Here is a 71,205-nt window from a genome sequence, read left to right as displayed (position 1 = left end):
GAGGTCAGCGATGCAGCAATGGCTAAATATTTCACTATGATGTTGGATGGAACAGCTTGCACTTGGTTGAAAGGGTTGCCACCCAACTCCATCGGCTCATGGGCAGAGTTAAAAGCCCGGTTCATTCAGAACTTCAAGGACACATGTAAGCAACCTATATCAATCGTGGACTTGACTAACTGTAAGCAAGAGGAAGGTGAGTCCATGACCCATTGGGTGCGCCAGATCAAGGAGATAATACATTCATCTGATAAGATGGATGCTAGCTCTGTTGTCTTAATGTTGGAGAAAAATTGCCATTTTGAACCTCTAAAGCAGAAGCTGGGGCGGCTCAAGCGTTATTGTCATGACATGGGCCAGTTGATGGCGGCTCTAGTCAAATATGCTGATTCAGATAGTACTAAGGATCCCGCGTCTGATGAAGAGAAGGTATGGAAGGGAAAAAGAACGGCAATGGCAAGGGTCACCAGCATAACCCGGCGAATCAAGGAGGTAATAAACGTAAGGTTGACGAGTTTGTGGCTAATGCCAGTACACAGGGTAACAACCAACGGCGCAAGGGAAGGCCACCTCCTCGGTCAGGCGGGTCAGGTCCCACCCTTGAGAAACTACTGAATGAACCCTGTCCGAGACACGACACCCGGGAGAAGTCAGCTACCCATCTGTGGAAGGACTGTACGATCATGAAGGCGTTTAAAAATTCCAACATGTTCGATGGTAACCACGGACCTGGCGGCGGTTCAGGCGGTGGCGGGTTTCATGGCCCGGGCGCCGGCTCAGGCGAAGGCGGTTTTCATGGCCAGGGCCATCCGGGTAACCAAGGTGGTTATAATCAGCAATCCGGCCAAGGTAATCAGCAGCAACAACAGCAGCAGTCCGGGTATCAAAGTAACCCAAAACAGCTGAACAGTGGGTAGTACCACGTATTTACTACTAGTTTATGCAAGAGGGACCATAAACTTCATAAGAGGGCTGTAAACGCTGTTGAGCCAGCGGTTCCACGCTATTTGAGATGGTCAGAATAGCCTATTGTGTGAGTAGGGAGGATCACCCTCCCCGGGTTGATAATTCGGGTCACTTGGCTTTGTTAGTGGCGCCTCAGGTTGGTGGATATAAGTTTACTAAAGTGCTCATGGACGGAGGCAGTAGCATCAACATCCTCTATTATGAGACATTTCATCGCATGGGGTTAACTGACAAGAGTCTTAAACGATCCAACACTATTTTTCATGGTGTGGTACCTGGTAAGTCGGCATACCCAGTCGGTAAGATTGAGCTGGAAGTAGCCTTTGGGGATGAATACGATTCTAGGGCTAAGAAGTTAACTTTGAAGTGGTTAAAATCAAAAGCCGATATCATGCCTTGTTTGGACGGCCGGCTTATGCCAAGTTCATGGCTCGACCGTGTTATGTATATCTGCAGCTCAAGATGCCGGATTATAAAGGCACCATCACAGTACATGGAAGCCAGAAAATAGCCCTGGAATGTGAAGAAGGTGATGCTGCTTATTCTGAGTCTGTTTGTGCAACAGAGGAATTAAAGTTTTATAAAGATAATGTTGACCCGGCAGACATGACGTCTTTGAAGAAGCCAACTACAGAGCATGAACCGGTGTTGAAATTCAAATCAGCTAATGACACCAAGATGGTTGATTTCATGCCTGGCGACTCATCCAAACAGTTCATTATCAATGCTAACTTGGATCCAAAATAGGAAAGCGCGCTCATCGAGTTCATCCGTGAGAATCGGGACATCTTTGCATGGAAGCCTTCTGACATGCCGGGTGTCCCAAGAGAACTCGCTGAGCACACTCTCAATATTGATCCGAAATTTAAGCCAGTCAAGCAGTTTCTTCGACGGTTTAATGAGGAAAGGCGCAGGGCTATTGGAGAAAAGGTGGCCCAGCTCTTGGCGGGCGGGTTCATTGTTGAAGTTTTTCACCCAGAGTGGTTGGCTAACCCGATGCTTGTACTAAAAAGAACGGCACCTGGCGTATGTGTGTGGATTACACCGATTTAAACAAGGCTTGTCCGGCTGACCCTTTTGCTCTCCCTTGTATTGATCAGATCATTGATGCTACGGCGGGTTGCGAGCGTTTGAGTTTTTTGGATGCCTATTCGGGTTATCATCAGATCAAGATGGCAGTAAAGGACCAGGAGAAGACAACTTTCATCACTCCATTTGGAGCCTTCTGCTATGTATCTATGCCTTTTGGGCTTAAGAGTGCCCAGGCGACTTATCAATGATGTGTGCAGAATTGCCTTCATAATCAGATTGGGCGTAATGTTCATGCTTATGTGGATGATATAGTGGTGAAATTCAGAGAGAAGGAAACCTTGGTAACCTTCGGGTCTACAAGATGATGCTTAACCCGGCCAAGTGTGTTTTTAGAGTCCCAGCTGGCAAACTCTTGGGTTTTTTGGTGTCTAACAGAGGTATTGAAACCCAGAGAAAATTAAGGCAATCACATCCTTGGCTAAACCGGTGTGCATCAATGACGTTCAGTGCCTGGCGGGCCGTGTTACAACTTTAAGCCGGTTTATAAGCCGGTTGGGTGAGAAGGCTATGCCATTGTATCAAATGATGAAAAAAGCAGATGACTTTGTCTGGAGTGACGCTGCCAACTCTGCCTTTGAGGATCTGAAGAGACAGCTCGCTGAGCCGCTGGTTCTTGCTGCTCCTGTTGAGAAGGAGCCATTGTTGTTATATGTGACTGCTAACTCATGTGCTGTCAGTGTGGCTATTGTGGTGGAGCGCAAGGAAATTGGCAAGGAACATCCGGTTCAGCGGCCGGTTTACTATGTCAGTGAGGTGCCCGTTGAATCTAAGCAACGGTATCCACATTGGCAGAAGCTTGTTTATGGGGTATTCATGGCAAGCCAGAAGCTCAAGCATTACTTTCAGGGTCACCCTATCACTGTGGTTAGCTCCGCACCGTTAGGAGATATTATTCAAAATAGATAAGCTGCAGGACGAGTCGCCAAGTGGGCCATTGAAATTGGGTCTCATGGTTTAAAGTATGTGCCACGTACTGCGATCAAATCTCAAGCGCTAGTCGATTTCATTAACGAGTGGACAGAGTCACAGACACCTGAAGAAAAGCCAGACAACACATATTGGACGATTCATTTTGATGGGTCCAAACAGTTGGAAGGCTTAGGGGCTGGAGTTGTTTTAACTTCTCCTCAGGGTGACAAGTTTTGTTATGTGTTGTGGTTGATGTTTCCTTGTACTAACAACGCAGCAGAATATGAAGCCTTGCTCCATGGTCTTCGAATGGCTAAAGAGATGAGTCTAAGCCGGGTACGATGCCTTGGCGACTCAGATTTGGTGGCTCAGCAGGTGTCAGGCAAGTGGGATTCCAAGGATCCTCTCATGGCGGCTTATCGCCGCGAGGTCGATGCTGTTGCAGGGCATTTTAAGGGTTATCAAGTGGAACACATTGACCTAGAAAGAACGAAGCGGACGATGCCTTAAGCCGGTTGGGATCTTAGCGTAAGCCGGTGCCACCTAACACCTTTTTAGATGTTTTACATAACCCGTCTGTTAAGTTGCCTATAGAGGAAGATTTGGCCATTCTGACCCGGAGGCACAGTTGGTGGCGGCTCTTCATGTCATTCCAGATTGGACAGTACCGTTCTTGGCTTACATGACCCGGGGCGAGTTGCCAGAGGACGAGACCCTGGCCCGACAGATAACCCGGTGGTTGATACGTCTCCAAGATATCTATAATTTTTGATTGCTCCATGCTATATTATCTACTGTTTTGGATGTTTATGTGCTTTATTATACACTTTTATATCATTTTTGGGACTAACCTATTAACCCAGAGCCCAATGCCACTTTCTGTTTTTACCTTGCTTTAGGGTTTCGAAGAAAAGGAAAACCAAACGGAGTCCAACTGACCTGAAACTTCACGGAACCCATTTTTGGAATGAAAGAAGCCCAGAAGACTTGAAGTGCACATAAGGGAAGCTTCGAGGAGGCCACGAGGCAGGAGGGCGCCCACCCCTCTGGGTGCGCCCTCCACCCTCGTGGGCCCCTCGTGGCCCCCGTGACGTACTTCTTCCGCCCATATATCTCCATATACCCTAAAAACATCCAAGAGCACAATAGATCGAGAGTTCCGCCGCTAGAAGCCTCTGTAGCCACCGAAAGCCAATCTAGACATGTTCTGGCACCCTGTCGGAGGGGGCAATCCCTCTCCGGTGGCCATCTTCATCATCCCGGTGCTCTCCACGACGCGGAGGGAGTAGTTCTCCCTCGGGGCTGAGGGTATGTACTAGTAGCTATGTGTTTGATCTCTCTCTCTCTCTCGTGTTCTTGAGGTGATACAATCTTGATGTATCACGAGCTTTGCTATTATAGTTGGATCTTATGTTTCTCCTCCCCGTCTAGTCTCTTGTAATGGATTGAGTTTCCCCTTCGCAGTTATCTTATCGGATTGAGTCTTTAAAGATTTGAAAACACTTGATGTATGTCTTGCCGTGCGTATCTGCGGTGTCAATGGGATGCCACGTGATTCACTTGATGTATGTTTTGGTGATCAACTTGCGGGCTCCGCCCATGAACCTATGCATTGGGGTTGGCACACGTTTTCGTCGTGATTCTCCGGTAGAAACTTTGGGGCACTCTTTGAGGTTCTATTCCCTCAACAATAATAACATAAAAGTGAGCATAGACGGTATTTAGTGCCAAACATTAGCATCATAACTAGTGCAATCATCATTACATATCCATGATTACATAGAACCTCAAAGAGTGCCGCTGCCAACTCTGCCTTTGAGGGTCTGGAGAGACAGCTCGCTGAGCCGCTGGTTCTTGCTGCTCCTGTTGAGAAGGAGCCATTGTTGTTATATGTGGCTGCTAACTCACGTGTTGTTAGTGTGGCTATTGTGGTGGAGCGCAAGGAAATTGGCAAGGAACATCCGGTTCAGCGGCCGGTTTACTATGTCAGTGAGGTGCCCGTTGAATCTAAGCAACGGTATCCACATTGGCAGAAGCTTGTTTATGGGGTATTCATGGCAAGCCAGAAGCTCAAGCATTACTTTCAGGGTCACCCTATCACTGTGGTTAGCTCCGCTCCGTTAGGAGATATTATTCAAAATAGATAAGCCGCAGGACGAGTCGCCAAGTGGGCCATTGAAATTGGGTCTCATGGTTTAAAGTATGTGCCACGTACTGCGATCAAATCTCAAGCGCTAGTCGATTTCATTAACGAGTGGACAGAGTCACAGACACCTGAAGAAAAGCCAGACAACACATATTGGACGATTCATTTTGATGGGTCCAAACAGTTGGAAGGCTCAGGGGCTGGAGTTGTTTTAACTTCTCCTCAGGGTGACAAGTTTTGTTATGTGTTGTGGTTGATGTTTCCTTGTACTAACAACGCAGCAGAATATGAAGCCTTGCTCCATGGTCTTCGAATGGCTAAAGAGATGAGTCTGAGCCGGGTACGGTGCCTTGGCGACTCAGATTTGGTGGCTCAGCAGGTGTCAGGCAAGTGGGATTCCAAGGATCCTCTCATGGCGGCTTATCGCCGCGAGGTCGATGCTGTTGCAGGGCATTTTAAGGGTTATCAAGTGGAACACATTGACCGTAGAAAGAACGAAGCGGACGATGCCTTAAGCCGGTTGGGATCTCAGCGTAAGCCGGTGCCACCTAACACCTTTTTAGATGTTTTACATAACCCGTCTGTTAAGTTGCCTATAGAGGAAGATTTGGCCATTCCTGACCCGGAGGCACAGTTGGTGGCGGCTCTTCATGTCATTCCAGAGTGGACAGTACCGTTCTTGGCTTACATGACCCGGGGCGAGTTGCCAGAGGACGAGACCCTGGCCCGATAGATAACCCGGCGGTTGATACGTCTCCAACATATCTATAATTTTTGATTGCTCCATGCTATATAATCTACTGTTTTGGATGTTTATGGGCTTTATTATACACTTTTATATCATTTTTGGGACTAACCTATTAACCCAGAGCCCAGTGCCACTTTCTGTTTTTACCTTGCTTTAGGGTTTCGAAGAAAAGGAAAACCAAACGGAGTCCAATTGACCTGAAACTTCACGGAACCCATTTTTGGAATGAAAGAAGCCCAGAAGACTTGAAGTGCACATAAGGGAAGCTTCGAGGAGGCCACGAGGTAGGGGGGCACCCACCCCTCTGGGTGCGCCCTCCACCCTCGTGGGCCCCTCGTGGCCCCCGTGACGTACTTCTTCTGCCCATATATCTCCATATACCCTAAAAACATCCAAGAGCACAATAGATCGGGAGTTTCGCCGCTAGAAGCCTCTGTAGCCACCGAAAGCCAATCTAGACCTGTTCTGGCACCCTGCCGGAGGGGGCAATCCCTCTTCGGTGGCCATCTTCATCATCCCGGTGCTCTCCATGATGCGGAGGGAGTAGTTCTCCCTCGGGGCTGAGGGTATGTACCAGTAGCTATGTGTTTGATCTCTCTCTCTCTCTCTCTCTCGTGTTCTTGAGGTGATACAATCTTGATGTATCGCGAGCTTTGCTATTATAGTTGGATCTTATGTTTCTCCTCCCCGTCTAGTCTCTTGTAATGGATTGAGTTTCCCCTTCGCAGTTATCTTATCGGATTGAGTCTTTAAAGATTTGAAAACACTTGATGTATGTCTTGCCGTGCGTATCTGCGGTGTCAATGGGATGCCACGTGATTCACTTGATGTATGTTTTGGTGATCAACTTGCGGGCTCCGCCCATGAACATATGCATTGGGGTTGGCACACGTTTTGTAATATGATCCAATTATGTTATTATTGTTGAGGGAACTTACACTAGTGAAAGTATGAACCCTAGGCCTTGTTTCCTATCATTGCAATACCGTTTATGCTCACTTTTATCACTTGCTACCTTGTTGTTTTTATATTTTCATATTACAAATACCTTTATCTACTATCCATATACCACTTGTATCACCATCTCTTCGCCTAACTAGTGCACCTATACAATTTACCATTGTATTGGGTGTGTTTGGGGACACAAGAGACTCTTTGTTATTTGGTTGCAGGGTTGCTTGAGAGAGACCATCTTCATCCTACGCCTCCTACGGATTGATAAACCTTAGGTCATCCACTTGAGGGAAATTTGCTACTGTCCTACAAAGCTCTGCACTTGGAGGCCCAACAACGTCTACAAGAAGAAGGTTGTGTAGTAGACATCAACGGTCCAAGTCAATGACAATTTCTGAGAGTGAGTTGTATCATCGCAGTGTCACTGGAGCGTTTCAACGTTGTGTTTCTCCTAAAGAAGGTCAAGAAATTCTTCGTGAGATCCATGAAGGGGATTGTGGTCATCACACTGGGTCAAAGTCTCTTGTGGCCAAAGCTTTTCGTCATAGTTTTTACTGGCTAACGGCTCACGCTGATGCGGAGGAGCTAGTCAGTAGGTGTGATGGATGTCAAAAATTTGCACGATGAGCGCACATACCGGCTCAAGAGTTGCGGATGATTCCAATCACTTGGCCGTTTGCAGTCTGGGGGCTTGACATGGTTGGGCCTTTCAAAAGGTCCAAAGATAAAAAGACACATATTTTGGTGGCAGTTGAAAAATTCACAAAATGGGTTGAGGCAGAGCCAGTGAGCAAGTGTGATGCAGACGCGGCGGTTCAGTTCATGAAAAAGGTGATTTTTCGCTTTGGTTTTCCACACAGCATTATAACTGATAATGGCACTAATTTGTCCCAAGGTGCTATGGAGGAGTTTTGTCAACGTGAGCATATCCGGCTTGATGTTTCTTCAGTAGCTCACCCCCAATCTAATGGTCAAGCTGAGAGAGCAAATCAGGAAATTTTAAAAGGTCTCAAACCCCGGCTTATGGTTCCTTTACAACGAACACCAGGTTGTTGGGTAGAGGAGTTAGATTCGGTGTTGTGGAGTATCAATACCACTCCTAACAGGTCTACAGGTTATACACCTTTCTTCATGGTTTATGGAGCAGAAGCAGTTCTGCCTAGTGACATCCGTCATGACTCGCCTCGCGTGGCAGCTTACATTGAAGCTGATAATGAACAAGCCCGACAGGATGCACTTGACTTGTTAGATGAGGAGAGAGATTTGGCGGCGGCTCGATCAGCAGTTTATCAACAGGACCTGCGTCGTTATCACAGCCGTCGGGTTAAGTCCAGAACCTTTCAAGAAGGTGACCTGGTGCTCTGGCTCATCTAGGATTTGTCTGATGCACACAAACTATCCCCGCCTTGGGAAGGACCCTTTATGGTCAACAAGAACTTAAATAATGGGTCATATTACCTCATTGACGTTCGAGAGCACAAAGACTCACGTAAGTCAGAGGAGGAGACCCATCGGTCGTGGAACATTGCTCAGCTTCGGCCATACTATACTTAAGCCACCGGCTCTCGTCATGTACATACTTTGACGTTGTATATATTATGATAAGTAATAAAGCAGGACTTCTGTCATTTTCCCTTTCAATGATCATGTATCTTTATTATTTTCAATATTTAAAATGACCAAAAGGGGGCTGATCGTATCCGAATCTAGCTTAATCCTTTTGGTCTGGCTCATGATCGTATTCGAATCTAACTATAAACCTCATGGTCACTTGGGGGCTTCCTGTACAAACATAGGTCATATTCGAACCAAAGAGAACATAGTTGTCGTAACCCTCTTGATCGGCTCAAAGCCAAACTCACTAGGGGGCTTCTTGATCGTATCCGAATCATAGCTTAACCCCTTTTGGGTCCGACTTGGATCGTATTCAAATCAGGGTCGTTAAAAACCTCTCAAGGTCATTTGGGGGCTTCCTATTCAAACATAGGTCGTATTCAAACCAAAGAGAACATAGCTGTCGGTACCCTCTTCATCGGTGCAACGCCAAATCCACTGGGGGCTATATGGTCGTATTCGAATCTTAGCTTAACCCCTTTGGTCTGGTTTACTGATCGTATTCGAATCAGAAGCCTCCAATTTTTATTTAAATGTTTTGATTTACATTGTCTGAAGCCTAGTGTTTTGTCTTTGTCGGGTAGTAGGTGCGACATATGCCAATGGGTGGCTTATCATTGTGGGAGCCAATAAGACGTCGCCGATGCCTGGAAGCGGGATGAGGCGAAGACATGCACGCCGGCGAATCTTACCCAGCTTCGGGGCTCTCCGTGGAGATAACACCCCTACTGCTGCTCTGCGGGGTCTCCGCATGATCACTAGATGAACAAGTAGCTACACGATGCTCCATGAGCTGTTTGGCGAGAGCAGGAAGAAGGGCACTGCTCACTCTCTTCTCCTCCCTATGTGGTGTCTAAAACTAGCAGGGATCAACCCTCTGCATGGGTGTCCCGGGGGGTTTATATAGGCCTACCCCCCGGGGATACAATGGTAATCCGGCTGGGCGTGGGGCCCAGCTGTCTGTGTCTACACTCGCCGGCTTCTGCGCCGGCTACTGGGGCCCGCCGGCTGCTGGGTCCCGCCGGCTGCCGGCTCCTTGGTCGACAGGCAGGCCCCATTGTCCAGGGCCTTGTGGCGTCTGGTTACTGTTGCTCAATCCTGGTGACAAGGGCTTCGCCGAGGTGGGCGTGGCTACAGTGCCGCCATCCGGCAGGTGATCGCTGTAGCCTCACCGTGTCTTGTCTCCTTAATGGGGCGTCTCCTTCGAGGGAGGTGGCAAGCCAGCTGTGGGGAGCCGGCTTTGTCTTGGACCGACTGGGGGAGGCCTGGCCGCCTTCGGGTGTCTCTCCGCCCGAAGGGGCCCACCGCCCGTGGGCCGCGCTGGCAGCCCGTCGTGGATGACATCAGGGTCAACGTGGCAACAGTGTCACGCCGGACGGGTCATGGCCACCCGTACGGCACACTGTGCCAGGCATGCTCCGGGATTCGGGGGTGGCAGGCTTTACTGTAGCCACGCCCCGTCACATCGCCGTTATGTGGATGCAGACTTTGAGGGTACGATCTTGACCGCTTTGTGGGAGCCGGCTTCTTGGAGTCGGCCTTCTCGCGGCCGGCTTCTCGAAGCCGGCCCTCCCGCGGCTTTCTTCATGAGGGCTAAAGTCGGGTTGCCTTCCGATAGCCGGCCTGGGAGACAGCCGGCAAGGGGAAGGCCGCCCCATGTCTTGGATTCTTGAGGGCCGGATCGGCTCGTAATTTTTTCAGAAGGGCCAGGGGGAGCCGGCTAGGCTACCCATGGTTATTTACTCTGACAGTAGTCCCCGAAGCTGATCGAGCTTCGAGGCTGACAAAAGGACGAAAAGCTCGGTCAGCTTCCTATCCTGAGGGGCTGGCTATGCTTGTGCGCGTCGTCTTCGGGAATCCCCGTTTCTCGTTGGCGGGAACGCGGGTCGGCCTGCGAGCTGACCGCACGCCATCCCGCGGGCCATGTGGCAAGGAGATCCTGCCAGTGCACGCGCGGGATGGGACGCCGCCGCAGGCCCGGGCACGCCACTCCTAGGCCTCGGCCCGAGCGCGGATCTTCTGCGGCCCACGCGGACCGCTTGCCTTCCCGCGGCGGTTTTATTACGCCATCAGGGCGCAATAATCGCGGGACGTGGGGGAGTGGGCGCAGTTGATCCCCACGTTCCCCCACGCCACGCCTCCTCGGCTTCGCCGCGCGGGTCTATAAGTAGGGGGAGGAGGGGGAGCGGCAGAGGCTCGCACGCTCTCCCTCGCTCCGCCCCTTCTCGCCTTCCTTCTTCTTCTTTCCGCCGCCGCAGCAACCCTTTGTCGCGCCGTTCCGCCGTCGGACTTCTCAGTTCCTTTGGTCCCGCCGTAGCGGGGTCGTGCGCGTCTCCGCTGTCGCATCGTCTTGCTCCTCGCCGCGTCGCTCCCATGGCGCTGTCGAGCTCGTGGGATGGCTCCAACGTCCATGAGGACCACGTCGAGTTCCTCCGCCGGACGCGGCGCCTGCCGGGCGAGAACTTCGTGCGGGTTCGTCAAGCGCCGGCGACGGAGATTTCGCCAGCACCGGAGGAGGGCGAGTGGGTGATCTTCCGCTCGCACTGCCTGCGCGGCTTTGGCCTCCCGGCGAGCGGATTCCTTCGAGCCTTCCTTGAATTCTACCACCTCCAGCCGCATCACCTCACGCCCAATGCGGTGATGCTGCTGTCGGCTTTCATCACCCTGTGCGAGGGCTTTCTTGGGGTTCTCCCCACGCTCGAGCTCTGGGGGGAATTCTTCCAAAGCAAGCTCGGCACCGTCGTCGCGGGCGTGCCCGCCCCCTGCGGAGCCTTCATTGCCATGAGGCGGACGGGCGAGAACAATCTGTTCCCGCCCATCCCGCTGATCCAGTCGGTGAAGCTCTAGCAGAAGTCCTACTTTTACGTGAAGAACGTCGCCCAGCAAGGCGACTACGTCAACCTGCCGGCTTGGCTGGGAGGAAACCTTCGTGGAGCTACCAGGCCAGGTCGTTGTCCCAGGCCTGGAACGCAGCCGTCTCCCGGCTTCGGGTGATGATCTAGTCGAAGGGCCTGACCGGAGCCGACTTGGTGGCCGCCTTTGTGGAGCGCCGGGTACTTCCGCTCCAAGGCCGGCCTCACATGATTTTCCAGATGAGCGGCCGCTTCGACCCGTGTCGGCTGAGCACCAGGGAGATGCCTCATGCAGAGGTGTCTTACATGGTGAACTACATCTCCAACTACAAGCTCGCCGAGGATTGGCGATACGGCAAGGAGCCGTATTCCCGCGCCAACCCTTCGCCTGCCGTAAGTTTTTTCTTCTTTTCTTCCTTTTTGTAGCCGGCCTCATGATAGCCGACCTCTGATCAGTTGGTTTGCCTTTAGCAGAACCCTCTTCTTCTGCCGACGGCCCGGGCCGCAGGGGTAGAGCGCTGGCTCCTCCCCGACCGCACGGTGGACGACGCCGACGATCCGGACCTGGGAGCGGCCGCCATGGAAGACGCCATCATGGGGGAAGGCGACGAGGCCGGAGGCGCGGGGCTCGGGGCCGGCTTCAAAGACTGGCCGGACGACGACGAGGTCGAAGCCGCCCCGCACCGCCAACCAGCGCTTGATCATCAAGGCACGGGCCCGTCTGCCGCGCCGGCTGCCCGTGGCGGCGCGCAGAAGCGCCCAGCCGCATTGACCTTCTTCGGCAGCCGGCCGAAGAAATCCAAGGCTTCTACGGCGGCGGCCAAGCGGGATGAGGCGGCCGTGAAGGCGGCCCGCTTTCGCAAGGCGGTGAAACAGCCGCAGGCGATCTCGGCGTAAGTCGTCGAATGTCTTGCATATATTTTTTTGTTGTCTTTTTCGACCGAAGCTCTTCTAAACCTTTCTTTATTCGCCGGACAGGGCACCGCTTTCCCTTGAGCGGGGTCCTGGCGGCTCCGTAGTCGGGCCGACTGGAGGGTCTTCAGGCTCCCGTCGCATGGATCCCCGCCCCAACCTTAGGGAGGCCACGGAGCAGAACGCATGGGAGGCGCGGGAGGAGAGGGAGGCGGCGGAGCGAAGGACCGCCCAGGAGACAAAGGAGCAGGCCGACACGGCGGCCAAGGCCCGGGCGGAGGCGGCAGCCGCGGAGACGGAGGCGGAGGCCTCGCACAACCAGCCTCCGCTGCTCGTCGTTCCCCTCCGCGTCGTGGCCCCCGACATTCCCGTGCCCCCGTCGGAGGAGGTCGACCAAGGCCGGCCGGTGATGGAAAGGAGGGAGGACCATGTGATCTTCATGGAGGGGGCGCCGCAGACGGTGCCGACTGGAGCAGGCCAAAGCGGCCAATCAGCTGCGGCGCCAGAGCAGCCGTCCGGGGGCGAGCCGGAGGCAGGGGCCGGCCTCGAGGTGCAGCCGGCATTGCGCCGGCACGCAGGGGGTGGCGCCTCCGCACCGGAACCGCACCGAGCTACGGGCGCTAGCCAGACGGCAGAGGCCCTGGAGGCGGCCAGCGCTAGCACGTCCGAGTGGACTCCCAGCTGGGGGATGGGTGAGCTGAACGCGGTGGCCCGGGAGGTCCAGAACCGGCTTCAAGCTCAGGCCGCCTCGCTGCAGCGATACACCCAAGAGTTCCTCGCGACGCGGGCCGTCATCCGGGTGAGTCTTCTGGCCTTGGTTATTTTGCTCTTTTGATTTCTTCCATGGGGGCGCGTTAGCGCACCCACTGGGTGTAGTCCCCGAGTTCCAAGTCGGCTGCTGCGCAGGCGGCTTGGAACTTACTAGGTCCTGACAACTTAACTTATCCTCGCCTCCTGTATAATCTTCCAGGAGTATCATAACCTCCACGCAGCCACCTTCAACTCCCAGGCTCAGGAGCTGGGCCGGAGAACCGAGGACCTGACCAGCAGCCGGAGTGCGTGCTTTGTCTTGTTCATCTCCTATGGGGGCTCGTCAGCGCACCCACTGGATGTAGTCCCCGAGATTCGGGCCGACTGCTGAGCAGCCGGGTCGGATCTTCCTTGACGACTTCTTCCTTATTAATTTTTCCTTTGTCTTCATGCTTGCAGGAGCCAATGCCGACTTGAGGGGGCAGCTCAGCGGGGCCCAGGCCGCCCTTCGCGCCAAGGAAGTCGAGTACAACGCCTTGGTCCTGGAGCGTGATCGCCTGGCCAAGAAGTTGGCCGACCAGGAGGAGAGCCACAAGGCGGCCCTGAAGAAGGCGCAGGACAGCGAGGACGCCCTGAAGGCCGTGTTCGAGACCGAAGCGGCGGGCTGGGCTGAAGCGAAGCAGGCACTGAGCGAGGGCTTCAGTCGTATCGAGGATCTGATCGATGGTAAGCCGCCTTCTTGACTCCTTGCCTGCCCCTTGATCCCTGATTTGTGTTCTGACTTGTGCTGCTTCTTGTTCTCTGTGCAGACTACTTTCCCGGCTACTCCGTCTTCGCCACCCAAACCATCGAGGCCCATCGCGAGGCGCGCCGGCAGGCGGGGGCTGAAATCGCGCCGGACGCGAGCCGGACGCTTGAGGAGCAACTCTTGGCGGTCCAAGCCCGGCTGCAGCCGGCTCACCGTATGCTCCGCCGCCTCCAGCACGCCGGGGCGCAGGTGTTGGCCGCCCTCTGGCCAAGCGAGATGATTCCCCGCACCCCGAGTCGGACTACCGACTGGCTGGAGGTTGGGTTGGCCGCTTTGAGACCTGGAAGGCATCGGCAGCCCGGCTTGGAGCTGGGCGGGCGCTGGAGTTCGTCTGAGCCTGGTATCCGGGGCTGAACCTGGACCAGCTGCGCACCTGGCGGCTGGAGGCCGACGAAGAGATGGAGGAGGTGCGGCCGGCTATCGCTCAGCGCGCTTCGACGATCGCCGAGTGTACTGACATCAGTGTCTTCGCTCCTAAAATTACTGACGACGGCGTTACCCAGCCGGAGGAGTGGTTCGGGCTGGACCCGGCGCGGGTGAAGACTCGGCAGAGGAGATCGCCTCCAGCGATGAAGGCGAAGACGACGAAGGAGAGGAAGGCGAAGACGTTGAGCCGACCGGTGAAGCGGCCAGCCAGCCTCAGCCTGATCGTGCCTCTAGCAACAAGGTGCGTGCTAGCGCGCCCTCTGCGGGAGGCGGTGATCATGCCGAGGTTCGCCAGCCGGCCACTCCTCCAGTCGGCACTGCCGTCTCCACCGACCTGCCCGACTCGCCAGTCGCTCCCTTGGCTTAATCTGCCATCCTTGTTTTTTCCTGCTTGTTGCCTTTTGAACAATTTTATTAAACTTGCGTAGTTCCACCCACTGGGGGTGTATTCGAACTATGTTGAATGCTGGCCTTTTGAAGGTCTTTTATGTAAATATTATTGTGTGCGTTTTTGGTTTCCATTCGTGTATGCTTTTTATCCTTAGGCTGTTTCCTTTGCCGCCTTCCCCTTTTGGGAAGGCAAGTACTCGAGCTTTCTTAGATTGAAGCAAGGTGAATGGAAGCCGACCGGCCGGCTACTCTGGTAGTCGGTCGGTGGTGGGAGAAAAACAGGCTTTTGTTATATTAGTCCGTTAGTCCCTAGCCGTTTTTCGTGTGGGCGTCCTTTCCTGCCTTTAACTCTTGCCATCCGGACAGCCGATTCTTCGATCTGCGACTTTTGGCAAGAGAAGGCTTGGGAGCCGGCACACTACTTGTGTGACTGCGGGTAGGACTTCTAATATAACTCCAGGCGGCCAGTCCCCGGGCCGACTAGTCGAACCCGGTGCCGAACGGAAAAAGTGAATGTAATGACAAGGTCATAAGCATGATACTCTTCATCCATAGATAAAAGATGGGAGTCCCCGAGCTCTCCTCGGGGGGCCTATTGTCTCGTACTTAGTACAAAAGTTAGCGTGATACATACTGCATTTCAACTATAAAATCTTCGGAGGAGGTTGGCGTTCCATGGTCGTTCCGACTCCTTGCCGGGGTCGTCTCTCTTTCATGCCTTCGGCTTCTGCGCGTCGATCAGGTAGTAGGAGTCGTTGCCTAAAGCTCTGCTGATGACGAAGGGGCCCTCCCAAGGGGCCGAGAGCTTGTGCTGGCCGGCTGTTCGCTGGATCAGCCGGAGCACAAGATCGCCCTCTTGGAAGGATCTTGGCTTGACCTTCCGGCTGTGGTAGTGGGCCAGGCCCTGCTGATAGATGGCGGACTGGCTGAGGGCTAACAGCCGGCCTTCTTCCAGAAGGTCGACATTGTCTTCCCGTGCTTCCTTGGCCTCCGCTTCCGTGTACATGGTTACCCGAGGCGAGTCGAACTCGATGTCAGTTGGGATGACCGCCTCGGCACCATACACGAGGAAGAAAGGAGTGAAGCTGGCTGACTTGTTTGGGGTAGTGCGCAGACTCCAGAGGACGGCCGGCAGCTCATCGAGCCAACAGTCGGTTGAACGCTCCAGTGGTACGACCAGTCGGGGCTTGATGCCGGAAAGGATGAGGCCATTGGCTCGCTCGACCTGGCCGTTTGACTGCGGGTGGGCAACGGACGCTAAGTCCAACCGAATGCCTTGCGTCGCGTAGAAACGTGCCAAGGCTCCCTTGGCGAAATTTGTGCCATTGTCGGTGATGATGTTGTGTGGCACGCCGTACTGAGTTGTTATATCTGCGATAAATGTCACGGCAGTCGGCCCATTCAGCTTCTTGATCGGCTTTGCCTCAATCCATTTGGTGAATTTGTCCACGGCGATAAGCATGTGTCATGCCGCCGCGCGCCGTCTTGAATGGGCCCACCATGTCCAGTCCCCAAACGGCGAAGGGCCAAGTGAGGGGAATGATCTTGAGTGTTGAAGCCGGCATGTGTTGCTTGGAGCTGAAGAGTTGGCATCCTTTGCAATGTTTAACTAACCCCTTGGCGTCATCCAAAGCAGCCGGCCAAAAGAAACCATGGCGGAAGGCTTTGGCGACGAGTGATCTTGAGGCCGCATGGTGGCCGCATTATCCTTGGTGGATGTCTCTGAGGATTGCAATGCCCTTCTCTTGCTCGACGCATCGCTGGAGGACTCCAGTGACACTGCGTTTGACGAGCTCTCTGTTGACGATTGTGTATGCTCCGGCTCGGCATTGGACTTGTCTTGCCTCTGTTTCGTCAGCCGACAGATCTTGGTTTATTAGGAAGTTGAGGATGGGCTGAGCCCATGATGGAGCTGCGACTTCTTCTATTGCCAATGCGGCTACTGCGACCAGGGCAGGCGGGCTAGGTGGTGAAATGTTGGAGTCGGCCGCCGCCTGTTGAGTTGGTGCAGTCTCCGGGCCGACTACCGCAGTCCCCGAGCCGGGTGTGGCAGTCCCCGGGTCGGGCATAACTACGGAAGTCCCCGAGCCGCCTGCTGATGTCCCCTGGCCGACTATCGAAGTCCCGGGGTCACCTTCTTGGTTCTTCGAGCTGGGCCCGGCTGTATCGGGGTCAGGCGGTATGAAGATGGAATCGGACTCTGGAGACGGCTTGATAGACGGCTTGAGGAGGCGTTGTAGAGAGACACCGGTTGGTATTGCTTGCCGAGTGGAGCCTATTCGAGCCAGGGCACCAACTGACTCGTTGTCGGCTCGTGGTACATGGAGGAACTCGCATCCTTCAAAATACCCACTGATCTGCTGAACGAGGAAGCGGTAGCTTGCCATATTTGCGTCCTTGGCATCCCAGTCGCCGGATGATTGCTGGACCACCAAGTCCGAGTCGCCATAACATAGGATCCGGCGAATGCCGAGCTCTTTGGCAAGCCGGAGCCCGTGTATGAGCGCCTCGTACTTGGCCACGTTGTTGGAGGCGGCAAAGTGAATTTGCAGCGTGTATCTGAGCCTGTCGCCTTTGGGAGAGGTGAGGATGACGCCGGCTCCCAAGCCGGTGCGCATCTTGGACCCATCAAAGTGCATGCGCCCATGAGTGGAGTCGGGAGCTGGCGGCAGGTACTGGGTCTCGGCCCAGTCGACGAGGAAGTCGGCCAATGCTTGGGACTTGATGGCGGTGCGAGGCTGGTAGAAGATCGTGTAAGGGGCCAGCTCGATGGCCCATTTCGCCACCCGGCCAGATGCATCCCGGCTGCCTATGATCTCGGCCAGCGGGGCGGTGCATACGACCGTGATGGGATGCTCTTGGAAGTAGGGCTTCAGCTTCTTGGCGGCAAAGTACACGCCATAGCACATCTTCTGGTAGTGCGGGTAGTTCTGCTTCGAGGTAGACAGCACCTCGCTCAAATAGTGCACCGGCCTCTGGACCGGCTGGGCTCGGTCCTCTTCTGGGCGTTGGACTACGATGACGGTGCTGACCACCCGGCTGGTTGCGGCAATGTAGAGGAGCATGGGCTCTTTCTCAGTCGGCGCCGCCAGGACAGGCGGCGTGGCCATCATCTTCTTCAGCTCGTGAAAAGCTTGGTCGGCTTGGTCATTCCACTCGAAGTGAGTGGTCTTCTTCATGAGGCGGTAGAGGGGGAGAGCTTTCTCTCTGAGCCGGCTGATGAAGCGGTTCAGGGAGGCCAAGCATCCGGTGAACTTCTGGACGTCTCGAAGTTTGGTGGGAATCGCCATTCTCTCAATGGCCTTGATCTTTACTGGGTTGCATTCGATGCCGCGTTCGGAGACCAGGAAGCCTAGGAGCTGGCCGGCTGGCACTCCGAACACGCATTTCTCGGGGTTGAGCTTGATTTGGAACCGGCATAGGTTCTCAAATGTTTCCTTGAGGTCTTCCAGCAAGGTGCCGTGCTTCTCCGTCTTCACCACAATGTCTTCTATGTAGACGTGGGCGTTTCTGCCGAGCTGCTTGAGGAGGCACTTCTGCATGCAACGCTAAAAAGTGGCACCGGCATTTCTCAAGCCGAATGTCATAGTCAGGTAGCAAAAGGCTCCGAATGGCGTGATGAAGGCGGTCTTCAGGCGGTCTGCCGGATCTAGCTTTATCTGGTGGTACCTTGAGTAAGCATCCAAGAAACTCAACAGCTCGCATCCGGCCGTGGAGTCTATCACTTGATCAATCCTTGGCAGGGCAAAGGGATCTTTGGGGCAGGCCTTGTTGAGGCTCGTGTAGTCTATGCACATGCGCCACTTGTTATTCTTATTTAACACGAGGACCGGGTTAGCGAGCCATTCTGGAAAGAAAACTTCCATAATGAAGCCGGCCGCCAGAAGCCGGGCTATCTCTTCTCCTACAATCCTTCTCTTCTCCTCCGACAGTCGGCGGAGGGGTTGTTTGAATGGTTTTGCGTCTTCTCGGACGTGTAGTTTGTGCTCGGCGAATTCCTTCGGAACACCCGGCATGTCCTTGGGGGACCATGCAAAGATGTCCCGACTCTCACGGAGGAAATCAGCGAGCTCTCCTTCCTATTTGCTTTTAGGTTCACCCCGACGACGGCAAACCTCTTTGGGTGCTCGGGGTCAAGAGGTATCTTCTTCGTCTCCTTGGCCGGCTCGAAAGATCCTTGAGCATCATACTCCTTGGGATCGGGGGACAAGGCCGACTGTTTGCCGGCCATGGCCACGACTCGGTCCAACATCTTCTTTTCTTTGGCAATCACAAGGGACTCGGCCAGCCGGCTGCTGGCTGCTGCGCACTCGGAAGATTTCTTCTAATCGCCGGCTATGGTGATGACGCCCTTGGTGCTCGGCATCTTCATCTTGAGGTAAGCATAGTGGGGAACTGCCATGAACCTGGCCAAGGCAGGTCGGCCAAGCAATGCATGGTAGGGGCTCTCCAGGTCCACCACTTCAAACCAGATCGCTTCTCGGCGGAAATGCTCCTTGTCCCCAAAGAGTATATCAATCTTGATCTTGCCAATGGGGGCACATGACAGGCCGGGTACAATGCCATGAACACAGTCCGAGTAGGCATGAGTTGCTTTGCCTTGACGTTCAGCTTCTCCAGGGTGTCACGGTACAGGATGTTGATGCTACTCCCGCCGTCTATCAGCACGCGGGAGAAACGGGCGGCGCGTCTGTCCATTGCAAGGGTGGCATCTAGAACCAACGCATAAGAGCCGGGAGATGGCATCATCTCTGGGTGGTCGGCCCGGCTCCAGCTGATAGGTTTTTCTAACCAGTGCATGTGCTCGGCGGGGTTGGCAGCGACCATGATGACTTCCTGGTGCTCTCGGCGTTTGCTATGCCGGTCTTCGGGCTGGCTTGTAAAGATGACATAGGCGGCATGCTCGTCGGGGAACTCATCATGCACGGCTCCGACTGCGGGCCGAGCGGTCGGCGGCTGCGGGGCCGGAGGCGGCGGACCGGCAGGCGGAGGCGGCGCAAGCCCTTCGCCTTTAGAGATTCGAGTGAGCCAATGGCACTTCCGGGTCGTGTGGTTGGACGGCTTCGCGCCGCTGTGGAACTTGCACGGGGCGTCGAGAGTTTGCTCGTAGGAGAAGGCCGACTGCCAAGCCGGCCTGCCGCCCTTGGGTTTCTTGGGCGCGGGCCGCCCTTCGGGCCACTCGTCTTCGACTGTGGCCACCTGCCGACTGGCGGAAGGCGGCATGGGGCCCTTGCGCTTGTGGTCGTTCTGGTGTGGGCGTCGGCCGGAGTCCCCAGCCGGCGTCTTGGGCGCCGGGTTGAGTACCTTCCCGGACGCGTCTACCCGGAGTTCGGTCTTCATTGAGGAGTCGGCGGTGGCGTACTTGTCCGCTATGACCAGAAGCTCGTCGAGGGTAGTCGGCTCGTCGCAGAGGAGCTTGTGCTTGAGGAGGGTGCCTTCTTGGCACCCGGCAGTGAAGTATTCTATGGCTTGCACCTCGTGCACCCCTTCGCAAGAGTTGCGGAGCTCGGCCCAACGCGTGAGGTAGTCGCGAGTAGACTCGGCGGGGCCTTGTACGCACAAGGAGAGTTGTCTGGGCTTGGGAGCCCGCTTGTAGGTGCAGGTGAAGTTGCGGACGAAGGCTTCTGTGAAATCTAGCCAGCTATTGATGCTGTATGGCTTGAGGCTGTTGAGCCAGGTCCGCGCCGTGCCTTGCAGCATGAGGGGCACGTACTTCACGGCAACGCGCCTGTTGCCGTTTGCTATGCTAACCGCCGTGGAGTAGTCGATTAACCAATCTTCCGGCTTCACAGAGCCGTTGTACTTGGGCGTGTCTCTTGGGAGCGAGAACCCTTTGGGGAAAGGCTCATCGTGGATGCGGGGGTCGAAGCAAGGCAGGCCGACATCGTCTTCTTCTTCCAGCGCCAGGGATCGTGCCAGGCGGTCGATCCGATGGCGGGCGTCGTTCTCGCCGACTCCTTCGCGGCGACCTAGCCGGCCACTGAGAGTCGGATGCGCAACAGGCGGTGGGGTGGGATATCTCTCTCCACGGGGCCGAGGCGGAGGCGGGTTGCCCCGCCACTCCACGGCCCGGGGGTGGCCTTCTGTGTCTCGCTTGATGGAGATTCGGGTTCGGCTTCGGCTGGCAGTCGGCTCTTTCTCGCGCAGCGTGCGGGTTTTACCCGTAGTCGGCGTCCGGGACGTCGCGCCGTGATCTCGGCGCGGGGGAGGGCTTTCCGCGCGGGCGTCGGCTTCGTGCCGCTGCACGGCTGCATCGATTAGCTGCTGGATGCGTCGGGTCATGTGGGGGAGTTCTTCGGCCCCCAGTTTGTCTAGCTCGTCTACGGCCGCCTGGGCGGCGCACAGGTTCTCGAGTGGAGTGGCGTAGACTGGGCGGTCGACTCCTAACGTGTCGGCGACGACAGCGCCGCGCTGTTTGACAGTGCCGGCCCGGCTGGGCCCGCCTGGGGCGGCGTGCCAATGGCGGCGCGGTCGGCTTCGCGTTGGTGGGCCTCAGCGAGGCGTCTCATGGAAAACCAACTTCCGGCCCTCCGCGAGGAGGGCGAGGCGGCGAGCCTCCAGTGCTTCAGCGTCGGCATCGGCCGGGAGGGGGATGGACAAGTCGTGGATCGCCGTGTGCGGGGCGTCGTGGGCGCTCTCGTCAGAAGCGCCGCCGTGGCCGATGACCATCACCTCGGTGATGACAGCGTCGCCGCCATCGGCCCGGGGAAGCGGGTCGTTGTAGATCGTGACGTTGGTGGGGAAAGTGTCGAGTGAGGCCGTGTCGGAGTCGACAGGCATCGGGTCGGTGGAGCCAACCGACTCCAAGTCCACAGCAGGCTCGTCGGAGACGTGGAGCTGGCCGAGGAGGTTGACGAGGTGGTCGGTGCCCCCGTCGGAGGCGAGCTCATCGAAGATGAGGGTCTTGTCAAGGAGATCGGCGATGCCGCTCGCTGCGCAGACGTTGGTGACGCCATGCAGTGTGTCGTGGCAAGCGTCGTAGGGCGTGCCGGGCTGGCTACGCTCGCGGGGGAGGAAGAGGGTTCCCGTCCAGAACAGGTCTCCGGACGACGGTGCACCTAGCCCCACGGTGGGCGCCAAATGTCGGGTGGTAGGTGCGACATATGCCAACGGGTGGCTTATCATTGTGGGAGCCAATAAGACGTCGCCGGTGCCTGGAAGCGGGATGAGGCGAAGACATGCACGCCGACGAATCTTACCTAGCTTCGGGGCTCTCTGTGGAGATAACACCCCTACTGCTGCTCTGCGGGGTCTCCGCATGATCACTAGATGAACAAGTAGCTACACGATGCTCCGTGAGCTGTTTGGCGAGAGGAGGAAGAAGGGCACTACTCGCTCTCTTCTCCTCCCTATGTGGTGTCTAAAACTAGCAGGGATCAACCCTTTGCATGGGTGTCCCGGGGGGTTTATATAGGCCTACCCCCCGGGGATACAATGGTAATCCGGCTGGGCGTGGGGCCCAGCCGCCTGTGTCTACCCTTGCCGGCTTCTGCGCCGGCTGCTGGGGCCCGTCGGCTGCTGGGGCCCGCCGGCTGCTGGGTCCCGCCGGCTGCCGGCTCCTTGGTCGACAGGCAGGCCCCACTATCCAGGGCCTTGTCGACGGCTGGTTATTGTTGCTCAATCCTGGTGACGAGGGCTTCGCCGAGGTGGGAGTGGCTACAGTGCCGCCGTCCGGCGGGTGATCGCTGTAGCCTCACCGCGTCTTGTCTCCTTAATGGGGCGTCTCCTTTGAGGGAGGTGGCAAGCCGGCTATGGGGAGCCGGCTCTGTCTTGGGCCGACTAGGGGAGGCCTGGCCGCCTTTGGGTGTCTCTCTGCCCGAAGGGGCCCACCGCCCATGGGCCGCGCTGGCAGCCCGTCGTGGATGACATCAAGGTCAACGTGGCAACAGTGCCGCACCGGACGGGTCATGGCCACCCGTACGGCGCACTGTGCCAGGCGTGCTCCGGGATTTGGGGGTGGTAGGCTTTACTGTAGCCACGCCCCGTCACATCGCCGTTATGTGGATGCAGACTTTGAGGGTACGATCTTGACCGCTTTGTGGGAGCCGGCTTCTTGGAGTCGGCCTTCTCGCGGCCGGCTTCTCGAAGCCGGCCCTCCCGCGGCTTTCTTCATGAGGGCTAAAGTCGGGTTGCCTTCCGATAGCCGGCCTGGGAGACAGCCGGCAAGGGGAAGGCCGCCCCATGTCTTGGATTCTTGAGGGCCGGATCGGCTCGTAATTTTTTCAGAAGGGCCAGGGGGAGCAGGCTAGGCTACCCATGGTTATTTAGTCCGACAGTCTTACTGTTTTTTATCATCTCAAATCACTGTCGGTATGGTTTCAAATTAACCGGCTCAGTTATTTGACAATGAGTTGCCAAGGCATAACAGTCGTCAGACATATGGAAGTATTAACTTCTACAAAAGATTGGGTTATCAACCTCATCATCCGGGTCATGTAAACCGGCAGTCCAGATTCAAAGAACATAGGTATGACAGTGTCATTCATGAACATGTTTTCTCTGTGTTTTTTCGTTCATCAAAGGTTTTTTCAGCCTTGTTTATCTTACATCTAGTTCTGTTTTTTCCACTATGATAATTTCATAAGTCATATACCGGGTGTTTTGACCCATCCGGTGCTAAACCGCCAGGCCAGTCTTTCATTTTTTACAGGAACAGAGTTAAAACATTGCAGATGTAATCACGGATGTGTTGCATATATATATATATATATATATATATATATATATATATATATATATATATATATATATTGACATCATTGGCAAAGAGTCATATGCAACATTTTATGCACGATAGCATAGGCAAAACATGTAGTTTTCAAACTAATATATTACAAGGCTTTGAGAGCCCAAAAGATGGTTATGACTCTCCCCTCGCCGGTTCACCTCCTTCTACTAGTTGGAAGCTGGGATTGGACCAGTCAAAGCCGTTCAGAGCAATGAACTCTGCTTCATCGTCAATCAGGCCGATTGGGTTGACTTTCGGGGCAAAAGTGTGTTGGCGAACCGACGAGATGAGATTTGTCACCTTATAAGAGGGAGTCGCCATCTTCTTATTCTCCATATCAAAACCCGGCTGATATTTGTCGATGTTGGTCTCCTCTCCAAGAATGGTAGCTTGAGGACGAACTCCCCTCACACAGGCAATAAATTCATCTTGCTCAAATGGATTCCCGTCTTCCTTCACGGTAGGGTACCCCTTAGCCACGTTTATCGGGTCTAAATCCGGCACCCAGGCTTTGGAGCGGCTCAAGGCAGTCAGGCTCCGGCTCTGGCACAGGATCGTTTGACCTCTTGAAACCTGGCGGGTAAGATCGATAACTTCTTCAAAACATCACTTAGGTGGTTGGGTCCTTGGTTGGCAGGAGAGATAGCAGCAAGCGCCCGTTGAGCCCCCGTATAAAGTTGTTCCACCAAGGTATAAACCGCCTTCAGCTTTGTCACACTGTCCTGGCTCAGGTTGTTACTCCACGGACCTGTAAGTATTTTAACAAAGGTTAAGCAAGCGGTTTACATTCTTGGTAAAAATAAAGTATACGTGACTTATGCAAATAACTCACCGAAGATGGCGGAGACCATTTGAGACACATGGTTTTTTAAACCAGTGGGCTCTGTAGTAACCTCCTCAAGAGTCGCCTCAGCTGTCTCAGCGCGTTGTATCAGCAGCGTCTTTTCTTTGGCCCAGGATTTCTTTTTTGCAGCTAAGCTGGTCTTCAATTTCTCAGATTCAGAGAGGCTCAATTGGAGTTTAGAGTCAGTGGTCTTTATCTCTGTCTCCTGCTCCGCCAACCAGGTCTTGGCATTTGTCAATTGAGAGCCCAATTCAGATAAGGTGTTCTACAAAACATTCACAGTCCCAAGGGTTTTACAAAGTAACAACGCTTGGCACTTGGGGGCTAATGCATGATGTTCAGAAAGTTTTTCAAGATTGAGCCGGATCACAATACTTATTGGGACTAGTAAAAGACAGTTATGCAATTAAGTACCGGTTCATTTATGATAAATTAAGCTGGAGCTTGGGGACTACAGGTGAAGTTTACGCTACTCTATTGGACTTTCGAAAAACCTAGAGACAAAGTATCAACTTATATCATAAAGTCTACAGATCATTCAAGTTCATCATCTCAAGACTTGGGGGCTGACAGAGTATAAGTAAACCGGAGAACATACCTCATATTTTAGCTGCAATTGTTTGACCATCTCGATTTCCGAGTCATGGCTAGAGTGCACATGACTGAGATAGACGGACAGTACATCATTGATATTGAGGTGAGTGTAATGGGAGATATCAAACCGCACTTTCTGCCTCTCTAAGGCCTCTTGCTTAGAAGTATGCCGGGCTAATACAGTGGGGTTCCCCGGTTCAACAAACTGGCTACCGGTAATCAAAACATCAGTATCAGAAGTTGTTGGCGGTTTAGCTGAGCTAGATGGTTCAGTAATGGTCGGATTAAGGGTGGCCTCATCGGCTGACAACTCAGGAGGGTCCAATTGAGTATGAATAGCCGGGTCTTCTGGTGCTTCAGTTTGAGAGGGAGTTGGCATGGTCGGCTCAGGTGCAGGAACTTTCGGGTCTTCTGTCGGCTTAATCACCTTGGCCTTCTTGGATTTGGCTTGACCACTAAGAAAGATTTTATGAGACAGTTAGTGTAATGATGCAGTTTTAAAGATACAGAGGAAAGATGATTTTTCCTTACCCAGGAGCAGTTTTGAAAGCTGGAAATTGAGTCTGAGATGAGTCGCCAGAAGAGCGAGAAACCTCCTGCAGAGGTAAAATAAAGTTAAAGAATATAAGGAAATAGATTCATGGATAAAAACAAAGGACAAAGGTGGAAGAAACCTCATTCTGGCGTTTTCGAGGAGTTTTTTGTAAGTTGGAAGGTGGTTCATCATCATCATTAGTCCGGGCCTGACGGCGGCTCTATGTTGCTGCTTTTTCAAAAGAAAATGAGGGTCCAAATAAGCCACAGGGTGTGAAAACCTTACTTTCTGGGTTACCAGTCAAAGTTTCTGTCTTGGCAAAGGGGCTGAGTTGGAGGAAATAGTTACCTCTTCTTCCACGGCCTAGCTAGCCCCCGTGTCGTCCTGGCAATAGTCAGTGTCAATAAGATAGTTGAAAAATTGGCCAATGGAGTCAAGGTCTACCTCTGACTCAGAGACATCATCCAGATGGTACATGTCAGATGCAGTCTTCTTCTTCTTGGACTTCCGGGTCGTTCTCTTGGCGGTTATGGCAGCGGCTCTAGCCTTCTTGGCAGCTTCATGATCATACTTGGCCTTCCAAAAGTCAGATTTGGCCTGAAAACAAATAAACATGTTAAAAGGTCATGCAAGTATTTAAACTACTGAGGAAAACACAAAAAGAGAGAGGTCAGGGGTTTTCACCTCTGGTGTCAGGTTAAGTTTGCAGAAGGGGTTTAACCCAACCTTACTGCAGTCCTCGTATTTGCCGTTCACAAGGATGGTTGACATTGCAACAACGTCTTCTTCAGTCAATTGAACAGAGCTATAACGCAGAGAGTCATTTGGGCCTCCGCCATACTCATACATTAACTTGGATCGGCGGCTTAGAGGGATGACCCGCCATGCGACCCAGCAATGGATCATGTCAACTCCAGTTAAGCCATTCCCCAATAAAGCTTGAATCCTTTTAATAGATGGAATAAGCTTCTTGCGTTCAGTAGCGGTAAGCTTATCATGGAGCACAAACTTGGAACCCATACGCTTCGGGTGATAACCCGGCAGTGGTTTTTCATTGGCTGGTGACGTATCTTGGCAGTAGAACTAGGTCTGATTCCAATCTTTGGGATGGCTCGGTAAGACTATTAAGGGAAAGACGGCGCCCTGTCGGCGCTGAATTGAGATTCCACCAAGCTCCAAACTAAGGTTGTTGGTACATTCATTCTGGCGGTTCAGATAAAAGTATTCTCTGAAGAGTTCCACGGTCGGTTCTTCTTGAAGATATACCTCACAAAGAACTTGAAAATTGCAGATATTGGATATAGAGTTGGGTCCAATGTCTTGTGGGCGAAACTTGAAAAAATGCAGAACATCTCGGAAGAACTTTGAGCCGGGCGGTGAGAAGCCCCGGTTCATGTGATCAGTGAAAACGATAACTTCACCGTCTTTGGGCTGAGGCCGTTCTTCGTCCGGGTCAGGAGCACAATAAGACATAACGTTTTTCTGTGGCAAAAATCCTATGGTGACAAATTCCTTCAAGGTGTCCTCAGTAACTGTGGAAGGGACCCAGTTGCAGACTATTGGCGCTTTGGACGGCATGATGAAAGGACAGACTGAAAAGAAAGTAATGTGCCGGTTCAATTCAATGATAAAATTAGAAGTTAAATGATGATGGTACAAATAAGTAATGGTGTCTTAAAATAAGAGCTAATGACATATAAAGGAAAAGTGAGCCGGCGTGATAAGCCGCCATGACTAAAGATATTTGAAGGATGCCAGAAACAGAATTGGCTAAGTGTTGACACAAAGAAGTTTACCAAGTTGTCACTATTATTTTGGATCAAATGGCCGTTCTGAAAAGAAAATATTCTAGACCTAAAAATATAGTACAGATGAGTTCGTGAGTTATAATGAGGCCTCTGTACGGGAAAAATGGATCTACTAGTATCAAAAATGGACGCAAAACAACTACCGCACGAGTTATGTGTTCCTTTTTGGATCAAAAGAGGCTGCGGAGGAGGAACTATGAAGAAACTGTGATGAACTATGAAGAACACACAGAAACCTAGAAACCCTAATGCGGATCTAAGGAGCAGGAAGGTGAACACTTACAGCCACGGATCTTCTGCGGAGGGTCGCCGCCGTTCTCTCGATCGATTCAGGTTGATGCAGCAGCCGAGGTCGAGGAAGACGAGGTGCTCTGCGACGGCGGCGAGGCTCGAGCGGCAGTAGGGTTGTGAGAGGAAGAAGATGAAGAAAGGGAAGAGTGAGGAAAGACCTGGTCGTGCCTATTTATAAGGGGATAAGCGAACAGGCAGGCGCGAAAATTGAGGAAGACCCAAATAATGATTATCCAGATAAATGGACGCCTCGATTCTCGGAAGACATTTAAGGATAAAGATCTATTGGAGATGACGTCATGGTAGATTTTCATATTTTCTGAAGATGACGTCATGGCGGGTTACAAGAGCTTTTACAGACAAAGGAAGATGGATTTCGTCTAAATGTTGAAGGTTGACAAGAACGAGGTTCAAATCAACCTGGGGCCTAATGTTGGGAATATAACTTTTAGGTATGACCCGCCCAGGAGGGGTCGGGTCAACCCTAATGGTGGGTTGTTAAGAGAAGCCCAGTAATATTCAAGGTGATAGTTTATTAAGAATTGTAGAAGGCCTAAGCCCAGAGCGGCTTAAGGCCCAATATTGTAAACCGCCATATGTAAATAAAGACTTGTAAACAAAGGCATATAAAAAGAAGTCACCGAGTCGGACACGTTTTATGAGCCGGCCGGGACTCTGTAGGCCGCCAGGCGTCAACCCGTGTATATAAGGGGATGACCCGGCAGCGGCTTAGGACAAGAAACAACAGATCGATAGCCAAGCTAGCGGATTCGCTCCTTGGTCATCGAAACCAAGCAATACAACATCAACTGGACTAGGCCTTACCTTCACCGTAAGGGGCCGAACCAGTATAAACCTCTCGTGTCCTTTGTCCCGATTAACCCCTTTAAGCTTCCTAGTTGCGATGGCCCTACGACTAAGTCCTTTTGCTAGGACATCTGTCATGACAATTCCACGACACAACGGGTCATATTACCTTATCGATGTTCGAGACCACAAGGACTCACGCACGTCGGAGGAGGAGACCCGCCGGCCCTGGAATATTGCTCAGCTTAGACCATACTACACTTGAGCCACAGGCTCTCCTTATGTACATATTTATACAATGTATATATATTATGATTGATATAATAAACTGACATCCTTGCTAAAGCGGGGCTTCTGTCGTTTTCTTACATGAGTTTCTGGTTACTTTGGTAATTCGTCTATCAAGCCCATATTATAAGAGCACAGCTCTGGTTACCAAGGTAATCCGGCTATCAAGCCCATGTTATAAGAGCACAGCTCTGATTACCTTGGTAATCCTGCTATCAAGCCAATATTACAACTTTATATGAGCATGTAACACCCACGATGCGGCTATATCGCCCACGTGTCGGAGCACGACTTAGAGGCATAACCGCATTGTAGGCATGTCGCAAGAGGGGTAATCTTTACACATCCCATGTACTGAATAAGAAAGAGGTACAGAGTTGGCTTACAATCGCCACTTCACACAATACATGAATATAGCATTACATCATCCAGATACAATCAAGGTCCGACTACGGAACCAAATAAAGAAAGACAACCCCTAATGCAAAAGATCCCCGATCGCCCCAACTGGGCTCCACTACTGATCGTCTGGAAAGGAAACGTAGTATCGTCCTAAGTCCTCATCGAACTCCCACTTGAGTTCAGTCGCATCTCCTGGAATGGTATCATCGGCACCTGCATCTGGTTTTGGAAGTAATCTGTGAGTCACGGGGACTCAGCAATCTCACACCCTCGTGATCAAGACTATTTAAGCTTATGGGTAGGGAAAAGGTATGAGGTGGAGCTACAGCAAGCACTAGCATATATGGTGGCTAACTTACGCAAAAGAGAGTGAGAAGAGAAGGCAAAGCACGTTCGAGAATCTATGATCAAGAAGTGATCCTAGAACTACTTACGTTCAAGCATAAATCCAACACCGTGTTCACTTCCTGGACCCCGCCGAGAAGAGACCATCACGGCTACACACGCGGTTGATGCATTTTAAAAGATAAGTTTCAAGTTTTCTACAACCGGACATTAACAAATTCCTATCTGCCCATAACCGCGGGCATGACTTTCGAAAGTTCAAATCCCTGCAGGGGTGTCCCAACTTAGCCCATCACAAGCTCTCACGGTCAACAAAGGATATTCCTTCTCCCAGGACGGCCCGATCAGACTCGGGATCCCGGTTATAAGACATCTCGACAATGGTAAAACAAGACCAGCAAAGCCGCCCGGATGTGCCGACAAATCCTGATAGGAGCTGCACATATCTCATTCTCAGGGCACACCGGATTGTCCAAGGTTCCGGTAGGCCAGCCCAGAGTTGCCCCTGGTGGCCACCGGCAGCTGACAGGTTGGACCAACACTCAGAGGAGCACTGGCCCGGGGGGGTTAAAATAAAGATGACCCTTGAGTCTGCAGAACCCAAGGGAAAAAGGCTTAGGTGGCAAATGGTAAAACCAAGGTAGGGCCTTGCTGGAGGAGTTTTATTCAAAGTGAACTGTCAAGGGGTTCCCATAATAACCCAACCGCGTAAGGAACGCAAAATCAAGGAACATAACACCGGTATGACGGAAACTAGGGCGGCAAGAGTGGAACAAAACACCAGGCATAAGGCCGAGCCTTCCACCCTTTACCAAGTATATAGATGCATTAATTAAATAAGACATATTGTGATATCCCAACAAATATCCATGTTCCAACATGGAACAAACTTCAACTTCACCTGCAACTAGCAAGCTATAAGAGGGGCTGAGCAAAGCGGTAACATAGCCAAACAACGGTTTGCTAGGACAAGGTGGGTTAGAGGTTTGACATGGCAATATGGGAGGAATGATATAGCAAGTGGTAGGTATCGCGGCATAGGCATAGCAATAGAGCGAGCAACTAGCAAGCAAAGACAGAAGTGATTTCAAAGGTATGGTCATCTTGCCTGCAAAGTTCTCCGAGTTGACGTAAGCTTGATCCTCGTAAGCGTACTCAACGGGTTCCTCGAACACAAACTTGTATCCCGGCTCTACCCAAAGCAAGAACACAAGCAAAGGAAGACACAATCAACCACGGTGCAATGCGCAAGCAACATGATGCAAAACATGGCATGATATGCGGGATGTGATATGCAATGCATATGCGTGCTTCGGAAGGTAAAGATTTAACCAGGCCTCAACTTAAAAAACCAAGAGTGTCGCTTGAAAGATGAGTTGATTTCGGTCGAAATCGATATAAAGATCACCGGAATCGGATGCACGGTTTGCAAATGGCAAGCAAAACAATAATGGCACTAAACTGCGATTAACAGCACGATGTCATCTAAAATGCAACAAGAAACTAAGCTATTGCGCTCTAACATAACAACAAAGCACATGGCAGTAATCCACTCAAGATGCTTGACAAAAGATGAATACTGAGCTACGGCTAAATCACACAACAGCAGGTTCAAACAAGCATGGCAAAAATGCAAAAGATATCAGGTTCTCAGACTTGGTGAAAATAACATGTCAGGATTTAACATCAGGAAGCAATGTTTAGAGCAAGATAACAACATGCTACAGGAACATATCATGGCAAAGCAAGGCATTGCATGAAACTACTCAAAGCATATAACAAAAGTCCCTTACTGACCATAAGCCAAAAGGGATCGGCCAATACAATGGCAACCATGTAAACATAGCAAGTTTCGTTAACAGATTCAGACTTTGTAGAAAACTGGACATGGCAAGAACAGAGTTATGTTGGCATGTTTGCGAGCTCGATGCACTCACCACAAGGCGTTGCATGACAAGCTAAGCATACACCCAGCAAGAAGACATGGTCAATAAGCTAACCATGACAAGAATAAACTAATAGCAAGCATGGATCAACTACAACAACCTCGGCAAAATTGATTAACACGTACACAATCTGCCAGGAACATTTTATAGCAAAAGTAGAGCAAGATTGAGTCATGCTAGGGCACTCCATAAATGCAAGCAAAGACATGTATGGATAGAGCATAACAATATCTCAAAATCATCCTTACTGAACATGCTCAAAATAGGCATGGATCACTCTGTGGCAACATGAATACATGGCATAAAAATAACAACAGACAGACTTAGAAGAATTCTAAGTCCCTAAAATCAGCAACACCACGACAGCTACTTTGCATGCTTGTGCTAGTCACCACATTGATCACAAAAATACATGGCATACACCCCTGTAAGAATGGCATGACATAGCCCAAAACACATGTAGGGCTCAAGTTCATAGGAGGCACACATTAAACATGGCAAAAATGATAAATGTCCAAAATCTGTTAAGAAACAGAAACTAACATTACTTAGCACTCTTGCAACAGCATTTTAGGCATCAAGATGGACTCAAACAAGCATGATGCAATGAAATGAAATGAAGAGGACATCCAGACGAACAATTTGATATCTCAAGCACGCAAAACGGAGCATCACACAGGAAGTTATGGCATGATGAACAAGGGCACATGAATCTGGAAACTTCGGGGACTTAGTGGAATTTTACCTCCGCGAAAAGTCAACGCGGGATGAGGATATCCGGGACGTGGGGTGGTGCCGTTTGGTTCGAAGGGCTGGTGGATCTGGTCCCGATCCAGGGCGGCGGATCCGGCGATGAACTCCGGCGAGCTTGGAGCGGTCGCCGGCGAGATTCCGGCGAGGAGACCGGTGAGAAAAGCGGTGGCGGCGAGGCGAGTGAGGCAGGCGCGCGGCGAACGAGGCGGTGGCGCGAGGCGAGCGAAGCAGGCGCGCGGCGGCCGGCGCGGTGAGGCGCATGGCGGGCGGCGAGGCGCGGCTCCAGGCGGCGCGGTGGCGGAGCTCCAGGCGGCGCGGACCGGCCAGGCGGCGCGGACCGGCCAGGCGGCGGGGCGCGGATCGGGCCGGGAGGGCCGGATATGGGCCTCCCGGGCCCGCGCGGTGTGGAGGAGAGAGAGAGGGCCGGCGGGTGAGGTGGCGCGCGGGGGTTGGAGGAGAGCGGCGGCGGGGCGACGTGGCGACCTACGATTGGCCGTGGTGAGGTGACCGGCGGACATGTCCGGCGGCGGAGTGGACATGTCCGGCGCGCGGAGGAGGAAGAGGACTAGGGTTTGATCCGCGAATTTTCGGGGAGGCACACATATATATAAGTAGAGGGAGTTAGGAGAGTCCAAATGAGGTGTGGTTTTTGGTCACGCGATCGTAATCGAACAACCGAGAGGATGGAGGGGTTTGGATGGGTTTTGGGCCACTTTGGAGGGGTGTTGGGCTGCAACACACACGAGGCCTTTATGGTTCCTCGGTTAACCGTTGGAGTATCAAACGAAGTCCAAATGGCACGAAACTTGACAGGCGGTCTACCGGTAGTAAACCAAGGCCGCTTGGCAAATCTCGGTCCAATCCGAGAACGTTTAACACCCGCACACAAAAAGAGGCAAAAGGGGACGCCGGAGGACATAGGAGTGCCGGATTGCAAAACAGACAACGGGGAAAATGCTCGGATGCATGAGACGAACACGTATGCAAATGCGATGCACATGACGACATGATATGAAATGCATGACACGCAAACAAATGACAAGGCAACAACAGCAAATAACTGGAGGACACCTAGCACAGCGGTCTCGGGGCATTACAGAGCATAGCTCTGATCTACTTGGAGGCTTAATGCCCGTATTAAAGGGACCAAAGAGAGTATGTTGCATAGCACAACTCAAACATAGGTGCCCCTTGGGCACATCCCACATAATCACTTGGGGGCTTGGTCGTATTCGAACCATAGCTACACCTCTTGATTGGCGTAAGGCCACCAGGGAAATCACTTGGGGGCTTGGTCGTATTCGAACCATAGCTACACCTCTTGATTGGCGTAAGGCCACCATGGAAATCACTTGGGGGCTTGGTCGTATTCGAACCATAGCTACACCTCTTGATAGGCATGAGGCCACTAGGAAAATCACTTGGGGGCTTGGTCGTATTCGAACCATAGCTACACCTCTTGATAGGCATAAGGCCACCAGGGAAATCACTTGGGGGCTTGGTCGTATTCGAACCATAGCTACACCTCTTGATAGGCATAAGGCCACCAGGGAAATCATTTGGGGGCTTTGGTCGTACTCAAACCATAGCTTAAACCCTCTTAATCAGTGCAATACCACAATTATGACTATTTAAAATCTTTCTTGATTTTTTCAGTTTATAATGCTTTATGAGTATAACTTATCTACGCTTATTAGCCTAGCCTGGCCTTTGATTATAAGTAACCAACAAGTGGAAAACCACTGTCCGGTATGTATTGATCCGGCCTAGGCCCGTTCGTAAACCGGCAAACAGATGATGATTAACAATATTCAAGTTATGGATTATCACCCTTATTATACCGGTTTGCTAAACCAGCAGTGTGGTAAAATATCACAGGTATGGTATATTTTACATTACATATGGTTATTTTTATGCCTAGCCATGGTTACAAACTACTCCCTCTGTTCCTTGATATAAGGTGTATAGATTTTTGAGAAAAAGTTCAAAATATAAGGTGTATTGCCTTGCACCACTCATTTGGATAACTTTTTAAGGGATTTGTTTACATTTCCTTACATGGGGCAAGCTCCTCTACTTTCTCATGTCAATTAGTCAGGTGTAGTCTTGCCCAAAACTTGTGAAATTTTCCCTCCATGTGCATTCTTTAATTTCCGTGCCAAAAACTATACACCCTATATTTAGGAATGGAGGGAGTATGTTATTGGGCAGGATAACCCGTCCAGTGATACACCGCTGGGACATTGCTTATTTTATTAATTGCGGGAGCAGATGTCATAGGGCTAAAGTATCATACGCAGACATAGCATATGTTAACATGGCGGATTAACAATGTCATGCAAAGTAAATATGCACGATGGCATAGCAGACCAAGCGTTTAAACTAGCCTATTACAAGGCGGTTTATTGCCCATAAGAACAATTGTTTTAAGCAAGTTTTGCAGAGGGAAGAAGCTAAACCGGCTACCGGTTTATGAATCTTGATCGGGCTAGCTTGAAGGTTGTGGATCATCCTGCGCCGGTTCACCCTCCTCTTCTCTACCCAGTGGCTGGAAGTCATTGGTTGACCAATCGATCCTAGTTAAGGCTCTGAATACAGCTTCATCGCTTATAACTGAGGAGGGGTCAACATCAGGAGCATAAGTATGCTTATGGATTGGCGGAATAAGATCCGGAGCGTTGCAACTTGGTGGATTAACCTTCTTGTTATTGGCATCATAAATCGCCTGATAATGTGATAGATCAGTTTCTTCAGCCAATTTGCTAGCTAGTGGGCGCATCTCCCTTGTCAAAGCTCTGAGGTCATCATTATTAAAATCTGACCCATCCTCTTTGATGTTGGGATAGCCATTTCCAAGATCGGCCGGGTTAAGATCAGAGATCCAGGCCTTGGCTCGCGTCAATGCGGTAAGAGCACCCGCCCTGGCAGCTGATTTCTTCATCTCCTCAATCCGGGCAGGCATTACAGCTAGCCTTACCAATGTATCCTTGATCAAAGTTGGGGGCGGTTTATTATGAGAAGTTGTGCAGATGACCTGTTGTACACCGGTATATAGCTGTTCTATAAGGGTATACACAACTTTCAGACTTTGATGCATGTCGGAGCCCAGATGAGCAACACGACTCCCTGCATTGACACAATTGGTAAATCGGCTGTTTATTTGATAATACATGGTTACAGTTTGTGAAGACGATTACTCACCAAAGACAGCAGTAGTCATGGAATTTATCTGCCGCTTTAAGCCAGTTAGTTCCTCTATGACCGGATTAAGGGCCACTTCAGCGTCCTCGGCTCTTTTCAGCAGAGTGGCTTTCTCTGTATCCCAGCCTGCCCACTCACTCTTAAAATTCTCCTCTAGTTTTTCCATAGCTGCTAAAGCGTTGGTCAGCTCTTCTTTGTCCTTGGAAGTCTCGGCTTGTTGAGTTTTGATGTTTTCTTGAAGATCAGTGACTTGGGTTTCATTTTTTGCTAAGTTTAGCCTGCAAGAGGTGTGCAATTTGTCAGTTGGTAGCATACATTTGAAGTCCCAAGCACATGACAAGTCATACACTTGGCACTTGGGGGCTAATGGCTATCGCTTCTTCTCCAAAATTATTACAAAGTCCCAAGCATATGACAAGTCATATACTTGGCACTTGGGTACTAATGCATATTTGCTCAAAGTTAAAGACTATGGATTTTTCTGCCATCAAAGAGCTTGGTGGTTCAACGGTTTACACAGATTTATACATGAATGTTGAGTCTTGTAGTAAAAAGACCCGGTTCATCTTGAAAAGATAAAACCGGCCCTTAGGGCCTACATAGGGAAAATTGAAGCATTTTATACAAAGTCCCGGTTCATATTGGTACTATAAATCGGCCCTTGGGGACTACTGGAGTTGGGGGTACTAAACTGGTTATAAGGGAAGAGTAATTATGCAGAAGTCAACAGTGGTTACCTCATATCGCTCTTTCATCATGTTCAATAACCCGGCTTCATAATCACGGCTGGTGTATAGCTAGTTTAAAAACCCAGAGTGGATGTCTTGGGCGCCGAGATGGGCATAACTTTCCAGATCTGCCTTCCACTTGCCCTTGTCTATAGCAGAAAATTCTTCCTTGGCGCTATGTTTTGACAGAGTAATGGGGTTGCCTGGGGTCGTATAGCTGACGCAAGTAACGACAACATCATCCGTTTTATCATCAGCGGCTTTGGTTGGGCTCGGCGGTTTATCATCATGAGCTGTCGGAACAATTTCCACTTGCTCAACAAAGGTGTCATGATCTTGTACTCATGGATCATCAAGGACAGCATCAGTATTTGGCTCAAACGGTTCTAGAGTCTTTTCCGGGTCAGCTGTCGTGTCATCATTAGCCGGTTTATTCAACTTAGCCTTTTTGTTGGGTCTGGCTTTGGCTCTAAAATGAATGGACATAAAGGTTAGTATATTAAGTAGGTGCAGGGTATAAAGGGTTAGTTTAGTATGCTCACCCAGGAACAGTTTTAAGGGGTGGAAGCTATGTCCCTGTTGACTCGCCAGAAGATGAATGAGATGTTCCCTGATAGTCGGAATCAGACGGGTTAAGAGGTTGTCGGAAATAACCTGCCTTGGGATAATATGGGCCAGGAATAGGTGAAACCTCTGGGCGACGTTTACGAACCGGCGTGTTCGGTAAACCGGACGAAGTAACCACCTGGCCACTATGCCGGGTTGTGCGGCGAGCTTCGTGTTGTTGTTTCTTCAAAAGAAAGTTTGGATCCAGATAAGGAAGAGGGTCTAAAAATCTTACTTTCTGGTTTGCTTGACGGGTTTTTTGTGTTGGCAGAGGGTCTAAACCGGAGGAAAGAATAATTACCTCTACATCAATGATAATGGTCATTGTCAATGAGGTGTATGAAAAAGGAACCAAGAAAATCAAGTTCTACCTCTGATTACGGGTTATCAGGATCGTCATCGATGTTCGGCTCGGCAGACTCGGCGGTTTTCTTCTTGGCAGACCTTTTGATGACTTTGGTCTTGGGGCGAGGTGTCTTTGCCAGTTTATCCTGCGGCTTCTTCTTCCAGAACGGATCATCACCTTGGAAAAGATTGACAAAAGTTATAAGGAAATAAAAAAGGGGGAACTGATTAAAACAAGAGTTATGCGATTCTTACTGATGGCGGTTTATTGGAAGCGCAGAAAGGACTAAGCCCTGTTTTACCGCAGACAGCCACCGGTTCATCCAGTATCTTCTTGACAGCTTCAGTGATTTCAGCGTCAGTTAGTTGAATGTTGGTGTGCCGTTGAGGGTCTGTCAAATCCCCTGTATACTCACACATTAAACCGGGGTGACGGCTTAAAGGGCAAATGCCCCAAGATATCCAGCAGCGAACAAAATCAATGCATGTTAAACCATTGGCCACAAAGGCCCTGAGCTTTGAAAGATGTGGTGAGTATTTGGCCCGATCTTTCACAGTCAGCCTTTGAGGAAATGGGTGTCAATTGGTAAGCCGGTGAGCACGATAACCCAGCAGAGGATTCTCGTCATCTGGAGACGTATCTCGGCAATAGAACCAAGTCTGATTCCAGTCTTTTGGGTGGCTATGATGCTTGGCGTGAGGGAAGCTGGCATCTTTCCTTTCCTGAATGGAAACCCCGCCAAGTTCAGTATTTGGCCCATCTGTAAATTCAGTACGGCGGTTTAAGTAGAAGAAATCTCTGAACAGTTCAACGGTCGGTTCTTCTTGCAGATAAGCCTCACAAAACACTTGAAAATTATAAATATTGGACACATAGTTGGGTCCAATGTCTTGAGGGTGGAGTTGGAAGCTAGCAAGCACATCACGGAATTTTTTTGATCCGGGAGGTTTAAAACCACGGCTCAGATGATCAACAAACACGACTACTTCACCAACCTTGGGGTAGGAGGATTTTCTGGACCGGGAGCTCTGCAATGGATTTCACTCTATTTGGGTAAAGCGCCAGTTATAACACACCCGTTCAGATCGTCTTCCGTAATCTGGGACGGAACCCAGTTGCAAGCATAAAAGGACTTGGCCATTTCTTTGACAACCAGAAGGAAGGTTTGTGTCGGTTTAAGATTCATGGTTGACAAGCATAAAGCGTTGCATGTTAAGAGATGGAAAGTATTAAAGCATGCAAAATTGTTAAATCGGATATTGGTATTGTCAGAAGTACAAAGATAAGCGATTGATGGTTTAAGAGGGGACTAATGGTACCTGGCAGATTATCATTTTCTAAAGTTAAACCGCCTACATTGATATTGAAGGTACATATTTGAGATAACTAAGTAATGGAAAACAGGTTTCACAGGGTGACATTATAGTTTTGGATCTACCACGGGCTAGAAAATGAAAGTATATTCAGACCTAAATATGGATACCGAAGCAGTGGATAAAGGTTCAGATTGGAGTTTTTGCTTAAACAAGATGCACTGATGAAAAATAAAGACTATGGCCATCGCTATACAGATTGAACATCAAGGTTTGAATCAAAAGAACTACCGCGCAAGGATGAACACCGATGAACGCCCAAACCCTAAAGATAGATCTACGGTGGTGGAAAGGAAGGCTTACTTGTGCTGAGGGAACAGCGGAGAGGCGCTGCAAGTCTCTGGTGTGTTCAGGGTGATGCAGCGGCCAAGGTCGAAGCAGAGGCGAGGTCCGACAGTGGCGGCGGAGTTCGAAGCGCTGGGGCGACGCGAGGAAGACGATGAGACGAAGAGGCACGAGGGGAAAAGTGAAAATGACCCCTCGCTCTATTTATAAGGTGAATGGATAAGTGGTAGGCGCGGGAATCGAGGAGGTCGAAAAATGGATCTGTAGACATACAAATGCCTCGATTTTCGGAGGTTCATTAAAGGAGATACATTAAAAGATTTGGGTTCTGTGTAAAAGTTAATGGCAGATGACGTCACGGCAGATTACCATGGTCTTGGAGATGACGTCACGGCGGTTTATAAGATTTTCGGGGAAGTGTTGAAGAAGGAATTTTTCTAAGTACTGAAAATTGACATGAACAAGTTCAAATCAATCTGGGGCCTAATGTTGGGGATATAACTATTGAGTATAAACCGCCCAGGAGGGGCCGGATTATACTCATAGCTAGTTGTTCATATCGAAGCCCACGAGGACAAGGAATGCGGCGCTTTACGAAGGAGATTTAACAAGAAGGCCCAAGGACGGATTAGGGCCCGTAGATGTAAACCGCCATAGGGTGTATAACTTGTGTTGTAAGATAAGAAAAGGTAGACACCGAGCCGGACACGTTATGTGCCGTCCGGAACTCTTCAAACCGCCGGGCGTCAACCTGTGTATATAAAGGGACGACCCGGCGACGGTTTAGGGATAGAAAAACAAGAGATCGAGAGCCGGGTCAAGCATATTCGCTTCCCGGTCATCGAAACCCTAGCAATACCAACTACAAACTGGATTAGGCTTTTACCTTCATTGTAAGGGGTCGAACCAGTATAAACTCCCGTGTCCTTTATCCTGTTTAACCCCTTTAAGCTAGCCACAGCGCGATGGCTCCATGACTAAGTCCTCACACTAGGACATCTGTCGTGACGTTTCCACGACAAGGGTCATATTTCATTCTAGCATGCAAAGATTTTTCTCTCAGCTTAGCTAACAATTTCTTAAGATCATATCTATCTTTGCAAGCTAAAAGATCTCTAGCAGTTTCTTCATCCATAACATAACCCTCAGGCACATCAGGCAATTCATATCTAGGGGGGAATCTTTATCATCACTTTAATCAATATTATCAGTTTCAATAATTTCATTCTCTCTAACCCTAGCAAGTTGTTCATCAACAAATTCACCTAATGGCACAGTATTATCAAGCATAGAAGTAGTTTCATCATAAGCATCATGCATAGAAGAAGTGGCATCATCAATAACATGCGACATATCAGAATCAAAAGCAGGAGTAGGTGTCGCAAGTTTACTCAAAACAGAAGGTGAATCAAGTGCAGAGCTAGATGGCAGTTCCTTACCTCCCCTCGTAGTTGAGGGGAAAATCTTGGTTCTTTCATCTTTCAAGTTCCTTATAGTGATCAACAGATATAAATCCCAAGTGACTCAAAGAATAGAGCTATGCTCCCCGGCAACGGCGCCAGAAAATAGTCTTGATAACTCACAAGTTAGGGGATCGCAACAGTTTTCGAGGGTAGAGTATTCAACCCAAATTTATTGATTCGAGACAAGGGGAGCCAAAGAATATTCTCAACTATTAACAGTTGAGTTGTCAATTCAACCCCACCTGAAAGACTTAATATCTGCAGCAAAGTATTTAGTAGCAAAGTAATATGGAAGCAGCGGTAATGGTGGCAAAAGTAACAGTAGTAGTTTTTGTAGTGATTGTAACAGTGGCAACAGAAAAGTAACTAAGCAGAGATCAATATGTGAAAAGCTCGTAGGCAATGGATCAGTGATGGATAATTATGTCGGATGCGATTCCTCATGCAACAGTTATAACATAGGGTGACACAGAACTAACTCTAGTTCATCAATGTAATATAGGCATGTATTCCGAATATAGTCATACGTGCTTATGGAAAAGAACTTGCATGCCATTTTTTGTCCTACCCTCCCGTGACAGCAGGGTCCTATTGGGAACTAAGGGATATTAAGGCCTCCTTTAAATAGAGTACCGGAACAAAGCATTAACACTTAGTGAATACATGAACTCCTCAAACTATGGTCATCATCGGGAGTGGTCCCAATTATTGTCACTTCGGGGTTACCGGATCATAACACATAGTAGGTGACTATTGACTTGCAAAATAGGATTAAGATCTCACATATATTCATGAAAACATAATAGGTTCAAATCTGAAATCATGGCACCCGGGCCCTAGTGACAAGCATTAAGCATAGCAAAATCATAGCAACATCAATCTCAGAACATAATGGATACTAGGGATCAAACCCTAACAAAACTAACTCGATTACATGATAAATCTCATCCAACCCATCACCGTCCAGCAAGCCTACGATGGAATTACTCATGCACGGCGGTGAGCATCATGAAATTGGTGATGGAGGAAGGTTGATGATGACGATGGCGACCGATTCCCCTCTCCGGAGCTCCGAACAGACTCCAGATCAGCCCTCCCGAGAGAGATTAGGGCTTGGCGGCGGCTCCGTATCGTAAAATGTGATGAATCATTCTTCCTGTTTTTTTTTCTCCCTGGACGTGAATATATAGAGTTGGAGTTGACGTCGGTGGAGCCTCAGGGGGCCCACGAGGCAGGGGGGCGCCCTGCACCCTCGTGGACAGGGTGTGGGCCCTCTGGTGTTGATTCTTTCACCAGTATTTTTATTTATTCCAAAATGTGTCTCCGTTGATTTTCAAGTCATTCCGAGAACTCTTATTTCTGCACAAAAATAATAACATGATAATTCTGCTGAAAACAGCGTCAGTCCGGGTTAGTTCCATTCAAATCATGCAAGTTAGAGTCCAAAACAAGGTCAAAAGTGTTTGGAAAAGTAGATACGATGGAGACGTATCACCCTTCCCCCAAAAAAAATGAAAAAAGTCCATTTTACTTCCCTGAAGAAAGTGGGTTGTTCGCAATAACCCCCTCATCTTTCTTTTGGTTCACTTAACCCCCTAATCTAACCAATACCGTTCAAAAATCATTGTTGTGGGTTTCTCAGGTGGTTTGCTGACGTGGACTGGGTCAAAGAGGTTTGTTGACCAGTGGGGTGGTTATGATGCAGATTTCTCCGGCACCGCTACAGAGAATGAGAGAAGAAAGGGGAAGATGGGGTCTTGGTCGGCCGCTGCCGCCGCCTTCATGACCGACCGCCGCTGCTGCTCCCGTAACCCGCCGCCGCCGTTGTTGCCTCCTTGACCCACCACCGCCGATGCTGCCTCTGAAACTCTCTCTCTCTCTCTCTCTCTCGGTGCTCGTCGTGCACGCAACAAATAGGAACCCACCGCGCTTCATCCTGAGCCCGCACCATCGGGGAATGATCTTCATCGGTTGTCGTGCCCCAAAAAGCTCAAATGCGGACTGAATCATTGACTGAATCACCTGTCACTGTTGTCAATCTGCTGCATCCTCCCATTTTTTGTGGCAACGCTGCCAGAAATAGGAGGCGCGTCCAACCCGATCTGGGGCGAACTCCCGGTCATGCCGACCCTGGCCGCCACCGTCCGCGAAGCGCCACCGCCACTGCATCCGGTTCCCCCGCTCCTTCTTCCTTTTCCCACGGGAAGCTGGCTCCGCGCCGCCCGCATGTGCCTCCGCTCGCCTGCTCGCGGCCCACCGCCGGAACGCCTCCCTACTCCGTTGGCCCGCCGACCCTGCCACCCAGGCGTCGCCCTGCTCACCCACGTCGTCTCCCTGCTAGCCCGCAGGCCCTTACTGCTGCCTCCACGCCCATGGTCGGCCGCCTCTGATCGACGGGAGGCCATGACCTCTGCAGCCGCCATGACTGCAGACCCGGCCTCCTCTATGCACGACTGTGTTTGAGCACCACCGCGTCGTTGCGCTGCCGCTGAATCCCTCCACGCCCAGCGCTGCTCCGCCGCCAGCCACTTCACCGCTTCTGCTCCGACCAGGAGCTTGAAGCTGGCGACCACCGGGCCTCCTGCAGCACCCCCCGTCGTCCAGCCACCCCACCATCGGCCTCCACCTCCGTTCCGCGCCCATAGCTGGTTCTCCGGTCAGCCACGCCACCGCAACCACCTACGGCGCTGCCGAGAGCATCGATGGGTCACCTGACGCGAGGGCCCCACTGATCAAATACCGTTTTGACCTCGTCCACGTCAGCAAACTATTGAGGAAATCCACATAAGATGATTTTTGACTGGTATGAGATAGTTGAGGGGGGTAAAGGAGCAGAAAAAAACATCAGGGGGTTATGTGAACCATCATGTTTTTTCAGGGTAGTAAAATGAACTTTTTTCAAAAAAAAAAATCTACCGTCATCTATGCTTCTCTCTGAAGCCGCCACCACTACCCCTTTCAGGTTCCGGTGCTATCGTTGTTCCCCCGCCCAGTCCTTAATCTCCAGCAATATTTATTCCCATCCGCGAGCGCCACCACTACCCCTTCCGATGCCACCACCACCGCTCCCCGCGCCAGTTCGACCAGCCACCGCCAACCCAGAACCTTTCCCGGCCACCCAATCTAAACATATCATAGGCAAATACAATAGCAAGTAATTCTTTTTTAGTAGTAGCTAAATGCTTCTGATCATCATCCAAACTCTTGCTAGCATAATAGATGACATTAAGTTTCTTCTTATTCAGTTGTCCTAAAACCACTCCAATAGCATAATTGCTAGCATCACACATTATCTCAAAGGGTTCATCCCACTTAGGAGGTTGGATGATCGGGGCGTAGTGATCAAGGCATCCCTCAGATTTTCATAAGTCAATACACATTCCTCGCAAAAATAATATGGGAAGTCTTTAGGCAAAAGTTTAGTGAGTGGTTTTGGTAGTTTAGAGAATGAACCGCCTATAAAAACTTGCATGCCCTAGAAAAGTTTGCAGCCCTTTTGCATCTTGAGGATAGGGTAAATTTTCTATTACCTCTATTCTTTCTTAACAATGCAGGAGAGTTGGATGTAGTAATTGCATTAAAAAAAGAAGAGGATACACATGCACAACCCATACATCGCCATAGAGGCACGAGCCATCTAGAGAACCAAACGACTAAGCATTACTAACCCAAAAATTCACGAGTAATAGGCAACAAACTCATCCTAGACTAGAACAAGAGTGTTGTGCATGGCAAGATAGCAAAACACCAGTCAACAACAACACAACTCAAACATGACTCCAAAGATGACAACAATTGAAGCACAATCAACCCAAGGATGAATCCGCCACCAGCCATGAGTCAACAACACTCGCGCAAGTGTAAATAGTCAGCACGATGTCACCGAACAATGAGACCATGCCCAGCGCCATCAGACCAGCAGCCACACAGGCCACAGAAGGAGAACAGAGGAATGGACGAGCACAAACTAGAGGGGGTGGGGTGCACGAGTCATACAACAACGAGGATGACAACATCCATGATAAACAAACGAGGGGCGGGAGAGCGAAGGAGAGGCAGGCGGCAATGCCCCAAAGCCATCCGACAGGAGAAGATGATGCAGAACCGTGGGAGAATTGCACTATGGTATGTTGTGCTATGACCTATGAATCGAAACTTTCCACGGGAATCGGGGCCCTATAGGCGGGACAAAATTTGAGCATCACACTGGACTAGACATGGAGACAGACATCCGGTCCCTAGCCCAAGCAGTCAAGAACGACGAGAATGACTTGGCAGTAAAGCAGGGATCTAAAGTCTTGTTTAGGGAGATGAAATTCCTAGCGAGGTTAAAAATATGTTTCCTTTTTGCTTGGACCCCAGTAGCAACGCTCCCGCAACATAAATTGCCGCGAGAAACGTTCTTAAATGCTATCCTTCATAGGAACGTTCGCTGTATGGCATTACCGTTTGGCTTTTGTATTGCCCTTGGTGGTTGTTTGTTGATGGAACATAAGATATTTTCCAGCTAAGACCAAAACCTCTGTTGAACTCTGAGTCTCGCGTGTTTTTCTACCTAACAGAGCGACCAGCCATCTCAGGCATGCAAGGTCAACACTTTGAAGCCAAATTCAACGCGCGAATAGCTCACGAGGCCTGGTAGACGTCGACGGGTCTCGGTCAAGGTGCAGAAGGATAACATTTCTTGGCAGCCGGGACAAGTTGTGGCGTGAACGAACTGTGCCTTGCAGAGTGCGAAGAAGTGGCGAACCGCTGGTACATATCGCTACCCTACGGAGAGAGAAGGTGGCCGCGCTTTTCGTCGTCCTCTATCAGTGCATGTACCCATGACGGCCGTATAGTTTGAACGGTCCAACCGCGACTTGCAAAACCGCGTGACTGTGTGCCACTGTGCTGCTTGATTGGGGTGCTAGCCAGACATATAATGGCGACGTTGAAGTACTTCGTATTTTGCTTAGGTGTGGTACAGCTCTTGATTTGTTGGTGCGTATCGAAATTCAGCCACTTGGAGGCATTTCTTGAAGCTCTTCCGATTCAGTTTTTGGTTTTTGGTTTCTTCCCTCTGTCAGTTTTTTGTTTTCTATCTCCGGACTTTCTATCGGAGTATCAGAAACTTAAGCCCTATTCGATAATCATTCACTCCCGAAATCTGCGAAGCAGGGAAATTGCAACTCCGCCGTTTTGAACTGCAGCTCCGCCAACTCCGCTCTCGAAGTTATGGAGCGGTACCGAACAAGGCCTTAACTTCTTGATCGATTGGTCCGTCCGTTGTGTTGTTTCCAGAGATGCTACGAGAAGCGTAAGAATTATTAGGAGACGACAAAATTCCTTTTTTTTATCGCCAAATATCTTGGTGTTTCTCTTTGTGATTCGGGGTAGGCTACAAACCACTACGATCGAGCAGAATTTCGCCAGCTTCCTCCAAGAAATGGGCTGCCTATGCCTATTCTGGGACAAATGGAGGCGCAAGAGACGGCCGGAGGCGTCGGCGCCGGCTTCCAAGGCGGCAGCCGCAGCCTCCTACTATGCCGCCGCTGCCTCGACCGCATCGCCAGCCTGCAGCGCGACTGCTACGAGCACATCCGACGGCTCAGGCGCGCGGCCGGCGTCGAGCAAGTCCTTGGGCTCCTCCGCACGGAGCATCCCGGAGCTGTACGGGGAAAGGGGCGCGCAAAGCCTGCTGGAGTTCGGCCTCAGCGAGCTCCGTGGCGCCACGGCCAACTTCAGCCCGCTGCTCATGGTCGGCATGGGCGGCTTCGGGTGCGTCTACAGGGGCGCCCTCTGTCTCCCCGGCGGGAACCCCCACGGCACGGCGGTCGCCGTCAAGAAGCTCAACCCCAACGGCGGCCAGGTACCGAAACTGCGATGCAATTCCATCACTAAAGAATTCAACTGTCTCCGGAATCCGGACTACACCATCTGATCTGATCGCCTGGCTCTCTTGTTCAGGGACACGAGGAATGGCTGGCCGAGGTCCAATTCCTCGGCATCGTCGAGCACCCGAACCTCGTCAAGCTCGTCGGCTACTGCGCAACGCAGACCGATCAAGGGCCGCAGAGGCTTCTGGTCTATGAGTTCATGCCCAACAAGACCCTGGACGACCACCTGTTCAACCCAGAGCACCCTGTCCTCCCATGGGACGTCAGGTTGCAGGTAGCATTGGGTGCTGCTGAAGGGTTACTGTATCTCCACGAGGGCCTTGAGCTTCAGGTAGGTAAAACCAATCTGCCTTCCAGTGCCCATCACCCTCTTAGGCTTTGGTGAAGCTTTTTTTTTTATCTGTGACTGAGTTTGCTTATTTTGAGCAAGAGAAGAGTAGGCAGACAGTTTCTACACCAGCAGCTCTCATCAGATCATGGCATCAGAACTGAATTATGAACTACTGCATGGAAAAAGCAGATTGTCCAATTATCATCACAGCCTGAATCGTTATACTCATGATGATCTTTCGATATCTGTAGATTATATACCGCGATTTCAAGGCTGCAAACATACTGTTGGATGAGGAGTTCAGACCCAAACTTTCAGACTTTGGATTAGCAAGGGAGGGGCCATCCGAAGGTCAAACCCATGTATCTACAGTGGTATGTGCAAACTTCGCTACAGTAACCGGATCAATTTCCTTGGGTTGCATAGCCACACCACATGGCATTCTAAATGTTTCATATGTATAGTCCTCGGACACTCATTACCTTCGCAAATTCAGGTAATGGGAACCTACGGCTACGCAGCTCCAGACTATGTCCAGACAGGGCATCTCACCACCAAGAGCGACGTCTGGAGCTTCGGAGTGGTAATGTATGAAATCCTCACGGCTCAACGCTCGGTAGAGAAAAAACGCCCCAAGAACGAACAGAAGCTCCTGGAGTGGGTGAGGCGGCACCCAGCCGACAGCGAACAGTTCGGCAAGATCATCGACACAAGGCTTGAAGGGAGATACTCCATGAGAGGAGCAAGAGAGATCGCCAAGCTGGCCAACAGCTGCCTTGCAAAGTATGCAAAGGACCGCCCCGCAATGGTGGAGGTGGTCGAGAGGCTGAAGCTGGCAATGCAGCACAAGGAATTGGATGGTCAGGATGTCCGTTCACTGGAAGAAAGCTCGCTTCTTCATGAGGCACCAACGACACCACCCATGGAGGATGAGGCTGCGGTGTCGGCAAGGCGGCGGATGCTTCATTTGGCTGCCCTAGGTGAGAATGCAAATGCTCATGCAAGGAGAAGGTTGATGCTCATGAGGGCAGCTGCTCCTCGGACGTGTACCGTGCCATCGTTGAGCTCTTGATTTTGACGGATTTTGTTTTCTTGTTGTTCTATTTTTGATGTATGATTGTATATGGTTTAGAAATTTAGTTTTCTTCAATGCTATAGCTGGTGATTGATGAGTAAAGTTTGAAGAGCTGGTGGTGGTACAAAAAGGTTGAAAAGCATGAAATGTAGTTATGCCTTTCTTTTGTCGGCCTCACGTGAGCCAGTAATTTGTATACATGAAAATGGCGCCTACTGTTTCATTTGGATAGTAGTCTTTGGAATACTGGAAGCACATTTTTTTTATTTTTTTATTTTTACTTCTGTTGGCAAAGGAAGCACACTAATTGGAACTTATATAGGAAGGATGCCGATTTTCTCAAGTGAACATCTAGCTACAGGAGGAACAGAGAACAGGGAGCTGAAGCGGGCAGGTCAGCACCTGAGCTGTAAAGGCCAGAATGGTTTTTCTTTGCTAGGTTATCTATAATGATTAATGACAGCAATTCCCACCCTATTTGATCCATGCCCCCTTGTACTCGCTTCTGACTAGTCTATTATACCCTCAACTGATTAACTATATTTCCAAAAACTAACTTAGAATAAACTTGTTAAAACCCCAAGAAACGTTCTATAGCTTGTAAAAATGTCTTACATTATGGGACGGAGGGGGTATGTTTTTGTTTTCAACAAAGCTCATGACACAGAAAGTTAAATCGCATCTCAGTCAGCATCAGCATCCTCGTAATATATGGTATTAAGTGTGGCATTGTAACAACAGAGCGAACAGTGGTTCTTTTTCTTAAGCAACAGTGTAAATTTCACAGAAGTGAAGAGAAATTAAAATCCAAGAATTACAAACCTGCAGAAGCAGGTCATGAGCCATCACACAATTCAGTTCTCAGCAATGGGAAAGACTGATCCAATCTTGTTGTTACCCATACGGTAGCACTTGACGTTCACTGTGTACGGGCCGATATCAACGCGGTTATCCTCCCCGCCCATAAAGAAGCACAGTGTGTAGAGTGCCAGCTCGAACTCAGGGCTAACACCAATCAAAGAGCTTGATACTGATTTCAGCACACCATGCCACTCAAACTGAACGGTCAGTAACTGTGTCTCCGAATCAGGCTGTGAAAACGAGAATGGAACATGTTAGATGCATTACTTACATTATATACATGTACATCTTATGAATGTTGAGACTATATGCTCACCGATTCCCCACGCCGTCTTGGGAATATGTAACCTTGGTAGTCCACATTTCCCTTGGCTTCTTCCAGATAAAACTGCAAATTAGTCATGTAGCTGCAGTCAGATGTATTTTCATACAACGATACGAGACTGCTGAAGCATTACATGGACTTACCTGAATCCAGTTATGGAATCCTGAGACCTCGGTCTCTCCTTGTCTCTGTTCCTTTATCTCACCAACAAACACATGCTCAAATGCAGAAGAGCAGCTAGAGTTGCCACATCTTCCATACAAATTAAACCAAAGGGATGTCAGCATTGCCTTGAAGTCATCATAGTCTTGGGATACGACTCCCTTCAGCACTAAATACCGGTGCAAGTACTTAATCGGCGCCGTCCGGGCAATCTCTTCAATAAATGCTGCTTCTTCGTGCTTGTCCTGCTGAGTAACAACTTCTTTGTACCCTTGGTGTGGGTTGTAATTGTCAAGAAGCGCGCAGAAGCGAGAGTAGGTGGGTTTGGTGAGCACATCATCGCCTAGCCAGCTGAATAGGTTTTCAGATGCCATATCATCCTTCTGATAAACCTTCTTTCCCTCTCCACATTCAATTCTGTAGTCCTTACCAGGAACAAGACGGTTCATATCAAGCTCCCACAACCGGCTACATGCTTCCGTCAAGCTATTGAGCTCCTCCCTGGTAGGCTCTACATTTAGGCCATGGTGGATCTGACCAACATCTTCAGAGTACTCTTGTTCAGATGGTGGCCTTTTGTATGCATTCCATGCTTCAGACTGCATCAACAAGTTATGTAGGAGCTCAGAGTTCAAATAGGACCAGGAAGCTTCACAATATATTAATATAGTACCACCATGACATCTTACCGAAGGAATTCTACCAGTTTAGTTCATATATACATGAAGGTAATACCTTAAAACGTAAAGTCAACAAAAAAATGCCCAGACAAATAGATCAAAGTTTCCAGGTATCGAGCTATGATCAGTTCTTTTTTCTTTTCTTTTGAATACTGATTGGCTCAAATTATAATCTCCGGTGCTTTCAGATACTAAATGGTTTAAAGATAGCAACATGGAAAGGAAAAGTTAGTGGCAAAGATCCTTTAGGAAATCATATTATGTAAAAAGTAATTACTTCATTCAGTGTGTTAATAGTAGTGAAATGGTGTTTGATCCTTGATGTAAGTGTTGGATAACACTGATTATATTCCGAGAAAATATTGGCCTATAGACACTACCTAAAACATATAAATTTATCTGGTATTTGCAACCAACTATTAACTCTAATTTAGGTTGCTATGCACAAACCTGTTGTGGTCTTCCATGCTGTTTTTTCTCCCCTACAGTTTGCCAACCTTCATCATTCTTCTCTTCTCCCTCCTCCTAAAATCCAGAAATTAAAGAGTCGGCTTATTAAGAAATCCATCCCAACTTCAGACTGATACTGAAAAGCTCTAAGATACAGTTATAGCACAGACACTACAATATCGGTAGGTATATGACTGAACAGCAGGTCAATTACCCACAGTTTTCATGTAACAAAACGGAGCAGAATCAAACCTGTTGTTGCCTCCTGTATGCTGGCGCCTGCTGCTGCGGTGGCCGGCTACCACCATCACTCCTGTCCTCGCCTTGGTACTACAAAAACAAACCCAAATCAGCACACAGCAACCCAACATGGAAATTCAATCAATGGGAAATGAAAGCACCCAGATCATCTGGACAACCTGGCTGTGAGATCCACCGTGCGCAGATGGATGCTGCTGCTGCTGCTGCTTCCGGCCCCCCGTCCTCTCCCAGCCCTCATCCTCCCTCCTCTCCTCCTGAATGCAATGACAAAAAATCAACAGCTGCTGATCACACAAACTAACACGAAGTGAACAGGCCACTCACCCGCCTGGAGGGCGGAGAACCCCGGCGCGCCTCCTCGGGCTCGCCGCCCTTCTTCTCGGAGACCACCTGCCAGAACCAACCAAAACCATCAGGCTTTACCAGACCGACCAGCCATTCCGCGCCAAGCTTCGGCTTCATTCACAATTGAGCGAACAGCCGGCGCGCACCTCGGCCCACGTCGAGCGGTCCCGCTGCTCGCGGCCCTCCTCATCGTCCTCCACCTCCTCGACGTCCCGCGCGGGGCGGTGCCTGCTCGGCGCCTCGTCGCGGTCTTCGTCCCGCTCCCGCCGGCCGCCGTCGCCTTCCAAGGCGCCGATCGCCGCTTTGGCCAAACCCTTGATGAGCCCCTCCATGGCGAGAGCAGGGGAGTTGGGAAGCGGGGCTGGGGTGGATCCGACTGGCTGTTTGGGATCTGGGTGATGACTGGTGAGGAAGCTGTGCTGTCTCGAGTTGTAGTGCGCCGTGGGTGGACTGTTCGGGTGGAAAAGGAGGGATGATTTGCACGTGGTGATCGCCGATTGGGCTGGCCGTGGTCGGTGGGGTGGAGTAATCGCGGCGACGCGGATGACCGACGAAATCTCCTGTGTTAATTAACCGCTGCTGCCATTCTCAAAAAGGAAGAAAAAAAATGCTGCTGCCAGACAGCCAGTTCAGCGGGCACAGACGCCTAGCGAGAATATATTTTCTTTTCAAAACGGAAGCCAAAGATTAATTTCATTCCACAATTAAGCAAAAGAGAATTGCTTAGTTACATAATCACTTAGCGGCACACACAGGATACCCACGCATATACTCCCTCCGTTTTGAATTACTTGTCTTAGATTTGTCTAGATACGGAGGTATCTAGCACTAAAATGAGTCTAGATACATCCGTATCTAACAAATCCAAGACAAGTAATTCGGAACGGAGGGAGTACCTCTTTAAAGAGGGCATCGTCGAGACATCACACAAGTGTCATCGTCGTTACTCCTCTCCTAGTAAAGCGTCATCGCCATCCCTAAATCCTAAGCAAATGATTTTGACTTCGTTGTAGGCGATCGTCGACCTAATGTAGAGGTTGTAGAGTTATATAAAGATTAGTGTCAAAACACAAACATATGCGACCAGACAGCGTAGACTTGACTTTGTTGAGAACTACAAAGAAGAACTACTCATTCGCTGATAGTAAGTCTTTGGAGAGAATGATGGCGCTTCGGTCTGGCGACCCGGGGGGCGACTCGGGGGGCGACGCCGCCCGCGGCCCCGCGGCGGAGGCGGACGGCTGGACGGAGGTGCGGCCCGCTCCGGGGTGCCCGTGGCGGCGCTCGCCGCCTAGGGCGGGGCCCCCTGCCCCGTCCCTCTCCGGCAGCAGGTTCTGGGCTCTGGTGGGGTGCGATTCCGACGACGACGAGGAGGAGGTAAGGAGTGAGGTAAGTGCAGGTGGCAGTGGTGGTTCGCCGAGGCCCCGTGCGGGGTGCTCGGTGGGTGACTTTGTCGCCCGAGCGGAGGAGCTGGGGGGCTCTCTCATGGCAGGTCGCCGGCGCGCGTTCGCCCCTGGTGGACGCGGCGGCCGTGGACTGGCCCCGTGGATCTGGCGCCCGCCAAGGGGTGTGGACGCGGGCCCGGAGGGGCGCTCGAATGCCCGGCCGGCGGTGGCGCGCCTCGATCTGACGTTGGTCGCGCCGCCAGCAGGTGCGGCTGCTCGCCGGAGTCGACAAGGGTCGACGACGGCGGCGGGGCGGACTCTGCAAGGGAGACGCAGCCCGCGGCTAGGGTTTCGGCGTTGGCAGCGTCCGGGCTGGATGCCTTGCTGGGCTTGTCGGAATGGCCCAGTTTGCCTGTTAGCGGGTCGGGAGGCCCAGTGGTTGAACCTAGTGTGCCAGCGCCAGCAGGGTCGCAGGGGCGCCCCCCTGTGCTTGGGCCTGGTCGGCCTGGCCCGGCCGCCTCAGGCCCGCAAGGGAAGAGGCCTGGGCCCATCGCGACGGGGGATAAGCGGCCGCCGCAGCCTATTTATAGGTGGCTGTGGCTGCCGAAGGGTGCCCTAGATCTGTCGCTAGGGTTTCCCGCAACCCCCTCGCAGGTGCGGCGGCTCGGGCATCGCGCGCGTCGCCTGCGCCGCTCCGCCTCTCCACCTCCACTCACTCGCTCGTTTGCCACCGCGGTGAGGATGGGCTCCCGCCGCGTGGAGAAGCCACCCATGTCGCCTCCGATCGCGGTGGCGGAGAGGCAACGCGAGCAAGATCTGCGGGGGAAGGCGCTCGCCAAGGTCTCGTCGCCGCCAGCGGGCGAGGCGGGCTGGGGGCCGCCGCCTCCCTGGTGGCTCGCGGAGCAAGAGCGGAAGAAGGAGGAAGAGCGTGAGCGCAAAAGGAAGAAGAAAGAGGAGTACCGGCGCCGTGGGCTTGAACAGAAGAAGGAGCTCAAGAGGAAGGAATCCCTCCTTCCTCTGAGCGGCGAGCGGGCTGGGGATCCTCTCGCCAGGAAGCAGAAGCAGAAGGCGGCAGGCTCGGCGCTCCCACTGCTGGCTGCCGGGCCGTCGGCGTCGAAGGGCTCGGCTGACGCCCCGATCCCAGTGGAGGAACTCGATGGGCCAGAGTGCTTCAAATGCGGGAGGGTGGGCCATTACCAGAATATGTGCCATTTCAAGCCTCTGTGCGTCGTCTGCCACGAGGAGGGGCACGCATCGGCACACTGCCCCACGCGCGGTCGGCCTCTGCAGACGCAGATCATGGGCAACGCCATCCTCGGCGAGGGCTTCTTCTGCCTGCCCTTCGTGGAGTCGGCGGGCGAGGAGGTCAGTGCCCTGGCGGTGGCGGACGCGGCGCTCATCTCGGCGGCACCGGGCAAGCTGTCAGTCTCGATCTTGGAGGCGGAACTCCCCCACCTTTTTGAAGGGGATTGGGACTGGCAGGTGGTGGACGTCGGGGACGACTTGTTCTCCGTCGTCTTCCCCGACAAGGCCATGCTGCGAATAGCGACGCGCAGTGGCAAGCTGTACCTCTCCCTCAACGACATCATGGCAGAGATCAAGGAAGCTGTTCTAGAGACTCCCAACGCCGAAATCATGCCGGATGTGTGGGTCAAACTTTGGGGAGTGCCACCCAAGCATCGCCGCGTGGACCGTCTCATGGCGGGGACTATGATGATCGGGCGCCCGATGGAAGTGGACAAGGCGTCGTTGGCGGGGCTGGGTCCTGTGCGGATGCGTTTTGCGTGTCGCTCCCCGTCCAAGATCAAAGGGTTTGTTCAAATCCGGTTCAACAGCGAGGGCTTTACCATCCGGATGGAGGCCGAGGCGGGTGGCAGGCTGGGAGGTGCCCCCCCTCCCCCTCCCCCGGCTAGCAAGGACAAGGGCCCTGATGACATGGACAAGGACATGGACAAGGAGAAGGACGCGAGCATGGGGGATGACTCCATTGACACTGCGACTTGGGATAAGCTGGGCCTCAAGGACAAGACTTCGAAGGCCGTGGCCCCGTCTGCGGGGGCTGCGAAGGACCTGGAGGAGCGTCAAGTTGGTGTGGGCAGCAACGAAACGGGCTTCAATCAATACGGCTCCAACATGCCCCTCGGCCTCGACCTCGACAAGGGCACCTCAGCTTCGTGCGACTCGGAGGGCTGTTCCATGCTCATCTCCCCGGCTGCGGAAGAAGGCGGGCTTCCCACGCCCGTGCACGGTCTGGCGATTGGTGGGGGGCGGCTCCATAAGAAGACGGCGGGCCGCAAGACCCCCCCGGTGGCGCCAACGAGTCCCCTCTTGGTGCGGGCGGGCACGCCTGTTTCGCACCGGACGGCGGTGATGGCGTTGGCTTCCCCTGGCGGTGCGGTCGGGGGGCACGGGCCGACGGATCCTCCCCCTCCCCCGCCTCCCTCCGACACTCTCCGGGCGGAGATGACCAAGGCGACTCCCATCTCCACGGCCAAGCGCTCCAAGGCGGTGGTGACGACTCCAGTGGCGCAGGAACGGGTCAGCTCCCGGCCAAAGGGCGCCAAGGGCAACCTCCCTGCTCTCCAACGCGCGCAACTCTTGCTGGCCCAGAAGAACATGGAGACCGAAGGTAACCCCCTACCCCGTTTTACGATTTTCGACGATTACTCGGATGAGTGCCTTGGTAGTATTTTAGGGGATAGTGGGGTTGATCTGTCTGATGAGGGAGAGGCCCGAGAGCTCCTGTCTCTCATTCGCTCTAAGGAGATCGCGCAGGCCGCGCTTGCCCAGGCGGCGGCGGCACGCGCTGCGACGGCACCAGAAGAGGCAGGGGCTTCTCTGGTCCCGCTCGCCCGGCCCGATCGGGCGGACACAGCAGCAGGGGCTGCACTGTCCCCCCCAGCCCGTGGTCCTGTGAGGACTCGGCGAGTGGCCAAGGCGGTTACCGCTCATGGTATCCGCCTCCGCAATCGCATAATCTAAATGTGTTTCCTCTTCTGGAACATCCGAGGCTACGGCCACGTTGGGAGGCGGACCCAGCTTAACGAGTTCATTCGCGGCGAAAACATCGATGTAGTTGGTCTGCAGGAAACCATCAAGGCTGATTTCTCTCACCGAGACCTGCTCGCCATCGACCTGCTCGAACGCTTCGTGTGGCACTGGGTGCCAGCAATTGGCCACTCTGGGGGTATGCTACTTGGCATCAGCCATGTGTGCTGCGAGGTGGTGGCTTGGGACGCCGGCCGGTTTTTCGTGTCGGCTCACGTCCGCCATCGTGCGTCTCTCCGCGAGTGGGAGATTATAGTGGTCTACGGCCCGGCAGATCATTCACACTCGCATGAGTTCTTGGGGGAACTTCAGGAAAAGGTTGCGGCCTTGGGTGTTCGCAACCTACCCCTCATCGTGGGAGGGGATTTTAACCTTATCCGTTCGGGAGCGGATAAGAACAACGGGATTATTAACTGGACAAGGGTGTCCATGTTCAATAATGCGATTGCTTCTATGGCCCTTAGGGAAGTGGCTCGCGTGGGCGCACGATATACCTGGATAAACAAGCAACTCTCACCGGTCCGGTCTGTGCTGGACCGTGTTTTTATGTCCGCGGAGTGGGAGATGCTCTTTCCTATGTGCTCACTTCACGCTGAAACGAGGATCGGGTCGGATCACGTCCCTCTAATCCTCTCCTCGGGGGAGGACCGGTTAAAACGAAGCCCACGGTTTTTCTTTGAAACTGCTTGGTTTGAAAACCCGGAATTTGAACAAAGCTTCCTCTCCAAATGGGAGTCCTGTGTGGCCCGGATCCGGCACGCGAGAGGGCCCATGGATTTCTGGATTTCCGCAGGGGCGGGGTTGCACGCGGCCCTCAAAGGTTGGGGGGCCAACCAGGGTCGAGAGGATAAGCTGCTCCGAGCCCGTTTGGTGACGGACCTCGCCCGTATGGACGCGGCTGCGGACGTACGGGTTTTCTCGGAGCAAGAATGGGCCGAGCGGTACGCGGTTGAGGCCCAGGTTGAGGCCCTCCTCCGTGCCGAGGAGGAGTACTGGCGTAGGAGGGGCGGAATAAAGTGGACGCTCAAAGGGGACGCAAACACAAAATACTTCCATGCTTATGCCAACGGCCGGCGTCGTAAGTGTGCCATTTTGAGGTTGCAATCGGAGCAGGGGCTCCTATTGCGCCAACAGGACATAGTCCGGCACATTTACGATTTCTACATCGAGCTGCTGGGCTCCAGGGAGGAGTCCAGGGCTCGCCTACGGGCGGATATCTGGGATCCCGCTCTGCAGGTCTCGGATGAAGAGAACGAAGACTTGGGCCTCGCCTTCCTTCCTCAGGAAATCGACCAGGCGATCCTGGGGATGAAATCTGACACGGCACCCGGCCCGGATGGGTGGCCGGTGGCGATGTTCAAAAAAAGTTGGCAAGTCCTCAAGGGCCCAATTTTCGAGGTGTGTAACGGGTTTATGCGTGGCACTGTAGACATCTCGCGCCTTAACTTTGGGATTCTTTCGCTTATCCCCAAAGTCCAGGGCGCGGACAATATTAGACTTTTCCGCCCCATAGCGCTTATCAACGTCCCGTTCAAAATCTGCTCTAAGGCTTGTTCTTCGCGCTTGTCTCCGGTGGCCCATCGTATTATTAGTAGGAATCAAATGGCGTTTATTCGTGGTCGCAACATTTTGGAGGGCCCGTTGGCCCTCCAAGAGATCGTTCACTCGCTCAAGCGTAGCCGACAGCCGGCAATACTTCTGAAATTAGATTTCGAGAAGGCGTACGACCGAGTGAACTGGGAGTTTCTCCGACAAATCCTTCTGGATCGAGGGTTTTCGGCAGTGTGGGTTCACCGTATGATGCAATTGGTCTCGGGAGGCCAAACGGCGATTGCGGTGAACGGAGAAGTAGGGAACTTCTTCCGCAACAAGCGTGGGCTGCGTCAAGGGGACCCAGCCTCACCGTTGCTTTTCAACTTTGTGGCAGATGCATTGGGTGTCATGCTAGACAAAGCTCGCGTTGCTGGCCACATCAGGGGAGTGGTCGGCAATCTGATCCCTGGAGGGGTGTCGCACCTTCAATATGCCGATGACACCCTACTCCTTTTTGAGCCGGACACTCACAGCATAGCAACGGTTAAGGCCATCTTGTTATGTTTTGAACTAATGTCCGGACTAAAAATTAACTTCCACAAGTGTGAAGTGGTGTCCATAGGGTTGGGCGCGGCCGAAAGCGAACGGGTGGCCAACTTGCTAAATTGCAAGCTTGGAAAGTTCCCGTTCACCTACCTTGGCCTCCCGATCGCAGAGAAGAAATGCTCGATTGCCGATTGGGAACCTCTCAACACTAAGGTGGCGGACCGGGTATGTCCATGGAGAGGTCGATTTATGTCATCAGGGGCACGACTAATCCTTACTAACTCTAGCCTCTCGTCCCTACCCATGTTCGCCATGGGTATGTTCTTGTTGGCGGATGGAGTCCATAAGAAAATGGACACTCCCCGGGCACGTTTCTTTTGGGAAGGTGCGGGCCCTAAACGGAAGTACCACATGGTTAAGTGGCATGCCGTTTGTAGACCTAAAACACAGGGGGGTCTCGGGGTCATCAACTCTAAGCTGATGAACATTGCACTTATGTGCAAGTGGATCTGGAAGCTGTCCCAGGGAGGGACCGGCCTCTGGATTGACCTCCTTCGCGCCAAGTACTTCCCACATGGGAATTTCTTTGAGGCGTCTCCTCACGGGTCACCTTTCTGGACCTCCATCCAAACCCTCAAACCGTACTTCGCCAGGGGAGCAAGGTTTACGGTTAACAACGGCCGCTCCACCCGGTTTTGGCACGACGTGTGGATTGGCCAGCAACCCCTATGGTCGGAGTTCCCCCACCTCTACGCCATCGCGGTTGAGCCCAATCAACTGGTGGTGTCGGCCCTCGGTGCCTCCCCGCCCCCCATATACTTCAGAAGGGAGCTTGTGGGACCGGAGCGGGCCGAGTGGGATCACGTGCGGGCTTTGACTGCGACCGTCCGCTTATCGGACTCCGCAGACGAGGTCTCTTGGAGACTCTCGGGCTCTGGCAAGTTCACTGTCAAGTCAATGTACAGGGAGTTGTGCCGCGGGCATGCCCCTATGGCAGCCTCGGGGCTTTGGAAGGCGCGAATCCCGCTAAAAATTAAGGTCTTTCTTTGGCAATTATGTCAGGATCGCCTTCCTACCTCTATTAATATAGCCAAGCGCAATGGCCCTGCTTCCGGACCGTGCGCTTTGTGTCATAACGCGGAAGATGCTGACCACGCGTTTTTTCGCTGCCCTTTGGCGCGGTTTGCTTGGAGTGCGGCCAGGGAGGCCGCTGGGGTGGATTGGGATCCACGCTCACGCTCTGAGCTTGTGTCTTACTTATCTGCGATCCCGGGCTCTTTGCGCCGGATAATGTGGACGTGTGCTTCGGCCTTGCTATGGGCCTTATGGCATATTCGTAACAAGTTTACTATTGAGGGAGCGTTTCCCTCTCACCCTGCTGATGTTATCTTCAAATGCATCTTATTCTTGCAGCAGTGGGCTACGCTGGGAAGGCAACAGGATGCTGATCTCCATCGACATGCCATCGCTCGGCTCCGCACAGTCTACTCGGTGTCCCGGGCCCCGTCGCCTCCTCCGTCTGCTGCCTTATAGGGATAGGCGGCCCTTTTGGTCCTGCTTTCTTTGAGCCTGCGTGCTCGCTCTTCTGGCTAGCTATGCCATGTAACGCACTTATCTCCGGTCTCGCCTTTTGGCTCTGCTTCGAAACTTGGCTGTCTAGCTTCGGTTTCGTTTAGTTTGGTCTTGATACTTTGTTTGCACGCTGCCTATTGTTGTGGGCTTTATTAATTTAAAGCCGGACATCTCTGACGTCTATGTTCTAAAAAAGAAGAAGAACTAGACATGGCTAGTGTCACTCACCCAGGGCATTTGGCGTAGACCCGACAATTAACCCAATTGTCGGTTGATTCGGTTATGGGTCTTCGGTTCGGTTTTCATTTCCTACGTGTTCAGTCTTCGGGTTAGGGTTTGGTTTCCACTCTTAAAAATCTGAAATACACACACTAACCGATGTTTCAATAGCCGACGGTATGCGGCTGAGTGATTGTGCCTTGCTGGCCAAAAATCAAGGCCCAACTCATCGCGTCCGACACCGAGAAAAATCTCAAAGCCTCGCATCGCACTCTGGTCGCTCCCAAAATCGCTTCGCTCTTGCCCCCCCCCCTGCCCTAATTAACCCTGGCGGCGGCGGCAACCGCCATTGGCGCCTGCCCTGCTGCAAGTCTGCAACACTGCACCGCTGCGTCTATTACATCCTCAGCTTAGAAATTTCCAAGAGCTTAGACTTCATGCAAAATTACTTTGAAATACAACAAGGAAATCCAGTAGAAATGATTCCTAACTATTACATTCCTATAAATTAAATAACATCCAGAGTAAACATTCTATCGTATCACAATCTTATAAAAATTAAAGGAGCCCTAAACTTTCATGCATTAGACAAAACAAGCCCATGCAAACCGTGAAGAAATCCAACTCCTATTTGTCGCCAGCGTAGGTTATAGTGCTTTTTGCAAACCGGCGCACACCCATCCACAACACTGTGTGTCTAAATGGACCAACCCATGTAGGTTTTTTTACTGGTTTTTTGGAAAGCTTTTCATGATTGTTCGGACTTTTTTCTAGGCGATTTTTCTTCTGGATATTCACCCGTACGGGTTTTGCAGGTTTTCTCACTTTGTTTTATTTTTCGTTTCTGTTTTCTATCTTCTTTTTGTTTTCCATTTTTATCGACTTAATGAACTTTTACAAATTTGTGAACATTTTAAAAAAATGTGAATTTTTTTATAAATACAAAAAATTCAAATCCTGTGATTTTTTTCTCAAATTTGTGTTTTTTTCATTTTTGCGAACCGTTTCCAAGTGGTGAACTTTTTTCAATGTTGTGACACTTTTTTTCCAAATTTCCTAAACCTTTTTTCGAAATGTTGAACTTTTTTACTTTTGTGAACCTTTCCTTTTTTGAAAATGTCAATGGTCAACTATCTATTGTCAACGGTCAATGATCGATGATCGCTTCGTCAACAGTCGCAGGTCCACCAGTTAACCGATTTAAAACAAAATGCAGTTGGGCCGGCCAATATAGTCCTACGTGTGAGTGACAGTTATCTAATATGGCGCCAAATAGAAGCTCTCGTGAAGCAAGGGGTTGTGACTGGAGCGCCAGTTATCTTATCTGGCCCCAATTAGAAGCTCTTGTGAAGAAGGGATTGTGGCTAGGAATTAAGCTAGTGGCAAACAAACAGATTTTTTTTGGGTGTGCGTTTAATTTCTAACCCTAGTGCGGCGGCGGCGGCCATTGGCGCCTGCAACACTGCACGAATGCATCCATTACATTCCTTGGCTTATAAAATTTTCGAGAGCTTAGGCTTCATGCGCAACTCCTTTGAAATACAATAAAGAAAATCTGGTAGAAATCATTCCTAACTATTACACTCCTATAAATTAAATAACATCCAAAGCAAACATTCTATGGATCACAATCTTATAAAAAGTACAAGAGCCCTAAACTTTCACGCATTAGATAAAAGAAGCCCATGTAAACCGTGAAGGAGTACAACTCCTAGTTGTCACCTTAAACGTCGGTTGTAGTGCTTTTTGTAAACCGGCGCACATCCATATAAGCATTTTTTTCACTGGATTTTTTGGGAAGCTTTTCATGATTGTTCTGATGTAGTTTCTAGGCGGGTTTTCTTCTGGATATTTCCTGATACGGGTTTTACAAGTTTTCTCACTTTGTTTTATTTTTCGGTTCTGTTTTCTCTCTTCTTTTTTCTTCTTTTTTCGTTTTTCATTTTTTTACTTAATGAACTTTTATCAAATTCGTGATTTTTTTTCATTTTATGTTAAGGTTTTTCAAATTATGACTTTTTCAAAAAATCTTGTGATTTTTCCTTGAAATTCTTGATTTTCATTTTTGCGAACCTTTACCAAGTCGTGAACCTTTTTAAAAGAATCTTCAACTTTTTACAATGTTGTGAACCTTCTTTCCAAATTTTCTAAACGTTTTTCAAATCTGTTAAACTTCTTTATTATTGTGAACCATTTTATTTTTTGAAAAAAATCAACAGTCAATCCTCTGTGGTCAAGGGCCAACGATCACTAATCACCCTGCCAACGGCTGCAGGTCCACCGGTTAACCGATTTACAACAAAATGCAGTTGAGCCAGCCGATATGACCGTGCGCGTGAGCGCCAATTATCTTATCTCGTGCCAATTAGGAGCTCTCGTGAAGGAAGGGGCTGTGGCTGGAGCGCCAGTTATCTCATCTGGCGCCAATTAGGAGCTCTAGTGAAGGAAGGGGTTGTGGCTGCAGCGCTAGTTATCTCATCTGGCGCCAATTAGGAACTCTCGTGAAGCAAATAGTTGTGGCTGGAAAATAGCTAATGGCAAACAAACAGATTCTTTTGGGGGCGTGTTTAATTTCTAACCCTAGCGCGGCGGCAGCCGCCATTGCGTTGCACAGTTGCAAGCCTGCAACACTACACCGCTGCATCCATTACATTCATTGGCTTATAAAATTTCCAAGAGCTAAGACTTCATGCAAATTCCTTTGAAATGCAATAAAGGAAAACCAATAGAAATGATTCCTAACTATTACATTCCTATAAATTAAATAACACCCATAGTAAACATTCTATCGTGTCACAATCTTATAAAAATTAAAGCAGCCCTAAACTTTCACGCATTAGACAAAACAAGCCCATGCAAACCGTGAAGGAGTACAACTCCTATTTGTCCCCTTAATCGGTTATAGTGCTTTTCGTAAACCGGCACGCACCCATATAGGTATATTTTCACTGGTTTTTTGGGAAGCTTTTCATGATTGTTCTGATGTTGTTTCTAGGCGGTTTTTCTTCTGGATATTCCCCGGTACAAGTTTTGTAAGTTTTCTCACTTTTGTTTTTTTTCCGGTTCTGTTTTCTCTCTTATTTTTTCTTTTTTTTTCATTTTTTTGACTTAATTAACTTTTATCAAATTCGTGATTTCCTTTTTCATTTTTGTGAAACTTTTCCAAGTCGCAATTGTTTAAAAACAAATCATGAATTTTTCTCATTGTTGTGAACCTTTTTTTCAAATTTGTTGAACTTTTATTTTATCTTTGTGAACCTTTTCCTTTTTTGAAAAAAGTGAACAGTGAACTCTCTATGGTAATTAGGAGCTCTCATGAAGGAAGGGGTTGTGGTCGGGAATTAAGCTAATGGCAAACAAGAGATTTTGCGGTTAAGTTTAGGGCGAGGTCGAAGGCAGATGGGTTTAACTGGGCTTTGGTGGCGGTATATGGTGCGGCACAGCCCGAACAAAAACCGGAGTTCTTGGCGGATCTGGTTAGGATTTGCGGCTCTAAGCAACTGCCTATCCTGGTGGGAGGTGATTTCAACATTATAAGGAGGCGAGAGGAGAAGATCAATGATAATTTTGACGGTATATGGTCATTCATGTTCAATACCATCATTGAAAGCTTGGATCTGAGAGAGATAGAGCTTTCAGGCATAAAATTTACCTGGGCCAATGCGATGCCGATTCCAATGTTTTAAAAGCTGGATCGTGTTCTGGCAAGTGTAGAATGGGAACAGAAGTTTTCCTTCATCACAGTTCAGTCTCTCTCTCGGGGTATTTCTGACCACACGCCTTTATTTCTGGATTCTGGTGAGGCCTCCCACCCGGGAAACAAGAACTTATTCTTGTTTGAGATGGCTTGGTTTGAGAGAGAAGGCTTCCTTGATTTCGTAGCCAGAGAGTGGGCTAAGGATGTAGGAGGTAGAACTGCGCTTGAGCGCTGGCAGAATAAAATTAGACACCTGAGAAGTTTCCTACGTGGGTGGGCTAAGCATCTTAGCGGGGTTTATAAGGTTGAAAAGGAACGACTCCTCAACCCTATTCACTCCTTAGATGTAAAAGCAGAAACCACGATTCTGCCAGCCGTAGAGCTCCATGCCAAGCTTGACGCTGAGATGAGGCTGAAAGAACTTCTTCGTGAAGAAGAATTAAAGTGGGCTCTGCGGGCCAAAGTCCGAAGAGTGGTCCAGGCGGACGCGAACACTCAATTCTTCCACATGATCGCCAATGGCAAACACAGGAAGAAGAGGATCTTTCAGCTTGAACAAGATGAAGGTGAAAGGATCGATATGGTTGACTAGAGGGGGGGTGAATAGGCAACTAACAATTTTTAACTTTTCTTTACCAAATTAAACTTTGCATCAAAGTAGGTTGTCTAGATGTGCAACTAGGTGAGCAACCTATATGATGCAACAACAACAAGCAAGCAAGAGAAGTAACACTAAAGAGCTTGCACAAGTAAAGGTAAGAGATAACCAAGAGTTGATCCGGTGAAGACGAGGATGTGTTACCGAAGTTCCTTCCTTTTGAGGGGAAGTACGTCTCCGTTAGAGCGGTGTGGAGGCACAATGCTCCCCAAGAAGCCACTAGGGCCACCGTATTCTCCTCACGCCCTCACACAATGCGAGATGCCGTGATTCCACTATTGGTGCCCTTGAAGGCGGCGACCGGACCTTTACAAACAAGGTTGGGGCAATCTCCACAACTTAATCGGAGGCTCCCAACAATACCACGAAGCTTCACCACAATGGACTATGGCTCCGTGGTGACCTCGACCGTCTAGGGTGCTCAAACACCCAAGAGTAACAAGATCCGCTAGGGATAGGTGGGGGAATCAAAAATCTCTTGGTGGAAGTGTAGATCGGGGCCTTCTCAACCACTCCCGAGCAAATCAATAAGTTTGATTGGCTAGAGAGATAGATCGGGCGAAAATGGAGCTTGAGGGGGAAGAGGTAAGTCAACGGGGAAGAAGGGGACCCCCTTTTATAGTGGGGGCAACAATCCAACCGTTGCCCCACTAAACAGCCCCGCATAGGGCGGTACTACTGCTTGAGTGGGGGTACTACCGCTGAGCCAACGGTACTGCCGTTCCACCTAGCGGTACTGCCGCGCAAAGGAGAGAAGCAGGGACTGCTACGTCTCGAGCTAGCGTTGGTTTTCCCGGAAGAGGAGGGGGTGATGCAGCACAGTAGCATACGTATTTCCCTTAGTTTTTGAGAACCAAGGTATCAATCCAGTATGAGGTCACGCGCAAGTCCCTCGTACCTGCACAAAACGGTAGCAACTCGCAACCAACGCTTAGGGGTTGTCAATCCCTTCACGGTCACTTACGAGAGTGAGATCTGATAGAAATGATATTTTTGGTATTTTTGGTATAAAGATGCAAAGTAAAAAGTAAAAGCAAAAATAAAGTAATGGAGATTGATATGATGAGAATAGACCCGGGGGCCATAGGTTTCACTAGTGGCTTCTCTCAAGAGCATAGATATTCTACGGTGGGTGAACAAATTATTGTTGAGCAATTGATAGAATTGAGCATAGTTATGAGGTTATCTAGGTATGATCATGTATATAGGCATCACGTCCGTGACAAGTAGACCGACTCCTGCCTGCATCTACTACTATTACTCCACTCATCGACCGCTATCCAGCATGCATCTAGAGTATTAAGTTAAAAACAGAGTAACGCCTTAAGCAAAATGACATGATGTAGAGAAATAAATTCATGCAATATGATAAATACCCCATCTTGTTATCCTCGATGGCAACAATACAATACGTGCCTTGCAACTCTTTCTGTCACTGAGTAAGGACACCGCAAGATTGAACCCAAAGCTAAGCACTTCTCCCATTGCAAGAACTACCAATCTAGTTGGCCAAACCAAACGGATAATTCGAAGAGACTTGCAAAGATAACTCAATCATACATAAAAGAATTCAGAGAAGATTCAAATATTATTCATAGATAAGTTGGATCATAAACCCACAATTCATCGGTCTCAACAAACACACCGCAAAAAGAAGATTACATCGAATAGATCTCCACGAGAGAGGGGGAGAACATTGTATTGAGATCCAAAAAGAGAGAAGAAGCCATCTAGCTACTAGCTATGGACCCGAAGGTCTGAAGTAAACTACTCACACTTCATTGGAAGGGCTATGATGTTGATGTAGAAGCCCTCCGTGATGGATGCCCTCTCCGGCGGAGCTCCGGAATAGGCCCCAAGATGGGATCTCGTGGATACAAGAAGTTGCGGCGGTGGAATTAAGTTTTTGGCTCCGTCTTTGGTCTAATGGGGGTACGTAGGTATATATAGGAGGAAGGAGCACGTCGGTGGAGCTCCGAGGGGCCCACGAGGCAGGGGGCGCGCCCAGGGAGGGCGCGCCCTCCACCCTCGTGACCTCCCCAGAAACTTCTTGGAGTAGGGTCCAAGTCTCCTGGATCACGTTCGGTGAGAAGATCACGTTCCCGAAGGTTTCATTCCGTTTGGACTCCGTTTGATATTCTGTTTCCTCGAAATACTGAAATAGGCAAAAAAACAGCAATTCTGGGCTGGGCCTCCGGTTAATAGGTTAGTCCCAAAAATAATATAAAAGTGGAAAATAAAGCCCAATATAGTCCAAAACAGTAGATAAAGTAGCATGGAGCAATCAAAAATTATAGATACGTTGGAGACGTATCAGGCATCCCCAAGCTTAATTCCTGCTCGTCCTCGAGTAGGTAAATGATAAAAGGAGAATTTTTGATGCGGAGTGATACTTTGGCATAATTTCAATGTAAATCTTCTTAATCATGGTATGAATATTCAGATCCGAAAGGTTCAAGACAAAAGTTCATATTGACATAAAAAATGATAATACTTCAAGCATACTAATCAAACAATTATGTCATCTCAAAATAACATGGCCAAAGGAAGTTCATCCCTACAAAATCATATAGTTAGGCTATGCTTCATTTTCGTCACACAAAGATGTCCCCAACTTCTATACCCCCGATGACAAGCCAAGCAATTGTTTCATACTCAAATAATCTCAAACTTTTTCAACCTTCACGCAATACATGAGCGCGAGCCATGGACATAGCACTATGGGTGGTATAGAATATGATGATGGGGATTGTGTGGAGAAGACAAAAAAGGAGAAAGTCTCACATCAACGAGGCTAATCAATGAGCTATGGAGATGCCCATCAATTGATGTTAATGCAAGGAGTAGGGATTGCCATGCAACGGATGCACTAGAGCTAAGAATGCTCAACAAAATAAAACTAGTGGGTGTGCATCCAACTTGCTTGCTCATGAAGACCTAGGGCATTTTGAGGAAGCCCATCGTTGGAATATACAAGCCAAGTTCTATAATGAAAAATTCCCACTAGTATGAACAAGACAACTTATGAGACTCACTATATGAAAATCATGGTGCTACTTTGAAGCACAATATATGAGACTCACTACATGAAGAACAAGGTGCTACTTTGAAGCACAAGTGTGGAAAAAAGAGATAGTAGCATTGCCCTTTTAATTTTCTCTTTTTTTGGGGCCTTTCTTTTTTTTTCTTTTTGGCCTTTCTCTCTCTTTTTTTGATTGGGCAATGCTCTAATAATGATGATCATCAAACTTCTATTGATTACAACATAATGATTACAACTTGATACTAGAACAAGATATGACTCTATATGAATGCATCCGGCGGTGTACCGGGATGGTGCAATGAATCAAGAGTGACATATATGAAAAATAATGCATGGTGGCTTTGCCACAAATACGATGTCAACTACAAGATCATGCAATGGCAATATGGCAAAAGTAAAGCATGTCATGATGATGATGATGGAAGTTGCATGGCAATATATCTCGGAATGGCTATGGAAATGCCATGATAGGTAGGTATGGTGGCTGTTTTGATGAAGATATAGGGAGGTTTATGTGTGAAAGAGTGTATCATATCACGGGGTTTGGATGCACCGGCGAAGTTTGCACCAACTCTCAATGTGAGAAAGGGCAATGCACGGTTCCGAAGAGGCTAGCAAATGGCGGAAAGGTAAAAGTGCGTATAATCCATGGACTCAACATTAGTCAAAAGAAATCATATACTTATTGCAAAAATTTAGAAGTCATCAAAAATCAAGTACTATGCGCATGCTCCTAGGGGGATAGATTGGTAGGAAAAGACCATCGCTCGTCCCCGACCGCCACTCATAAGGATGCACAAGCCAGGTACACTTCATGCTTCAAATTTGTTACACAACTTTAATCATACGTGCATGCTATGGGACTTGCTAACTTCAACACAAATATTTCTCAAATTCACAACTACTCAACTAGCACGACTATGATATTATCACCTCCATATTTCAAAACAATTATCAAGCATCAAACTTATCTTAGTATTCAACCCACTAAAAAGAAAGTTTCACATATCTTGAATACCAAGTATATTAACATTAAGCAAATTACCATGCTATTAACGACTCTCAAAATAATCTAAGTGAAGCATGAGAGATCAAGTTTATTTAAAACAAACCACCACCGTGCTCTAAAAGATCTAAGTGAAGCACTAGAGCAAAAATTATCACGCTCAAAAAGATATAAGTGAAGCACATAGAGTAAACTATCAAGCTCAAAAGATATAAGTGAAGCACATAGAGTATTCTAACAAATTTCAATTAATACATGGCTCTCTCAAAAGGTGTGTACAGCAAGGATGATTGTGGTGGACTAACAAGCAAAGACACAAATAATACAAGACGCTTCAAGCAAAACACATATCATGTGGTGAATAAAAATATAGCTCCAAGTAAATTACCGATGGAAGTGGACAAAAGAGGGGATGCCTTCCGGGGCATCCCCAAGCTTTGACTTTTTGGTGTCCTTGGATTATCTTGGGGGTGCCATGGGCATCCCCAAGCTTAGGCTCTTGCCACTCCTTGTTCCATAATCCATCAAAAGAATTTACCCAAAACTTGAAAACTTCACAACACAAAACTCAATAGAAATCTCGTGAGCTCGGTTAGAGAAAGAAAACAAAAGACTACTTTAAGGTACTGTAGTGAACTTGTTCTTTATTTGTATTGGTGTTAAACCTAATGTATTCCAACTTCTCTATGGTTTATAAACTATTTTACTAGCCATAGATTCATCAAAATAAGCAAACAACACACGCAAAACAGAATCTGTCAAAAACAGAACAGTCTGTAGTAATATGTTACTAACGCAAACTTCTGGAACTCAAAAAATTCTACAAAAATTAGACGACCTGGGAAATTTGTTTATTGATTATCAGCAATTGGAATCACTATTTTATCACGTTGTGGTGATTTTTGAAAATTCGGGCACTGAGCGCAAAGATTCTGGAAATTACAGCAAGATCAAATAACTATCTTCCAAGAAGATCTAATAGGTTTAACTTGGCACAAACACTAATTAAAAGATAAAACCACATCTAAACAGAATCTAGATGGATTATTTATTCCTAAACAGAACCAAAAACAAAAAACACAAAATAAAATTGGGTTGCCTCCCAACAAGCGTTATCGTTTAACGCCCCTAGCTAGGCATAAAAGCAAGGATAGATCTAGGTATTGCCATCTTTGGTAGGCAATCCATAAGTGGCTCTCATGATAGATTCATATGGTAATTTTATTTTCTTTCTAGGAAAGTGTTTCATGCCCTTATTTAAGGGAAATTGGAATTTAACATTCCCTTCCTTCATATCAATAATTGCACCAATCGTTCTAAGGAAAGGTCTACCAAGAATAATAGGACATGAAGGATTGCAATCTATATCAAAAACGATAAAATCTACGGGCACATAATTCCTATTTGCAACAATAAGAACATAATTAATTCTTCCCATAGCCTTTTTAATAGTGGAATCCGCAAGATGCAAGTTTAGAGAGCAATCATCAAAGTCACAAAAATCTAGCAATCACACAAAGCTTTGGGGATAGTAGAGACACTAGCACCCAAATCACACAAAGCATGAAACTCGTAATTTTTAATTTTAATCTTAATTGTAGGTTCCCACTCATCATGGAGTTTTCTAGGGATAGAAACTTTCAACTCAAGCTTTTCTTCATAAGATTGCATTAAGGCATCAACAATGTGTTTGGTAAAGGCCTTATTTCGACTATAAGCATGAGGAGAATTTAACACGGATTGCAACAAGGAAATACAATCAATTAAAGAGCAATTTTCATAGTTAAATTCCTTGAGATCCAAAATAGTGGGTTTAGCAATATCTAGATTTTTATTTTTTTAATCCCTTTTTTATCAATTTCCTCATCAGGATCTAAAAACTCAGAATTCTTAGAACGTCTTCTAGGTAAGGGAAGATCATAATCAGATTCATCAAGATTCATATTGCAAAATAAAGATTTAATAGGGGACACATCAATAACTTTCAGATCTTCATCTTGATTCTCATAGTTATTCGATTTAGCGGCCATCTTATTGACTAAGGTGGCTTGCATGTCCGAAATTTCAGCGGTCATTTTTTCAAGATGAGCAATTTGGGCTCTTACACCATAAAATTCTTTGGACATATCATCGAGCTCTTTATTCATATAACTCATAAAACTCTTTTGTTCCTTAAGCTCGTTTCTAAAGAAATTATTATGCTCAAATTGCAAGACCATAAACTTCCTGACATTGTTTTCGATATCTTCTAGCCTTTTAAGGTGAAGATCACCAAAATTAGGTAAGGCCATCATGACGAACAAGCAAGCAAACTAACACACGAGCAAACAAAAGGCAAAGGGAAAGAGAGGGCGAATAAAACGGCAAGGGTGAAGTGGGGGAGAGGAAAACGAGAGGCAAATGTCAAATAATGTAATGCGGGAGATAGAGATTGTGATGGGTACTTGGTATGTTGACTTTTGCATAGGCTTCCCCGGCAACGGCACCAGAAACGGCTCGTTGATGGGAGAGTAAATCTTGACTTGACTTGGCGTAGGCCTCCCCGGCAACGGCGCCAGAAATCCTTCTTGCTACGTCTCGAGCTAGCGTTGGTTTTCCCCGAAGAGGAGGGGGTGATGCAGCACAGTAGCGTAAGTATTTCCCTCGGTTTTTGAGAACCAAGGTATCAATCCAGTAGGAGGTCACGCGCAAGTCCCTCGTACCTGCACAAAATGGTAGCAACTCGCAACCAACACTTAGGGGTTGTCAATCCCTTCACGATCACTTACGAGAGTGAGATCTGATAGAAATAATATTTTTGGTATTTTTGGTATAAAGATGCAAAGTGAAAAGTAAAAGAAAAAATAAAGTAATGGAGATTGATATGATGAGAATAGACCCGGGGGCCATAGGTTTCACTAGTGGCTTCTCTCAAGAGCATAGATATTCTACGGTGGGTGAACAAATTACTGTTGAGCAAATGATAGAATTGAGCATAGTTATGAGGTTATCTAGGTATGATCATGTATATAGGCATCACGTCCGTGACAAGTAGACCTACTCCTGCCTGCATCTACTACTATTACTCCACTCATCGACCGCTATCCAGCATGCATCTAGAGTATTAAGTTAAAAACAGAGTAACCCCTTAAGCAAGATGACATGATGTAGAGGAATAAATTCATGCAATATGATAAATACCCATCTTGTTATCCTCGATGGAAACAATACAATACGTGCCTTGCAACTCTTTCTGCCACTGAGTAAGGACACCGCAAGATTGAACCCAAAGCTAGCACTTCTCCCATTGCAAGAACTACCAATCTAGTTGGCCAAACCAAACGGATAATTCGAAGAGACTTGCAAAGATAACTCAATCATACATAAAAGAATTCAAAGAAGATTCAAATATTATTCATAGATAAGTTGGATCATAAACCCACAATTCATCGGTCTCAACAAACACACCGCAAAAAGAAGATTACATCGAATAGATCTCCACGAGAGAGGGGGAGAACATTGTATTGAGATCCAAAAAGAGAGAAGAAGCCATCTAGCTACTAGCTATGGACCCGAAGGTCTGAAGTAAACTACTCACACTTCATCGGAAGGGCTATGATGTTGATGTAGAAGCCCTCCGTGATGGATGCCCTCTCCGGCGGAGCTCCGGAACAGGCCCCAAGATGGGATCTCGTGGATACAGGAAGTTGCGGTGGTGGAATTAGGTTTTTGGCTCCGTCTTTGGTCTAATGGGGGTACGTAGGTATATATAGGAGGAAGGAGCACGTCGGTGGAGCTCCGAGGGGCCCACGAGGCAGGGGGGCGCGCCCAGGAGGGCGCGCCCTCCACCCTCGTGACCTCCCCGGAAACTTCTTGGAGTAGGGTCCAAGTCTCCTGGATCACGTTCGGTGAGAAGATCACGTTCCCGAAGGTTTCATTCCGTTTGGACTCCGTTTGATATTCTGTTTCCTAGAAATACTGAAATAGGCAAAAAACAACAATTCTGGGCTGGGCCTCCGGTTAATAGGTTAGTCCCAAAAATAATATAAAAGTGGAAAATATAGCCCAATATAGTCCAAAACAGTAGATAAAGTAGCATGGAGCAATCAAAAATTATAGATACGTTGGAGACGTATCAGGGACCCGGACCCAGAGTGGTACTACCGCGGTGGTAAGGGCGGTACTACCGCTGAGAAGCGGTACTACCGCCTCTACTGCCGCAAAACCCGACACGAGAAAA

At 49.8% G+C, this 71,205-nt stretch overlaps 2 protein-coding genes across 2 annotated transcripts; one reads left to right on the top strand and one right to left on the bottom strand.

Annotated features, from left to right (window-relative positions):
- The first annotated feature begins 44,146 nt into the window (after positions 1 to 44,146).
- LOC119355930 (probable serine/threonine-protein kinase PBL19) lies at positions 44,147 to 47,814 on the top strand. Its single transcript, XM_037622815.1, has 5 exons — positions 44,147 to 45,761; positions 45,860 to 46,120; positions 46,372 to 46,494; positions 46,617 to 47,100; positions 47,518 to 47,814. Exons 1-5 carry the CDS (start codon positions 45,339 to 45,341, stop codon positions 47,643 to 47,645), a joined length of 1,419 nt encoding a protein of 472 aa, XP_037478712.1. The 5' UTR covers positions 44,147 to 45,338; the 3' UTR covers positions 47,646 to 47,814.
- A 74-nt stretch (positions 47,815 to 47,888) lies between these two features.
- On the bottom strand, positions 47,889 to 50,727 carry LOC119355929 (poly(U)-specific endoribonuclease-B-like). The gene is made up of 8 exons (XM_037622814.1): positions 50,426 to 50,727; positions 50,259 to 50,324; positions 50,093 to 50,188; positions 49,926 to 50,003; positions 49,674 to 49,748; positions 48,525 to 49,142; positions 48,373 to 48,444; positions 47,889 to 48,286 (listed from the first exon to the last, which is right to left on the bottom strand). Exons 1-8 carry the CDS (start codon positions 50,609 to 50,611, stop codon positions 48,050 to 48,052), a joined length of 1,428 nt encoding a protein of 475 aa, XP_037478711.1. The 5' UTR covers positions 50,612 to 50,727; the 3' UTR covers positions 47,889 to 48,049.
- Between the last annotated feature and the right edge of the window lie 20,478 nt (positions 50,728 to 71,205).

The sequence above is a fragment of the Triticum dicoccoides genome, chromosome 2A (assembly GCF_002162155.2).
Source record: "Triticum dicoccoides isolate Atlit2015 ecotype Zavitan chromosome 2A, WEW_v2.0, whole genome shotgun sequence".
NCBI lineage: Eukaryota > Viridiplantae > Streptophyta > Magnoliopsida > Poales > Poaceae > Triticum > Triticum dicoccoides.
The sequence above is the reverse complement of the archived record's forward strand: the minus strand, read 5'-3'. Positions and strand labels throughout refer to the sequence as shown.

Bases quoted from the DNA above. Each gene is read 5' to 3' on its own strand.
- LOC119355929 (XM_037622814.1), bottom strand. From the start codon at position 50,611: ATGGAGGGGCTCATCAAGGGTTTGGCCAAAGCGGCGATCGGCGCCTTG. The intron at 50,325-50,425 runs GTGCGCGCCGGC...TGGTTCTGGCAG, and splicing joins ACCGCTCGACGTGGGCCGAG to GTGGTCTCCGAGAAGAAGGG. The intron at 49,143-49,673 runs GTTTGTGCATAG...TTGTTGATGCAG, and splicing joins AGCATGGAAGACCACAACAG to TCTGAAGCATGGAATGCATA.
- LOC119355930 (XM_037622815.1), top strand. From the start codon at position 45,339: ATGGGCTGCCTATGCCTATTCTGGGACAAATGGAGGCGCAAGAGACGG. The intron at 46,121-46,371 runs GTAGGTAAAACC...CGATATCTGTAG, and splicing joins ACGAGGGCCTTGAGCTTCAG to ATTATATACCGCGATTTCAA. The intron at 46,495-46,616 runs GTATGTGCAAAC...TCGCAAATTCAG, and splicing joins AAACCCATGTATCTACAGTG to GTAATGGGAACCTACGGCTA.